We start from the raw sequence: 54,939 nt of genomic DNA, 5'->3' as shown, positions 1-54,939 counted from the left end.
CTAAACACCCACTTAGTTCCTATAGGCTTTTGATTCCTAGGTTTAGGCACTAAATCCCATACCTCATTTCTGGTGAATTGGTCAAGCTCTTCTTGCATGGCATTGATCCAATATTCATCGTGCTCAGCATCAGCAAAGTTCTTTGGTTCATGTATTGAGACGAACGCAACATTGCTGAGGTATTTCCTAAGCTGATCTCTGGTCATCAGCTTGTTGTCATCAGCATCAAGAATGGACTTTTCTGAATGTCCTCTTGGGATTTTTATTTCTTTAGGCAATGTTGAGTCGTTTGGAATAGGTGTTTCTACAATCTCTATAGGAATAGATTGGTCAGTAAATGTTATTTCAACTTCTTGCTTACCTTTGGTCAGCCCTTGTATTGATGATTCAGAGGCTCCATTCTGATCAGCGGAAGCTGAGCTTGGTTCATCTTCAGTGAGCTGAGTTGACTTTCCTGCGGGGTCAGCTTCATCGAACTCAACATGAACAGACTCTTCTACAACCTGAGTTCGTTTATTATAGACTCTATATGCTTTACTGTTTGTTGAGTACCCTAAGAAGACCGCTTCGTCAGCTTTAGCATCAAATTTTGCAAGATTGTCCTTTGTATTGAGTATGAAACATTTACACCCAAAAGCACGAAAGTAACCAATGTTGGGCTTTCGTCCTTTCCAAAGTTCATATGGGGTTTTCTTAAGTATAGGTCTTACTAGAGCCCTATTCAGTATATAGCATGTTGTGTGGACAGCTTCACCCCAGAAGTACTTTGGAAGCCTATTTTCACTCAGCATGGTTCTAGCAATTTCGACAATTGTTTTGTTCTTCCTTTCAACAACCCAATTCTGTTGAGGTGTTCTAGGAGCAGAGAAATTGTGGTCAATACCACTGGTTTCACAGAATTCATCAAACTGTTGGTTTTTGAATTCTCCACCATTGTCGCTTCTAATATGAGCTACTTTTAGGTCTTTGGCAATTTCAAGCTTTTTAATAAGTGTAGTGAACATCTCAAAAGTTTCATCCTTGCTACTTAGCAAGATGATCCAAGTGTACCGAGAGAAATCATCTACAATGACCAAGGAAAATTTCTTACATCCCAAGCTGAGTGGCTGGATAGGTCCGAAAAGATCCAAGTGTAGTAATTCCAATGGTCTCTTGGTTGAGACAATGTTTTTACTTTGAAATGACTTTTTGGATTGTTTCCCTTGCTGACAAGCTTTACATAATTGATCTTTCTCAAATTTCAATTTGGGTAATCCTTCAACTAATTGCTTTCTAGCTAATTTGGCAAGAAGATCCATGCTGACATGCCCAAGTCTTCTATGCCATAGCCAGGAGTTATCCTCTTTAGACACTAAGCATATGTTTTTGGAAAACTGTTTTTCTAAATTTAGCATGTAAACATTATCTACACGAGGGGCAGTTAAAATCAATTCATTTGTGTTCCCTTCGAGTATTTGACACTTAGTATCATCAAATACAACCTTTCTGCCACTCATGCAAAGCTGAGCTACACTCAGTAGGTTGTATTTGAGACCTTTGACTAAGGAGACAGACTCAATAGTTGGGTTACCTCCGATAGTACCTGAGCCGACTATCTTACCCTTCTTATTGTCTCCAAAGCTTACACTTCCACCTTGTTTAAGCTCTAGTGTGATGAATTGTGTTTCATCACCTGTCATGTGTCTTGAGCATGCGCTGTCTATATACCACAGCTTTGACTTCTCTACGCATGTCAAGCTAACCTGCATTTTAAACTATTCATTTTTAGGTACCCAATTCTTTTTGGGTCCTTTCTTGTTAGTGTAAATAGGTGCAAAGTCATATTTTAATTTGTGACGACATACTTTTATAGTGTGGCCTGGCTTACCACAAAAGTCACAAAATTTTACCCTTTGGGGTTGTACTGAGTACGGTCAGCATTGTTGTGCTGAGCATGCCAGCATACCTTTGTAGAATGTCCTTTTCTTCCGCAGAAGTCACATTGGACAACTCGCTTGTTATGCCGACACACTTCTTTTGTGTGCCCCCTTTTTCCGCAACATTCACATTGAGTGAATTGCTTATGCTGACTAGTACTTGCGTACTCAATATGGGGTTTATTTCTTCTTGAGCCTTTTGTTTGACTTTGTAAGATTGTGACATCCTTTCTAAGTTTCATTGACTCAGAATGAACCTCTATGATAAGCTTATGCATTATCTGCATGTTGGTATGTATATCTGAGTTGTCCTGGAGAAGATATCGGAGGTCACTTTGCTTGACCTCTTCAATCTCGTCACATCGCCTGCTGAGTGATTTGATTTTCTTGTTGCATTTTTTAGTTAGTGCATATAAATCACTCAAGGCATTTACCATTTCATTTCTAAGCAAAAGTAGGGATGTTACCTCATTGTTGTGTTCCTCCTGGTCAGTTTCATCAGAGAGGTCAGCTTGCTCAGATTGAGATTGGTCAGCTCCATCATCTGCCATGAAACATATATTGGCAGTTTCATTTTGTTCAGCCTCTGATGAGGTTGACTCATCACTATCACTCCATGTTGCCACCATTGCCTTTTTGCTTCCTTTCTTATCTTTCTTTAAATTAGGACAGCTTGACTTGATATGCCCAGTTTGGTGACACTCGAAGCAAGTGACAGACTTGGAGCTATCTTTCTTATATCTGTTGCCACTTGGCTCAGCTTTATACTTGTCACCTCTTTTGTATGGCCTTTTGCTGTTCCTGTCATTTCTTCTGAACAGCTTCTTCATCTTTCTAGTGAACATGGCTATTTCCTCATCATCAGTTGACTCAGCTTCTGTGGAGTCAGCTTTCATCACTAGAGATTTCTGTTTCTTATCTTCAGATTTTTCTTTTGCCTCAAATTTTTTCATAGAGATCTCGTGGGTCAGCAGGGATCCGATTAGCTCATCATATTTGTAGGTAGTCAAGTCCTAAGCTTCTTCTACAACTGTTTTCTTTGCTTGCCAACTCTTAGGTAGACTTCTCAGGATTTTCTTCACCTGTTCCTCTTCAGTGAAGTTCTTTCCAAGCCTTTTAAGCTCATTTATAATATTTGTAAACCTTGAGTTCATTTCAGAGATGTCTTCATTCTCGTTCATCTCGAACAGCTCGTAGAGTCTCATGTGCTGATTGACTTTTGACTCCTTAACTTTACTAGTGCCTTCATAGGTTACTTCAAGCTTTTTCCAAATCTCTTGTGCTGACTCACAACCTGAAATCTTATTGTATTCTGCAGCATCTAAAGCACAGTGAAGCATATTTATAGCCGAAGCGTTATTTTGTAATTTTCTGAGGTCATCCTCTGTCCACTCAGCTTCGCTCTTAACAATTTTCTCATTGTTAACAGTTTTATATGGCACATGTGGACCTTGAACAATTGCAAGCCATGCACTCATGTTTGTGGCTTGAATAAAGTTTTTAATCCTATTCTTCCAGAATGTATAATTAGATCCAAAGAATAGGGGAGGTCTAGTGATTGATAATCCCTCAGGGAGTATCTGTGTTGTTTGGTTCCCTGGAAGGAAACGAGTGCTGTTCTCAGCCATTTATGGGGATCCGCTCAAGATAGTTGTATCTTTGAGTAGTGAGCTTAGGCTCTGATACCACTTGTTGGTCCCGTGTGATTACTTCCAAGGGGGGGGGGGTTAGGAACTAATATAACTTTTTTTTGTTTAATTGTATGCTGACTTAGTTATTTTGCGAGTTTGTCAACTCAGCTTTTGGTCAGCTTGGCCAGATATGCTATAAGACAGCTTTGGCCGGATATTGACTAAAGCTGTTTTATTTATAAGTTAGATATTGACACTCTTTGGAGGTCAGCTTCTAACTTAGCACTTGAAATTACTCAGAGTCAACTTTAAACAATTTTATATGCTGAGTAAACTTCACATATAACACATGCACATATATATATATTGAAAGAGAATTTAGAGATTACTCAGTATCACTTATCCTGGTTCGGCCTCTCTGCCTACGTCTAGTCCCCAGAGTCCTCCGGGCTTTTAGAATCTAATACTGAGCTCTTTAAAGGTAGAGCACAAACCAATTACAAGGCACTTGAATATGCAAGAGTACCTTTCTCTATTCGTCTACTCAACTCCTACTAAGTGCTACATCCCAGCACCTAGATTTCTCTACCACTGAATGTTTACAACCAAACACTCAACACTACACTCTCAATTTTACAATTGATAAACACTTGTTCCTTTTCAAATAAAGAACACTTTAGAAGATTACAAGTAATCACTCTAGCATTTACACAAGGAATAGAAGATGGGTGTAAGATCTATTTTTGTAACTAAGTGCTTTTGTATCTTTTCTCTCTTGTATTTTTCTTTTTGTGATTCGGCAATGATCCAAGGATTTTGATTGTCCTTATATAGGAGAAAATCTGGAATCGGATCATTTTGAAATGATGTAGCCGTTAATGTTAAAACGGCTCTTTTAGGGGACAGATTCTGGTCAGCTTCAGACTGTTCCGGCCATTCCCTTCCTCTGCATTTCTTCAGACGTCAGGCTTGTCTTCTTACGTCTGGCTTGTCTTTTTGTGTCAGTTGTCCTTTACCAATAATCCATTGACCCATACATCTCGGAATGTGTCTTCTGCGTATTTCCAAGGATTCAATTATTGGTACAGAGAGGCGGTAATCATTGTCTTTTAGCAAACGTATTTTTCATGTTGTCCTGAAGAATCACTCAGCTTCTACTTCATAAAACCTTGTCATTTGCAATTTCCAAGCTGAGTATAAGTTTAGTCAGCTCAGCTTCTTGAGACAGTGTTATGGGCATTTATGTCTTTGTCTTTCGATGCTAAGTTTGATTCCATCAGCTTGATACTTTAGGCTTCTATGCTGACCTCTTCCTGTCTTACTTATATATATATATTTTTATTTTTATTTATACTCAACATTGAACAAACGGATTAGTACAATTAAAATAAAGCACTTAAATTTAATTATCTCTTAATCATGGATGATTTTGTCAAATCAAAATCTTATGGAAAGGTGTTTCAACAGAGTTCGTCAAAGATAATATCTTGAGAAGGTATGGAGTTCCCCACACGATTATCACTGACAATGGAACGCAATTCAACTGTGGAGAGTTCAAAACTTTCTGTGCACAATTGGGCATTTAGAACAGATTCGCCTCCGTTTACTATCCTCAATCCAACGGTATGACCGAAGTCACAAATCGGACGATCGTAAAAGGAATAAAGAAAAGATTGGGGGAGCATGACAAGAAATGGGCGGATCAATTAATGAGCGTCCTATGGGCGTATCGCACTACACCCAGAACGGCCACAGGCAAAACACCATTCGCCCTCTCTCATGGCGTGGAAGCTGTAATCCCAGTCGAAATACAGGTCCCCAGTGACCGAGTTGCATTCTACTGCGAGGACGAAAACAACCAAAGATTGAAAGAAAGTCTTGATCAAGTGGAGGAAAAGCGGGAACAGGCATATGTCTGCATGGCAGCTGATGCGCGTTTTACGTATACGTGCATGTGAAGGCAAGTGTACCTTAGTCGTGTATCAAGTAATAAAGTGAAAGTAGAGTATCGTTCCCACGAGGATGGTGATTATAAGTACTAATCTCTTTGCTTACTATCTATTATTTAAACAACCGAAATGTAGAGTTTGTTGGACAACCAAACTAAGACTTAAGCAAGAAATGAAATAAAAATTACACAAATTAAGTGAGATATTACTTATAATAAAAGAAACTAAGGCTTCTAGCTTCACTTAATCTCTTTGCTTGGTAATAACACTTAACCCCTTTTAAGTTGTTTTATCCTTTTTAAGATGACGATTTTTCTTATTAACTAATAGTTCTCGAGATCGGTTCTAAACTCTCGACTAATTACTTTCCCTTGGTCCGGCTCAAGTAATTAATCAAGAGAAGCATTAAGTTTTCTTAGTTCCAACCCTTCGATTTATTACTTTCCCTTGGTCCGGCTCAAGTAATAAATCTAAGATTTGTAACAAGATTAAATCTAAACCTTTTTAACCTACTTTACCTTGGTCCGGCTAAAGTGATTACTTAAGATTCAAGAAAAACCGCTCAAGTAATTAGTTCTAAACTTTCGATTAATTACTTTCCTTTGGTCCGGCTCAAGTAATTAATCCAAAGAAGCATTAAGTTTTCTTATTTCCAAACCTTCGATTTATTACTTTCCCTTGGTCCGGCTCAAGTAATAAATCTAAGATTTGTAATAAGATCATGAAAAACCTTGGAAAACCAATAAGCCACACTAAATGGTCATTAGGTCCAACTTATGAATTTCGATTAATCAATTTAATCACGATCAATATAAACGATTAATTATACCCAAGTAGAGAGTTGGCCCATCTCCTACAAGCATTAAGAATCATAAGTTAGTTCTTAAAAATGATAAAGATAACTTAAATAGGTTAAACGTAATTACCACATAATTAAGGTTAAGATCCGCTTTTAGCCTTAGTTAAGGGGGTTTTAACCCATGATTAGATTAAAACACACCTTAGTAAGATAGATAATGGAGTTCATAGTAATAAAAGAGATTAAAGTTTAGAAGAAACCGTAATGACGATTGTCGAATGAACTTCTTCGATAACTTAAAACTTACTTTTATTGAATGAACTCTTGCACAAACAACAACTTGAGCACAATAAAAACAATTATAATAACACAAACAACTGATTTTTGAAGAGAAAAATCAGCAAAGTAACATTATAGAGGGAGAAGTTAAGCCTAAGCTTGGTGTGTCTTCAAATGGTACCCAATGCCTCCTTTTATAGTAAAATGGCACACATAATTCCAAAGACCAAGTCATCCTTATGGCCTCCCACTCCTTATCATCTGAATTTAGCATTTAAGAGAGCATGGGGGAAGATTTTGATAATTTAGGAGTTGAAATGTGTAAAGATATGAAAGGAATCTTAGGCTTCAACATTTTCATCAACTTTGGATAAATTTCTGGGCCTGATGCACTTCGAATTTGGAGATGATTAGTATTAGTCATTTGTTCATCTTTCTCTTAGCTTTCCAACGCATTTTGAATCGCCTCAATCCGAGTCCGTATGAGGGAGATAAGTTGAAAATACGAAAATGTGTCAAATTTGTCCTAGTGTGAACAATTGGACTTTATCTTACAGCACCTATCCGCGATGAAGTGCACGCTGGGTGTCACTAAAATTCCTTTTTTCTGGTCCCTTTTACTCCCGAGTTTCCGCCTTAAGCCCCGACTTGGTTATTTGTGCCGAAAACCTTGCGAAAGTGCCTATAAAACACACAAATTGGCTTAGATACATAAAATGAAGAAAATATACAAAAACCATTATTAAAATTTATTAAAATGGTACAAAATAACTAGTAATTAAGTACTAAAAATGCTATAAATTACGACGATAACAACACCCCCAAACTTAAGCTTTGCCTGTCCTCAAGCAAAGAAAAGCTTTGCTGGCCACCTACTTCAAAACAAATCCTGAAAGCCTATAAATTTACTTGCGCAAACGTAAAAGTAAAATAAATAATAGCAAGGATTAACAACTGTACTTAAGATTTACAAACAAAGCTACACATTAATAGGAGCATCCTCCTTCGCATCTGTTTTCCCTGATGCGCCCTCCAAAGGGGCTTCCTTCTCTACAACACTAGATACGCCCTCCAGTGGGGCTTCCTGCTCTACAGAGATAATTCCTCCTAGAGGAATAGTGCCATCAGTTATTAGCTCCTCACTTTGGTCGCCTGTCTTCGAGGGCATTCCCTTGAGGTCCACGGGTTTAAGGTTGGCAAGAGGTTTGCTTTCTTCAGCGGATCCCTTCATCCATTTCCGAACGTGATCACGGATGTAATCCTTAATGTCCGGGATTTTGCGATATTTGAGGACAACATCAGCGTCAGGAACGACGAACTCCGGATCTGTAAAATCAATCTCGGGATGTGCCAGTTGGACATACACCATGATCCATTCGCCATAAAAGAAAGCTTGCTCCCCTGCCATGAATTCTGCGTCTACTAAGGCATCCTCATGCTCCTTAGCATCTGCTTCGATCTTTTCCTTCAGCTTCTGGATCTCGGCATCCTTGAGGGCAATGGCGGACGCGGCATTCGCGTTAGCATCAACGACTTCTTTCTCGAACCTTTCTATAGTGGCCTTATCCGCCACACCTTTAAGGAGCTCAGCTTCCATGGCACGCAAACGGGTGTATACCTATCAATGCAAACAGTCCATTCAAACGAAAGAACAATGGCGAAATTCTCCCCAAAGAGGATCACTCATTCATCCAAAAAATAGCAAAAAGGATAGAGGTAACTTACTGTTAGAAGCTCCGTTTTTCCCATTTGGACATGGGCTGATCCTGAGATCTGGTTCTGGCTCTTCTGCACCTCGCCCAACTGACCAAGAGCTTCATCCAGGTCATTAATGACAGACTCATTCTTTAAAGATCCCCTGTCACCATATTTGGCGGACCAGTAACCGCCCAGGTCAGGCTTCGCCATCTGCACAAAGATGGGAAGGTCAGAACTTAGATTCACAATGTGGAAGAGAGAAATGGTAAAAACAGCTTACATGTTCCTTCTCCACCAAGGGCATTGCGGATTTCATGGCGTCTGCCATAAACTTTTGTCCGCCGGAAGCTGTAGGCTTCCTCTTCTTCAGAGGCAGATCAGCCGTTGTATCAGCAGGACGTTTTCCTACACTCTTTTGAGGATCCGCTGCCTGCCCTTTCTTTCGAGCCTCATCCTCCTTCAGTTTCTTGCGCATCTCTACAAGAGCGTGACTGACCTTAGATAAACCCCTGACAAAGAGAACAATAAGGTAATCAAGGTTCAAAGAAAAAACAAAGTTACCTCGATCAAGTTGTGCAAACTTTGAGTAAATGAACTTGTCCCCTTCTCGGAGAATCAAAGGAATGTCATTCATCATGAAGTCCAAGGCGTCAGCGTATGTCCAAGCATCCGCCTTGACATCCTTCATGAGGTCCGCCACTAGCTCATCACTATTTGTCAATATGTGCATGTCTCCCGCCATATGCAGAGGTTTGGCATTCCAGAACCATGGAAAGCCTAAAGACTCGCCCTCTTTTATCTTTACATAGAAGAATTTTTCATCCCAAAGATGGACGTTGGACATCTTGCCGCTAAACGGCGAATATGTTCCAAACTTTGCAAAAGTGAGGAAAGACTCGGACTTTCGCTGTGACGGTTTATGAAGAGATCGAAAGACACGAGGGGTACACACTACCCCTAAGTTTGAAGCTAAGTAACAATCTAAAGCCAGGTCTAACCAGCCATTTGGATGTAATTGGCTGACAGTGATATCAAAGTAAGCAAGGATGTCCGCCATCATCTTTGGAAGAGGAAGTCGGAACCCTCTTTCTACATGACTACTATATACAGACAGATACCCGCTTGGCGGACAGGCAGGTCGTTGATGGGCAGTCGCCAACTGGGTCTCATAGTTATTTATCCACGGAAAGCGATTCTCCAGATCCGCCAGATCCGTGGTGCTCATGCGAGACGGAGTAGACTCCGCACGAGGCGCCTTTTTCCTAGACGGGGCAGAAGAAGAGGCTTCCATCCCGGAAAATCGCCTAAAATCTATTGCCGGAGCAGTACCAGTAACGGGGACGGAAAGGTTTTGAATTCTACCTGAACGAGTTCGACCACTATTACGCGCCGAGTTACGCAACTCAGCTAAATCAGAGCTAACTGTATCTTCGGAGGAATAAGAATTTTCCGACGAAGAAGTAGTCCATCTAATTGTGATTTCAGAGGAAGAGGTCAAATTAAAAAGTTCAAAGGTCGATTCGGAGGATGAAGAAGAGCTCCTAAACATTCAGAAAAAAATAGAATGAAAAAGATCCACTTACATGAAAGTTAAAGCTTGGAGAATTCTGAAACTCCGGGAAAACTCTGGGCAAAGAAGCGTAAAGAAAAATGGAAGAGAAGCACAAATGAAGAAGAAAGAGAAAGAGAGGAAGGAAGAAGACGTTTTCTCTTTCCTCGAGCGGCGCGTCCATGACACGTGTCACCCATTGATTGGCATCAAACAGAGTGACCATTAATGCCAGTCATCATGATGGCGCGCGAAGAAGCTCAAAAGCCCTAAAGGACTTTAAAAGAACTTTAGGGGGGCTTCTGATAACATTGGGATATTATCCAAAGGAGCAAAAGAGATATTTACCCCCAAAACAGCCGTTATTGTTCGCTTGATGTCGGAACGCTAAGGCGAATCAAACGAAGAGATCCGATGGGCGGATCAAATGAGACTATGCCATATGAGATCCGTAGGCAAACCTATGTAGAGATCCGCCATAATCCATTGATCCGCCAGTTGAAACAGCTGAGCCGATTCCTTCATAAAAGCCATTAACGAACTATTAATGAGCTAACGGACGTGCTTAAAGGAAACCAGTAACCGCCATTAATGGAGCATTAATGGAGACTTTCTAGTTACTAAAGGTTACAACTTCATGACTATATATAGCTTGTATCTCGAGCTATCAAGGTACACTTACACTTACCCTTTGTCAATTCAGTTTGTTTTCTTGTTCCTCTATACTGACTTTGGCATCGGAGCTTCCCCCCGTCGAACCCAACGACGCCCCCACAGGGACGGAAGCTAATCAGAAATTCTCCACAAGTCATCAGATTATCATTTGCATCTATGAGATTTCTGGATCTTTGTGGGTTTGATGTTGAAGGGATCATAACTTTGTTTAGTTGGAACATAACAAACTAGGATGAATTTCTTGAGGACCTTTTAATGCCTGAGATAAAACAGAAAAATTATCAGGTGAAATATGGACCGACGAATCCACTTCGATACGTAAAAGTTAGCAAAGATAAAGGAGTAATGAATATTAAAAAGGATGTAATTGGGGTATACAATGAGAATATTACCTTTTTGGTGTATTGAGTGCCTTTATATTTATAGCATAATAAAATTGTGTGCTTTAAATGAGTTGGATTCCACGCGACAATTACTTAATGGGAAAAAGTTATCTTATTAGACTAGTTATTATTTAATCATTATTTTGTCTAAACTTTCTCATTAGTATTTGGTAAAATTTCGAAACAGCTGCTTCAACCGGAAAAAACAACTAATATCTACTAGAGAAAAGTACCAAATAAATATTGTGATTCCACTTATTATGTGGTTTAAAAATTTACAAACATGTGCTATGTATTACCTTCTGTTAGCAAAAACAGTTCAAACTGACTAACGATATTAAAAATATCAAAAGTCAAAGAGTTATTTTTGTCCTTATATTTATTTATTTTGTAACTTAGCCCTTTTATTATCTAATTATTATAAACACATTTCAAAACAAAAACAAAAAATCAAACTCACTCTCTCTTCCTCTTTAATCCCTCTCTCATTCACGTTTCTCTATTCAAATGTTGAGAAAATTGAAATTCCATTTATTAAGGGGGTGTTTGTTAACATACTTTTCACATTCTGTTTGCCTTTTCATTTTAAAAGGCAGAGTTTTAAGTGTTTGGTTAGTCTTCTCCTGTTTGCCTTTTACAATTGAAAAGCATCATTAAGCGTTTCGTTAATGACCTCTTGTTTGTCTTTTACACCTGAAAAGCAATTTTTTACAAAAGCAGAGAATCTCAGGGGGTGTTTGTTTACCTACTTTTCACCTCCTGTTTGCCTTTTCATTTTAAAAGGCGGAGTTTTAGGTGTTTGGTTAGTCTTCTCCTGTTTGCCTTTCACAGTTGAAAAGCAGCATTAAGTGTTTGGTTAGTGACCTCCTGTTTGCTTTTTACACCTGAAAAGCAGCATTTTATAAAAGCAGAGAATCTCTGCTTTTTGGAAAAGCAGCTTTTTTCAACAGCAACCAGCAAACAGCAACAGCAAACAGCAACAGCAAACAGTAGGTAAAACAAACGGCTTTTTGGAAAAGCAGTTTTTTCCAACAGCAAACAGCAATAACAAACAGCAAAACGTAACAACAAACAGTAGATAAAACAAACGGGCCCTAAGTCTATTTATATATTGAGCTATTGGTACATTTTAAGCAAATTGAATAAGGTATCAGAATATTTTGAAAGTTCTGGAAACTAATCAAGTTTTTTTTATTAAGGGTCCGTTTGTTTTACCTATTGTTTGTTGTTCCTGTTTGCTGTTTGTTGTTACGGTTTGCTATTTGCTGTTGCTATTTCCTGATACTGTTTGCTGCTGCTGTTACAGTTTGGTGTTGGAAAAATCTGTTTTTCCGAAAAGCAGAGATTCTCTGTTTTTGTAAAAGGCTGCTTTTCGGGTGTAAAAGGCAAACAGGAGATCACTAACCAAACACCTAATATTGCTTTTCAGGCAAACATGAGGTCACTAACCAAACACCTAAAACTCTCATTTTTGAAGTGAAAAGACAAACAGAAACATGAAAAGAAGCAATCAAACATCCCTAAGTTTAAAGACAAATAATGTATTAAATGCATATATTATCTTTAAAAACTTTGAATATTATTAGTAAGATTTTCTTAACTTTAAATATTATTAATACAAATAGTGTATTAAGCCTGTTCATGTATTATCTTAAACAACTTTGAATATTATTAGTAAATTTTTCTTAACTTTGAATATTATTAATTAAGTTAGAAGTTCTAGAATACTGTGATTTTTAGTACTTTCTTCATGCAAGTTCTTTCTTTTTTTTTCAAATTCAAATTAAGACGGCAAAAGATTATACATATATTGACTAATAAATAAGAAATTGGATTACCGCTATTATTCTTCGATGACGTGACACAATGACGTGACATGATGTCTTTGACGGCGTATTACACTAGGCTTAATATATTATTTGCTCTCTAAATTTTTTCAAAAAACTTGATTGGTTTTCTGAACTTTCAATGTGTTCTAATAGCTCTCTAAACTTGTATAAAATGTTTAGTTAGTCACATGAACTTGTGTAAAATGTAATCAATGGATCACTCGGTTGTAAAAAAATTAAGTTAAATGCGGAAGATGTATTCCATGTGTCTTAAAATGTTATTACATAATTCAAGAATAGAGTAAAAATGAAGTTATTACTTGTTAAACTATAAACCTTGTATTCTAATATTACAACCGCAATATCCCGATCTTGATTGTTTTACTTTTTTTAAGACGCGTGCAATACACTTTCCGTATTTAACTTACTTTTTTTTGCAATCGAGTGATCAATTGATTACATTTTACGCAAGTTCAGAGAGCTAACCGAATATTTTATGCAAGTTTAATGGGGCTATTAGGATACTTTAAAAATTCAGAGGGACAATCAAGTTTTTTGGATAAGTTCAGGAAACAAATGATGTATAAAGCCAATTGATTTTGATAACGTGGTGTATTTGGACTTGATTGATATTAAAAAAAATGTCAGTTAAATTTTTGGTTAATACAAGTTTTTTGAATTTGGCATAAAAATTGATGTCTCTGAATTTAAAGACTGTCTTATTCACATGATCAAATAAATCCATTCATCGATAGATCTAAACTTATTAGAATTTTAAGGTGTAGATTGAAAACATTCTAAAGTTTAAATTTAATAAGCCTGGAGTGAAGATGAATGACCAAATTTATTTGGTTATTGATGTTTATGTAAACACTAATGATTGACCTTTTGAACTTGTTTACAGTGATTTATTGGCTCATGAACTTGTTTAAAGTAATATAAATTTTAATTTGTTCTAAATTCGTTGTTTTTCCAATTGTGTACAACATATGACCTCATTTTTATAAGAAAATACTCCATCCGTATTAAAATAATTGTTACATTTCATCAAATTTTCTTATTTCATATTATTTGTCGGATTTAGTTTCAATGCAGTTTTTTCCTATTTTACCCCTATTAATAAATTTAATGTTAATTGTATTTTTTGTTAGTGGTTCAATTTAATGAATGACGCATAAATTAGAATCTATTATATCTATTATACATATAAAAGTTGGAAACAAAACGAAATTTAACAAGATATTAAGGCATCTTGTCACGTCCGTGTCTAAATTTCTAGAACTTATATCTAGATATAGGTATATATTATAATTATGGGGTATGTGATTTTTATTTGGTGTTATAGGAAAAATTTGGAGTTAATTCGATAGGTTTAGGTGTAAATTAAAAGTTTTGGGTAGTTTTTAAAAGATTATATAAAGATGAAGGACCTAATTAAAAATTTGTCAGGTTTGGGATATATATCCCAAACCTTCTCCAGGAGGTGCCGCCTACGATTTCTTTGTCTTCTTCTTTCATCTGTCAATTTTTTATCAAATCGTTCTTCGACCGTTTCTCTACCGTTTCTTTGATTTACGGAGATTCGACCGTCCAAATCACTTGAAATTTAAACTATAGCATCCTTAGGCATAGATAAGATTTTTTGAGTTTCGGAAGCGTTTGGAGGGAAAACATCTTAGACTGATTTAGTGGAGAATTGAACGGGTGTATTTTCTTCAATTCATAGCCAATGTAAGTAACTATCAACTATATTTTGAGTTTTATGTATATAGATATATATATAATCAATAAATTCCCAGAAATTGATATTTTAGGGTTATGCCGGAATTTTGTAAAATTGAGGTTTTTCACGATCTTGCTTTTTATTGTGAAATTATAGTTCAAATGAACTATTGACTATGTTTATATGTGAATTACAGATTTTACTGGGTTATATTGATTTGAGGTTTCATTGGTTGATTAACTTTGGAATTTTATTTGATTAAGGATTGATATTTTGGAGAATTAAACACTTGTGAGCTTGATTATGATCAAGTGAAGTATATACATATATACATATATGTTTTTGGTTTCAATCTATATATATGGAATAAAATGTTTGGTATCCATTGAGAGTAGTCCGGTCTGGTGGATTTAATTCTAAAGACCATATTTAGTGAAAAATATGGCCTGTGTACACAGTCTGAAGACCTATTGGGTATGGCAGAGAAGTGTTGGGTGAGACTATATGGGATAGGCAATGTTAAGAGACGTCTCGTATATGTTGTGAATTGTGATTTGAATTATAAGGGGATGAACTCAAGAATGAATACAAGATTATATATTTTGGGTTTTTGGTTTAATACTTTGACTATATTATGAACTTCAGTTTTGAGTATATTCTATAAGGTTTTGATTAAATCCTTTATAAACGTATATATGTAGCTATGTTAAGTAAAGTTGGTTTTTATAGCTGATAGTTTCTTATTGAGATTTTTATCTCATTTTTTCCAAATGTTTCTAATGTTTTGTTTTAGGCGAGGAAGTGCAAGGTACCGAGAGGGGTACTCGATCCTAGGGCGAGGTTCGGTTACAGCTACGAGGTGCAAGTCGTCTCTAGGGTATTGCATCCATTTTGTTCATGTACATATATGTAGTATATGTTTAATGACACTTGTATAACTTGTTTTTGGTAGTGTCCTTTTGTTTGGTTTGTATTATCTACAGGTATATATATAATTAGCTGAAGTTGAGAATTTGTGGAATAGTGTGATATCGGTTATGATTAAGTCATAACTTTGAGCTAGTGATATAGAGAATTGTCTATCTAGGTGCTGCTGGAAATTCAGATTCACATCTGAACATTGTGATGCATTTTTCGACCAGATATAGGCCGAATCTGTCTTGGAGTCCTAAATGAAAGTTCTTTATTTTTGTCTTACGTTTCCAGGGGTTTTTGAATCGCTTTAATCGGACTCCGTATTAAAAAGTTAAGCTGGAAACGGAATATGTAGGTCATTTTAGCTTTAAATCAGAATATAGTTTTTGGTTTGATTTTTCTCCTTATTTGAGAGATACTGCTACTGGTTTATAAAATAAGCCAGTGGCAATGTCTCACCGTCTTATCTGATCTTATTTTAGGTCGGGTTTGACATTTTGGTATCAGAGAATAGGTTATGGATAGGAAATATAATGTGATTACTTGTATTCTTGTGTTGCACACATGACATTCATGCATATCATATATCTAATTATAATGGTGTCTTTATCATATAGATGCATCCGAGACGACCGCGTGGCCGACCGCCTCTAAATAGAGGTAGAGGTAGAGATGAGGAAAGAAGAGAGTTAGGATGGGGTCTTGAGGGCATAGGGGATAGTGAAGCCTCTGATGCAAGAGTTCCACCCATTAACCAACCTCAAAGACAACAACGACCATCACCTCCACGTCGACCTGTTAATTTTCAAACTGAACAACCTGCACCATATGTGGCTCCACAAGCTGCAATGCCACAAGTAGTACAACTTGAACCCCGAGCTTTAGTTGAAGCTTTTGTTACCATGATGGAAACACGGGAAGCACATAGAAGGCCCAGTGAGCTGATTGAGGATGCCAAAAATTGTGGGGCATTTGATTTCAAAAGTACAATTAACTCCGAGGAAGCTGATAATTGGTTAAAGGCTACAGAAAAATCCTTTAGTACTATGCAGTTACGGGATGAGGATAAAGTCAGGGTTGTGTTTGGTTTATTACATAGACCAGCAGATGCATGGTTAACTTGAGTCAGGGGTTTGTATCCTGAAAGTTTGAATTGGGGAGTTTTCAAACGTGAGTTTATGAGAGAATATCTGACTGAAACATTCTAGAAGGCGAAGAGAAATGAGTTCTTTAATTTGAAACAGGGGACTATGGCTGTGAAAGAGTATGTGCACAAGTTTGATGATTTATATCGTTATGCTAGTCAGTGGTTTCCTACTGAGGAAGTGAAATGTGAGAGATTTAAGGATGGATTGAGTGCATTTTATCAGAATGAGCTGAGTTTATACGAGGGTGTACATTATCGTGGCTGGGTAGAGAAAGCATTATAGAAAGAAAAGTTAAAGGGGAAGTTAGAATCTGAGACTAGTTAGAAGCAGTCAGAGGAGGTTGGGAGATCAAACTTTGCTAGAGGAGGACCATCTCAGTTTCGGGGTAGTCAGATACAAAGTCAGGGTTCAAGAGGAGCATTTGTGAGTCGTAGTACTTTTCGAGCACCTGATACTATTAGCCAAGCTTCACCCAGTCCTTCAATTGCTAGTAGTGGTAATGTTTTAAAGTGTAGTCAGTGTGGGCAATTTCATTCAGGTGAATGCAGAAAGAGAGCATTACAGTGTTTTCAGTGTGGCGAAAGTGGTCACTTAAGGAGGGATTGTCCTTCAGGGAGGACAACTGAACCTCAGAGAAGAATTGTTTGTTATGAGTGTGGTGAGGAAGGACATGTACGTACTAGTTGTCCTAAACTGAATAGAGCTGGTAGGGGTAGAGGATTACAGACTGACAGAGGAAGTAGAGGTAATTTGTTTGGGAGAGGAAGTAATCGGGGTAATGGTAGAGGTACTAATACGGGAAGGGGAGCTGGTAATACTTCTCAAGGAGCTAGGAATAAAGGTAATCAGTCAGATAGAGCTGCAACTCAACCTCGAGCTTTTCCTATGACTCCACAAGAAGTTGTTGCGTCTGCAGAAGTTATCACTGGTACGATTTCCTTATTTGGAAAAGATGCTTATATGCTTATTGATCCTGGTGCTACACATTCTTTTGTGTCGCCATTATTTATGTCTGATATAATTTGGGAGTCAAAAATTATGCCAGAACGTTTAACTGTTAGCATGCCTATGGGAGAATCTTTAGTATGTACACATGTGTATCCTAATTGTGAGGTGAAGTTAGGAGAGTCTTTTATAGATGTGAATTTGATACCTTTGATGGTGCAAACATTTGATGTCATCTTAGGAATGGATTCATTATCTAAATATCAAGCAATGGTAGATTGTTCGAAAAAGAAAGTTAATCTAGTATTAGCTAGTGGAGAGGGATATGTGTTTCATGGTGAGAGAGGTGTATGTAGAAGTATAGTCACTGTTATAACAGCTATGAAAATGCTAAGGAAGGGATGTGACGCTTTCTTGGCATATGTGGTAGATAGTAATAAAGAATCTCCCAAATTAGAAGATGTGCCAATTGTGAATAAGTATCCAGATGTCTTTCCATATGAAATACCAGGGCTACCACCAGTAAGAGAAGTAGAGTTTGCAATTGATTTGCAGCCTGGTACTGCTCCTATATCACTTGCACCATATAGAATGGCACCGGCAGAAATGAAAGAATTGAAAGTGCAGTTGCAGGAGTTATTGGATAAGGGATATATTCGACCTAGTGTATCACCATGGGGAGCTCCAGTTTTGTTTGTTAAAAAGAAGGATGGTACAATGCGGTTATGCATTGATTATCGTCAACTGAACAAGGTTACTATTCGTAACAAGTATCCATTACCTAGAATTGACGATTTGTTTGATCAATTTCAAGGAGCAACCATATTTTCAAAAATTGACTTGAGAACTGGGTATCATCAATTGAAGGTCAGGGAAGAGGATGTTCAGAAAACAGCTTTTAGAACTCGATACGGGCATTATGAATTTTTGGTTATGCCATTCGGATTAACTAATGCACCTGCTGCTTTTATGGACCTTATGAATAGGATTTTTAAACCTTACTTAGATACATTTGTGATTGTGTTTATCGATGATATTCTTGTGTATTCTAAAGATAAGGAAAATCACAGTAAGCATTTGAGAACAGTTTTACAGATTCTAAGGGAGAAACAATTGTATGCAAAATTTAGCAAATGTGAGTTTTGGCTTAATGAAATGATGTTCTTAGGTCATGTGGTATCAGCTAGGGGAATTTTAGTTGATCCTAACAAAGTTGAACCTGTAGCTAATTGGGAAGCACCGTCGAATGTACATGAAGTACGTAGTTTCCTGGGTTTAGCAGGTTATTACAGAAGGTTTGTAAAAGGATTCTCACTTATAGCTTGTCCGAGGACACGATTACTGCGGAAGGGTTTTAAATTTGAGTGGACACTTGAATGTCAAGAAAGTTTTGATATATTAAAGTCCAGACTTATCAGTGCTCCTGTGTTAGCACTACCTATAGTGGGTGAAGGGTATACAGTGTACAGTGATGCATCAAGGCAAGGTCTCAGAATTGTATTGATGCAGAATGATAAAGTTATTGCTTATGCGTCACGACAATTAAGGCCACACGAATTGAATTACCCGACACATGATCTTGAATTAGCTGCCGTGGTGTTTGCTTTAAAGATTTGGAGACATTATCTTTGTCACACCCGACCCTAAACAACCTCTATCGGCATCGGACGTGAAATAGAAAGATCATAATCAATACTTAGAAGTCTCCAATTTATCCAAATATCATTATATTACAATTGCAATACCAAAGTTCTAACCATAATTCTAACAATAAGCAGCCAACTTCCAAACCTCGCCTAATCGGTCGGTAACATTCTCTATATCCTGTACTTTCTCACCTAAAAACACTAAAACATTTAAAAAGGTGAGACAAAAATCTCAGTAAGAAACTATCAGCCATAAAAACCAACTTTACTTAATAGCCAAGGTAAGTAACTATCAACTATATTTTGAGTTATATATATATATATATATATATATATATATATATATATATAATCAAATAATTTTCAGAAAGTGATATTTTAAGGTTATGCAGGAATTTTGTAAAATTGGAGGTTTTCATGATTTTGCTTTTTATTGTGAAATTATGGTTCAAATGAAGCTATTACCTATGTTTCTATGTGAATTTCAGATTTTACTTGATTATGTTGATTTAAGGCTTGATTTGGTTGATTTACATATATACATATATGTTTTTGGTTTCAATATATATCTATATTGAATAAAATGAATTTGATGATTTCTTACGAATTGGTTTTGGATTGAGAAATCTGTTGCGGTTATTGTTGTTATTATTTTGGATTGAAATCCATATATGATTTTTATGAGTTGTGATATTTCGAAAGATTAAAATGGTTTTGTCCATCTAGGATTGCCCAGGGTAGGAGTTGTATTTGTAAGACCATATCTAATGGCGGTATGGCCAGAGTGCACGGCTGGTAATCCTAACTGTTAGGTAAGAAACGAGATATAAATGAGATATCTCGATATTGTTATAATTGATGTTATGATCTACACGGGTGGAATTCGAGGATGGATACACATACACAAATTTTATTTTATGAACTTAAGTTTTGATTATATTTTATACGGTTTTGATGATTATATTATAAACTTAAGTTTTGAGTATATTTTTATAAGGTTTTGATTAAATCACATTATAAATGTATATAGGGTAAATTTCAAAAAAAACCCCTGTGGTTTCACTTTTTTGCCAAAAAAGGATTGTGGTTTTTTTCGTTTCAAATACAGGACTGTGGTTTATTCCGTTACACTATTTACGGATTTGGTGAAGATGCCGTTAATTTGCTGACGTGGCTGAAGGGCAATTATGGGTTTTTAAAAAAATTGGGATAAATTTTTTTAAAAACAACCCTGTGGTTTCACTTTTTTGCAGAAAAAGGATTGTGGTTTTTTTTTCTTTTCAAATACAGGACTGTGATTTATTCCATTACACTATTTACGGATTTGGTGAAGATGTCGTTTATTTGCAGACGTGGCTGAAGGGCAAATATGAGTTTTTTAAAAAAATTGACTATAAAAGGCTTTGAACAACCATGTGAGATTGCGCTCATGTGAGATTTTATAGTCAATATTGTAGCCACAAAATAGTTATAAAAAATTCATCGGTAATACCCAAAATAGTTATAAAAAATTTATTGATCAATTTTTTTAAAAATCCATATTTACTCTTCAGCCACGTTAGCAAATAAACGACATCTTCACCAAATCCGTAAATAGTGTAAAGAATAAATCACAGTCCTGTATTTGAAAAGAAAAAAAACCATAGTCATTTTTCTGCAAAAAAGTGAAACCACAGGGTTTTTTTTTTAAATTTACCCTAATTTTTTTAAAAACCCATAATTGCCCTTCAGCCACGTCAGCAAATTAACGGCATCTTCACCAAATCCGTAAATAGTGTAACGGAATAAACCACAGTCCTTTTTTGGCAAAAAAGTGAAACCACATGGTTTTTTTTTGAAATTTACCCATGTATATATATATAGCTATGTTAAGTAAAGTTGGTTTTTATGGCTGATAGTTTCTTACTGAGATTTTTGTCTCACCTTTTTAAATGTTTTAGTGTTTTTAGGTGAGAAAGTACAGGATATAGAGAAGGTTACCGACCGATTAGGCGAGGTTTGGAAGTTGGCTGCTTATTGTTAGAATTATGGTTAGAACTTTGGTATTGCAATTGTAATATAATGATATTTGGATAAATTGGAGACTTCTAAGTATTGATTATGATCTTTCTATTTCACGTCCGATGCCGATTGAGGTTGTTTAGGGTCGGGTGTGACAGTTTGATATCAGAGCTCTAGGTTAAATTCTTCGGACCTAAGGTGGATCTTAATTGAGGAATATCGATATTTGATGATAGTTAAGAAATAATCGATAGTAATTGAGGAATATGAATATTTGGTAATACCTAAGAAATAATCGATAGTAATTGAGGAATATGAAGATTTGGTGATAGCTAAGAAATAATCGTTAGTAATTGAGGAATATGGATATTTGGTGAAAGCTAAGAAATAATTTAGAATTTGTCGAGGATTGAGTAACTAGCTAATGAGGGATAGAAATGAGATTTGATGATTAGCAATATTTAGGTGTATGAAAAATAGTAAATTATTTGATATTTGGTGATATGAGTTATGAGTAAGTCATAACTTTGAGCTAAAGATATAGTGAATTGTCTATATAGGTGTTGTTGGAAAATCAGATTCGTATCTGAATCTTGTGATGCATTTTTCGACCAGATAGAGGCCGAATCTATCATAGAGTCCTAAATGAAAGTTCTTTATTTTTGTTTTACGTTTCCAGAGGTTTTTGAATTGCCTTAATCGGACTCCGTATGAAAAAGTTATGCTGAAAACGGCATATGTTGGTCATTTTAGCTGTAAACCAGAATTTAGTTTTTGTTTTGATTTTTCTCCTTAGTATGACTTGGAATTGATATTTGAGAGTTTAATAGTTAGCTTAAAAATATACGTATCTCAGATGTGAAGTAAGGTTAGGAGACATTGAAATGATATGATGAGTTTTGGAGTTAATATATATGTGATTAAGAAAGCGAAAATGTGGAGATTTCAATTAATTGTTTTGGAGGTTGATTATAAATTGGAGATTATGATATGAGTTTAACAAGTTATGGAATCGTAATTGGAATAAATAATATCCGAATTCAAAGTGCAGATCTATTGTTGAACTTTATCGGGTTGAAGTTTAGAATTATTGAGAGTTATATAAATGATGTTTAGAGAGATACCGATGTTAGTGATCAATGAGAAGTAAGGTGTGAGAATATATTAGAGTTCGTGATTTGATGATTAAAGATGACAATTTGGTAAGCTTAAATAGTGTTTGAGGAAATAATAAGATATGACTTTTGAGGACAAATTTTTCTGATCTTAAGCACAGTTTGAGGTAGGAAATTAAGAGATAAATATGATATAAGAGGAAATTTTTAGTTGAATTTTGTGTGATTATGGTTTAAGTTTATATAAGGATCAAATTGAGTGTTTATAGGTAAAATAAGGAAATCGAATGATATTATAGATTTACTGACTTTTATGAGTGTAAAGATATCATTTGGAGTTTAGAGGACAAAAAAAAACATTGATTATCGTAATTTAGGTACTCTATTTTCCTTGGTTATATGGTTTGGAGGAAAGGTTGAAGTTTCTTTAGATTGATAAATGATATATATATATAGTGGTGGTTAAAAAAATATAGCAGGTTAGCTTAATTGAATTTGAGGAGTTAGATGGAGAATTATAAGAGTGATGATATTAAGAGTTTATGAAATGACTCTTATTGATAGGAAATTGTATCAGAATAATGAGGTTGATAACTTAAGTTTTGAGTATATTTTTATAAGGTTTTGATTAAATCCCATTATAAATGTATATATATATAGCTATGTTAAGTAAAGTTGATTTTTATGGCTGATAGTTTCTTACTGAGATTTTTGTCTCACCTTTTTAAATGTTTTAGTGTTTTTAGGTGAGAAAGTACAGGATATAGAGAAGGTTACCGACCGATTAGGCGAGGTTTGGAAGTTGGCTGCTTATTGTTAGAATTATGGTTAGAACTTTGGTATTGCAATTGTAATATAATGATATTTGGATAAATTGGAGACTTCTAAGTATTGATTATGATCTTTCTATTTCACGTCCGATGCCGATTGAGGTTGTTTAGGATCGGGTGTGACAGAGCTGGAGGAGAAATAGTCGATTTAAAGCTCTGAATTGGCTCTTTTTTGGTGAAAAGTGTCTAATATTCACTGATCATAAAAGTCTGAAATATATAATGACACAAAAGGAATTGAATTTGAGGCAAAGGAGATGGATTGAGTTATTGAAAGACTATGACCTGACTATTGAATATCATCATGATAAAGCTAATGTCGTAGCTGATGCTTTGAGTCACAAGAACATTGGAAGTTTGAGCTATATACGATCAGTGAGAATGCCTTTATTGCTTGATAAGAGAGCTTTGAACGTTGAACTGGTTTGTGGAGATGAGGCAGTATTATGTGCAATGTTGAAGGTGAGACCGATTCTTCGATACAGAATTAAAGAAGTTCAAAATCAAGATGAATTTTTAGAACAAATTAGAAAAGACGTTAGCGAGGGGAAGAAGATTGAATATAAAGTAACAGAAGATGGCATGTTAATGTTTGGAGACAGAATGTGTGTTCCAAATGTTCATGATATAAAAAAGGAGATATTGGAAGAAGCTCATGATTCATCATATGCAATGCACCCTGGGAGTACTAAAATGTACAGAAATCTTCGAGAGCATTTCTGGTGGAAAGGAATGAAAAGGGAGATAGCTAAATATGTGGGTAGATGTTTAAGTTGTCAACAAGTCAAAGCAGAACATCAACGACCTGTTGGTACTTTACAACCACTTCCTATTCCTGAATGGAAGTGGGAACATATTACAATGGATTTGTCAGTGGATTACCTCGTACACAACATGGTAATGATTCTATATGGGTAATTGTGGATAGATTAACAAAATCGTCCTATTTTCTTCCGGTGAAAGTGAATTTTTCTTTAGAGAAGCTAGCATAGTTGTATGTCAAGGAGATTGTTAGACTTCATGGTGTACCGGTTTCTATTGTTTCTGACAGGGATCCTCGCTTTACATCAAGGTTTTGGCCTAGTTTTCAAGATGCATTAGGCACAAGATTGAATTTCAGTACAGCTTTCCATCCACAGACTGACGGTCAGAGTGAACGTACCATTCAAACTTTGGAAGATATGTTGAGAGCTAGCATTTTGAATTTTCAAAGTAGTTGGGATGTACACTTGCCTTTAATGGAGTTTGCATATAATAACAGTTATCAATCTAGTATTGATATGGCACCTTATGAAGCCTTATATGGAAGAAGATGTAGAACTCCATTATGTTGGTCTGAAGTAGGCGAGAGACAGTTATTAGGGCCTGAGATAGTGCAGTTGACAACAGAAAAGGTGCAAATCATACGACAGAAGTTAAAAGAAGCACAAGACAGACAGAAGAGTTATGCAGATTTGAAACGGAGACCAATTGAATATGATGTGGGAGATAGAGTATTTCTGAAAGTATCACCGTGGAAGGGTTTACTTCGATTTGGCAAGAAAGGGAAGTTGAGTCCTAGATTCATTGGTCCATATGAAGTTATGGAAAGAGTTGGGCCAGTTGCATATCGATTACAATTGCCTCAGAATCTCTCTAATATACATGATGTATTCCATGTTTCTATGCTACGGAGGTATAAGAGTGATCCGAATCACATCATTCAAGAGCAGCCAATTGAATTGTCTGAAGACTTGTTCTATAAAAGAAGAACCAGTAACTATTCTAGCTAGAGAACAGAAAGTCCTCAGGAACAAAACCATACCACTTGTTAAAGTCATGTGGCACAGACACTCTCGTGAGGAAGCAACCTGGGAAAGAGAGGAGGATATGAGACAACAATATCCCCATTTATTCACCTAGACGGGTAAGTACAATTTCGTGGACAGAATTTCTTAAGGTGGGGTGAATTGTCATGCCCGTGTCTAAATTTCTAGAATTTATATCTAGATATTGGTATATATTATAATTATGGGGTATGTGATTTTTATTTGGTGTTATAGGAAAAACTTAGAGTTAATTCGATGGGTTTAGGTGTAAATTAAAAGTTTTGGGTAGTTTTTAAAAGATTATATAAAGATAAATGACCTAACTGGAAATTTGCCAGGTTTGGGATGTATATCCCAAACCTTCTCCCGGAGGTGCCGCCTACGATTTCTTTATCTTCTTCTTTCATCTATCAATTTTTTTATCAAATCGTTCTTCGACCGTTTCTCCACCGTTTCTTTGATTTACGGAGATTCGATCGTCCAAATCACTTGAAATTTAAACTATAGCATCCTTAGGCATAGATCTAAATCCTAACCGAAGATTTTTTGAGTTTCGGAAGCGTTTGGAGGGAAAACATCTTAGACTGATTTAGTGGAGAATTGAACGGGTGTATTTTCTTCAATTCATAGCCAATGTAAGTAACTATCAACTATATTTTGAGTTTTATGTATATAGATATATATATAATCAATGAATTTCCAGAAATTGATATTTTAGGGTTATGCCGGAATTTTGTAAAATTGAGGTTTTTCACGATCTTGCTTTTTATTGTGAAATTATAGTTCAAATGAACTATTGACTATGTTTATATGTGAATTACAGATTTTACTGGGTTATATTGATTTGAGGTTTCGTTGGTTGATTAACTTTGGAATTTTATTTGATTAAGGATTGATATTTTGGAGAATTAAACACTTGTGAGCTTGATTATGATCAAGTGAAGTATATACATATATACATATATGTTTTTGGTTTCAATCTATATATATGGAATAAAATGTTTGGTATCCATTGAGAGTAGTCCGGTCTGGTGGATTTAATTCTAAAGACCATATTTAGTGAGAAATATGGCTTGTGTACACAGTCTGAAGACCTATTGGGTATGGCAGAGAAGTGTTGGGTAAGACCATATGGGATAGGCAATGTTAAGAGACGTCTCGTATATGTTGTGAATTGTGATTTGAATTATAAGGGGATGAACTTAAGAATGGATACAAGATTATATATTTTGGGTTTTTGGTTTAATACTTTGACTATATTATGAACTTCAGTTTTGAGTATATTCTATAAGGTTTTGATTAAATCCTTTATAAACGTATATATGTAACTATGTTAAGTAAAATTGGTTTTTATAGCTGATAGTTTCTTATTGAGATTTTTATCTCATTTTTTCCAAATGTTTTTAATGTTTTAGGCGAGGAAGTGCAAGGTACCGAGAGGGGTACTCGATCCTAGGGCGAGGTTCGATTACAGCTACGAGGTGCAAGTCGTCTCTAGGGTATTTGCATCCATTTTGTTCATGTACATATATGTAGTATATGTTTAAGGACACTTGTATAACTTGTTTTTGGTAGTGTCCTTTTGTTTGATTTGTATTATCTACAGGTATATATATAATTAGCTGAAGTTGAGAATTTGTGGAATAGTGTGATATCGGTTATGATTAAGTCATAACTTTGAGCTAGTGATATAGAGAATTGTCTATCTAGGTGCTGCTGGAAATTCAGATTCACATCTGAACCTTGTGATGCATTTTTCGACCAGATATAGGCCGAATCTGTCTTGGAGTCCTAGATGAAAGTTCTTTATTTTTGTCTTACGTTTCTAGGGGTTTTTGAATCGCTTTAATCGGACTCCGTATTAAAAAGTTAAGTTGGAAACGGAATATGTAGGTCATTTTAGCTTTAAATCAGAATATAGTTTTTGGTTTGATTTTTCTCCTTATTTGAGAGATACTGCTACTGGTTTATAAAATAAGTCAGTGGCAATGTCTCACCGTCTTATCTGATCTTATTTTAGGTCGGGTTTGACACATCTAATGTGATGTGTCACTATAAGAATGCAAAAGGGTGATGTGTCAATTTAATAGAATTTTAAGTTTTCTTAAATTATTTATTTTAAATCTTTCTTTTGTTCTCATTGTCTCTTTCTTTTATCCAAATGTTGTTTATAATTTATTTTGGATATATATAATGTATAAAAATAATTTTAAATTAATTATATATATTTAATATATATAAATATTATTTATTTATTTATTACGTCATCCGGTTTGACCAATCCGAGCCGTCCGGTCCGACCAAGTGACCGGTGACCCAGTTACCAATCCGATTTGATGTCCGGACCGGTTCTGATAACATTGATTGATACTGACTCATAACCAAATAGTATGTAAAACCAAAATATTCAGTTCGGTACGGTTTTAAACCGAACAAACTAAATTAGTGAAAAGAGATTATTATACTTTCTTATTAAATTTATCTCTAACATCAACAAAAAAAAAAAAAAAAAAAAAAAAATTTGAAACACTTCCTATTTATAAATCTACTCATATGAAATAACAATACAAAAAATTATATATTTTTCCCCTATTTTTTATATAAAAAATTAAAAAATTGGAATGTTCATAAATATACTATATAGTTTTTGTCAAATGTATATCTTTTCTTATAAAAAAAGTCAAATATATACTTTATTTATATGTTTGATTACAAATTGGCATCTACCTCTATTATTTATAAAGTCAAATAATTTATTACTTTATTTGGGTTTATAAATACTAGATGGAAATTTGTAATGAAACACAAAAATTAAATTAGGGAAAATGGGAGAAGCAAAAGGAGAATATCATCACTTGGTATTGGCTAAATTCAAAGATGAAATAACTATTGATCAAATTGATGAACTCATCAAAGGTTATGCAAACCTTGTCAATCTCATTCCATCCATGAAGACTTTCCATTGGTAATTAACAATCTTAATTATATCTTTTTTAGATTCTTAATTAGTTTTTTCAATTTAGATTTAAGGGATATTTGGTTGCTCCTTTTCATGCTCATGTTTGTCTTTTACACCTGAAAAGTAGTATTTTTTAAAAGCAGGGGATCCCTGCGTTCTGAAAAAATAACGTTTTCCAACAGTAAATAGTAGGTAAAAAAACAGACTCTTAGAGTAAACTCATATATGATTGAGATAACGGTTACATCAGACCTTTCAATTCAGTTTATCGATAAATTCCTTTCAAATAAGTTTATCGATAAATTGAAACAGTTTCGTATATTTTTTAAGGTTATTTGTAACTCGATTAGTAACACAGTAAATATTTTAGACAGTTCGACAAATTTTTGTGATGAACTTACATGTGGAAAACTTAATTTTTTTTTGGTATTTTGTAATTGCGTTAGTAACATACTAAAAATCTTATATATAATTGACGTTTGGAAGGTCTGGAGTGACAGTTAAATAACAGTCATACCAATCTTTTCAAATTTTCGGTAAATTAAGGTTAAAATTGATATTTCTTTGAAATGGTTTAATTTGCACAATTTTATACGTTATGACTAAATCTACACGTACTGTATAATGTTAGGGTTAAATTTGGCTCTTCGCGTATTTATAAAGTTCCCAAATTTTAAAGTAATTCCATTAATTTTAAATTTCCGCATTAAACTGAATAGATCTAATCTCTTATTTAAATGATGAATGCAGGGCAACAAATATAAGTAAAGAAAACGTGAATGGAGGATTCACACATATATTTGATTCTACCTTTGAGAGTGCGGAAGGAATAGAAGAGTATGTTCAACACCCTGCTCATATTGAATTCGCAGCTTTATTTGCAACTGCTATAGACCAGACCCTTGTGGTTGCCTATAAGCCAACTCTTGTTAATCTCTAATTAAATTCAATATCAGAGTTGCTGATTATATGACAAATTATACTTAAATTATTTTATTGGGTCATCACGAGAATGTAATGTGCCTCATATATGTATCCATATTATTTTATTTGAAGAATAAGACTGTATTAATTGTATTACAGTAGAATAATTGCTTCTTAGTTTGTTATTTTATTGTTCCAACATCTCCCTTCTTTTGTAATAAAAAAATTAATATTTATTTTATTAATGTCATAAAGTGAGTGAATGTGAATTTCTTTTATTGTACTAAATTTACTATTATGAATTTCCAAGTAAATCTATGAGAGTCGGTGCTAAAAGGGTAGTTTAAGGCATTCAAAATTGTTTTACTTACATATAATAATTATTGAGAGCTTCATATGGTATCAGAGCTTCAATAATGGTAAGGAAGAAAAGAAGAAATAATCGCAACAAAGAGGTTCACGATGAAGAAGAATTTTATGAAAAAGAGGAAATTTCAAAATAGAAATCAAAGTTTCAAGGTGGAAATTCACATCATCATGACAATGAACTTGATACACTAAAAGTGTATAACTAATAAGAGCAAGTGTATCCTATTGTATCATGTAATAAAGAGTTATGCAGAACAGTATCGATCCCACAAAGATTAGTACCTAATGCCTTATTCGGACTCGAACTCTGTATTATTTAAAGTATCGATTAAGTGAATTGTGTGTTTTTATACTAATAAAGCAATTTAAACTAGTAAAGTGTTTGAACAATTAATTTGTTTAAATGTATGAATGGAAGACTGGGGATTTAGAATACATGCACTAACTCCAATGGATCAATAAGTTAACTCAAGATGGTGGTTTTCCATTATAAAATAGTAACTCCAACCAAGAACTATTAAATCTACCTCAAACACCTTTAGGTCGATTCTTGATTAGAAAAAATTCCTAATTATGTTTGAAGCCATTAAACACTATGAAAACCAAGGTTAAGTCATAACCAAGACCATAAAGCCACACTATCTGGTTAGAGAATAGGATCAACTAATATGACTAGTTGAATTATTTATTGATTAGGTTTCACAACTCAACTTCCCTACCCAATTACTTGGTTAGGTTTTGTAGATAGAGGCAAGCAATTAAGTTAACTAATTTTCTAGTTAAACCTCCTATAATGCAACATAAACACATATTTAACGACCCATACTTGTACAGCACGATTCACTGTCATCCTAGCCTATAGTAGTTTAGCTCATGTTTGAGCTAAGATACAAAGGCGTGATGAGATGAACTGTATATGAACTCATACTCAGCAAGCTGAGATTATTAATTCAAAGTTAAGATGGAAAAGAGTGTAGATTAAGAGAAACTAATAAGCTTTACTTGAGAACAAATGGTGAATCACAAATTAATGTCAAAACTTGCTTAAAACTGATAATGGAACGAAAACTATAAACTAAACTGAATAAAACCGGATTGAAACTAAAATTAATACGAAAGTATTTGTAAAACGCAAGAACGACTAAGCTAAGATAATAAATACAATGTAGAAGTTTCTATTTTTATGGCTCAAACACCCCTATGAACCCTAGAACATCCCCTAATGTATTAATGAATCTTCTATGCTTCTTCTTATCAAATTAGAGTTGTAAAATTAGGATAAACTGAGTGTTTTTAGGTAGAGTTGCACTAGAATTAAAATTTTGTTTTCTGTAGAAATTTACAAGCCATGGAACTTACGGTCCTATTTTCTGAACCTAAGAATTAAAGTCACCTTAAGAGGGAACCACGATCTAAGAACTTCATTTAATATTAAATCCTTCAAGAAAGACACAACATAATCCTCATACTGGTACTGCGGTCTAGAACATAAACTTTAACATAATTCTTAAATATCCGTACATAACAAGATAGATGTGCTGCCCGGAGAAAGATATTGGGCTGCAACCGACTTATAGTCACCTGAAAAATTAAAGGAGTCAAACATCCCATAGTGAATTAATTATATGCAATGCATGAGTAATTTAACATTATGTCACACACAATAATAATAATAATAATAATAATATAAGTGATCACACAATATGATTTTCATAAAATTGTCTTATAAATAAATATATATGTGGTTTAATACGTGTGTTGGACCCTAAACCTCAATACTCAATCTAATAATCCACCAATAATCACCATATCACTTTTATCCAATAACTGGGGGACCGAGAATAACTCAACCGACCACACGCCCAGTTAGCTGGAGGACCGAGAATAACTCAACTGATTCCGTACCCAGTCTCACTTAAAATCCAAAATCCACATATCATATAGTCCGAGAATATCTCAACCGAGCTTATCCATATATCACAATATTCATAACATTAGTAACATCAATATCCAATAACCCGATAGTATCTGTGCGCACAAGGTCCTGATGCTGCTCACCAGGAAGCATGTCCATAACACGTATTTATCCACAAATAATTACGTATAAATTATTATAAACAATAAGACACTCTTATAAGTAAAAATAATACTTTACTTGAAATATCATGAAATCATTTATTATGAATGCAAATGCTAAATTAAAAATGCATAACATATAATTAACTCACAAATTGCTCCTAGCCGACTGTCCTAATTTTCAGGTACTGCTGCTCCTCCTACTAGTTGAGTATCTAAAAGAGATAATATTATTTTTAGAATTTATATATGTTTAGGGAAATATTAAATTTTATTTCGTCACGTTTTATAGACTTTCTACCGAAAATTCGGCAGAATCTCCCCTATAAAACGGACATCCTCCTAGTAATGACTAGGGTCAACCCTGCAATAAAATACACTTCTATATTAAAAAATATTCAAAGTCCAAACCGGTACTCCATAGACTGTAATTATCAACCCGGTTGGACATCAATCATCTGACAGTTCCATAACTGTCAGCAATTCCAATACTTTACTTTCAAAATTACTCATAATCAAATAACATATAAACATATATACTTATACTTCATTTTCATAATATCTATATCGATCAAATTAACTAACCAATAATCTTAAGAGCATAATTAATTAATTATGCTTAGTCCAATCTCCCTTCAACTCTTATTTTTAAAATTATATATTCTGAATATTTATTTAAATAAGGATCCAAAAATTATTTTTAACCGAACTTAATTTATTTTCCTTAATTTCACCCAACTATATACTTTCGTAATTTATAGAGACTAAACGGTAAGGAATTTGGCAAAAGCCCAAGAATTAATGTTGCTCAAAATAATATTTAGAACATTCTGAAGTTAACCAAATAATTTTTCTGCACTTATTTCGTATGTCACCGGAAAATATCACCGGTGTTCTGGATCCGCCTATCGGAAAAATTAAAGTTGATTGTTTTGAGAAACTAATTATACCACTTTGTTTCTTATGATTCCAGAATCACTCTCAAAACACCCAAAATCGACCGGAAAATTAAACTTTGGTTAGATTTCTTACTTTTTCCGGTGTAGCTCCGATTACCCCTCAAAACTCCTTGCATGCATCAAAATCTAGTGTATCCATAAGTAAATCGACCCCTTGAGTTCATTTTTGGTGTTAGAATTGCAAAATAATGAACATAGGACCGAAAAATAGAGAGAATAGCAAAAGTGACGAATTTTCTCTCTCTAAACGATTTTTAAAAACTCAAAATCTCACCATAAAACTTACATGCACTTATAGCTGGAGTTGAGAGCTTCGTTTCGGTATAAAGAACGCCAAAAATGGTAAAGAAATGAGAAAGAATGGAGTTGGAGAATAATGGAAATGGAAAAGAATGTAGAAAGATGTGAGGAAGAAGATGATGAAGATGATACCGTATCATCTATTTTTTTTTTTTATTCAAAGTTTAGCTAAATTTCACTTTGATCCTTTTTCTTTCAGTATCTTTTAAATGTTTTCAAAAATAATTATATTTTAGCCTTAACTTCTTTTAACTAATTCATTTTAGCAATTAGCTTAATTATATATAAATTGGGGTATTATACCATGCCTAGCTAGAAGATCCGCAGCCTTGTTTCCTTGTCGGAATATAATCTAAATGACACTATCTTTTCACTAATGTGTTAACAAAAATTGTTCCAAATCGTTCCATTTTAGGTTAAATAGACACAACAAAATTGTCACGTTTAAGATTGTTTGATCATCACATATTAAATATGAGGACCTAAACAATTAAAAAGATTGACATTGCAAAGTATTCAAAATACAAAATCTAACTTTGAAAATTTAACTAAACCATTAGTATTATATTTGATCGAAAAATTAACTCACATATCATTTAATTGCAAATTTTATAAAGTACGGAAAACTTTTAAACTATGATACCAGCTTTTACAAATTGGTTAAACCATATTATTTATTTATTGCTATTCCTATTATTAATTAGGTCAGAAATTCTAGAATTCAATGATTCATGAACATATGAATACTTTCTTTCTGGAAAGTTCTTTCTTTTACTTTTCTATATTTTCTATTTTCAAATTCAAATTAATACTAAGTGGTCAGCATCAAAGTCATAAAAAATGGTCAGCACCAATTTTGTTAAAAAAAAAATTTGTTTTACATCCAACAAATTAAATTAATTAAAAAAATTATTATATTTCCTAATTAAACTTATCTCAATAACAAAAAAAAAAAAATTAAAATACTTTCAAAATATATTTATATTAACTTATAATCTCAACAGGATTAAAAAAAACTAAACTTTTAATATCTAATATATATGTATATATAAAAAATAATGTAGAATATATATAATTTGGTGCGGTTCGGGTTTTTTATATTTTTTTATTAAACCGAACCGAATATCAAAATGTACCTAAAACTAAAACCAATGCCAAACCGAATTCAATCGGTTTGGTTCGATATGCGGTTTAAACCGAACCGATACCGACCTTTACTTTCAAATAAACAAATTAAGGGGTTAGTTGTAACATTTTGAAGTTTATAAATTAATTGAAGTTGTTGAATAACCTGAGGGACTCTAGATGTATTAGACTGTTTTATATAAAAATAAATAAAATTTGGAAAGGTCAAACATGCATTCTTTATATTAATATTTTTTTTTATCAAATGTGTACTGTTAATTGGCCTATAAATATAGATGCCAAATTGTAAACACAGAAATTTAGTGAGAGAAGTTAGAAAATGGAAGGAGCAAAAGGAGAATTTCACCACTTGGTATTGGCTAAATTCAAAGATGAAATCACTCTAGATCAAATTGATGAACTCATCAAAGGTTATGCAAACCTTGTCAATCTCATTCCATCTATGAAGACTTTCCATTGGTAATTAACAATTTTAATTATATCTTTTTTAGATTCTTAATTAGTTTTTCAATTTAGATTTAAGGGATATTTGATTGCTCCTTTTCATGTTTATATTTGCCTTTTACATATGAAAAGTAGTATTTTATAAAAGCAGAGAATCCCTGCTTTTTAAAAAATCAGTTTTTCCAACAGTAAACAGTAGGTAAAACAAATGGATCTAAGAGTAAACTCATATATGATTGAGATAACGGTTACATCAGACCTTTCAATTCAATTTATCGATAAATTCCTTTCAAATAAGTTTATCGATAAATTGAAACTGTTTCGTATATTTTTTTGAGGTTATTTGTAACTCGATTAGTAACACGGTAAATATTTTAGACAGTTTGACAAATTTTTGTGATGAACTTACATGTGGAAGACTTAATTTTTTTTTTTTTTGGTATTTTAATAGGTTTTTTGTAACTGCATTAGTAACATACTAAATATTTTATATATAATTGATGTTTGGAAGGTCTGGAGTGATAGTTAAATAACAGTGATACCAATCTTTTCAAATTTTCGGTAAGATATGGCTAAAATTGCTATTTTTTAAAACGTTACGGTTTAATTTACACCATTTTATACGTTAGGATTAAATCTCTACCTACCCTAAAGCGTTGTGGTTAAATTTGGCCATTAGCCCATTTATAAAGTTTCCAAATTTTAATACTATTCTATGAATTTTAAATTTCCGGAATAAACTGAATAGATCTAATCTCTGATTTAAATGATGAATGCAGGGCAACAAATATAAGTACAGAAAACGTGAATGGAGGATATACACATATATTTGATGCTACTTTTGATAGTGCGAAAGGAATAGAAGAATATGTTCAACACCCCGCTCATATTGAATTCGGAGCTTTAATGGCCACCGCTCTAGACCAGATTCTTGTGATTGCCTATAAGCCAACTCTTGTTAATCTCTAATTAAATTCAATATTAGAGGTGCTGATTATATGACAAATTATATTTGAATTATTTTATTAGGTCATCACGAGAATGTGATGTGCTTCTTATATATATCCATATTATTTTATTTAAAGAATAAAAATTGTATTAATTTTATTGTATTAAAATAGTTGCTTCGAGTGTTTGCCTTATTTTGTAATAAAAAATAAATAGTTATTTTATTAATGTCATGTCGTAAGTGAACGTGATTTTTTTTTATTGTACTAAATTTACTATTATGAATTTCCAAGCAAATATACGAGATATAAATAATTATTATTTTGTATTTGAATTTAATTTGGAAAATAAGAATGTATGTAGTCTGCTTAAATGAAATCGAAAATTAACAGTAATAATACCCAAAGCTTTTCAACCATAATAGTAGAATAGAATGCCTTCATAATTTATTCCGCAATTTACATCTTATCAATAAGGATAAAGTATAAAAAAGAACTCATGCTATCTATGTAGACCACTAGCGCTGTCAGATCAAATCTCCGAACAGGTTGCAAATCTCACCAGGGGTGAAGAATGGGTAAATTTCATTAATGGTGTACAACATTTGCCTCATTTCATATTTTAGTATACAACATTTAATTTGTCTCACTAATATGTACGATTTTATAGGTGACTTCCCATTTTAGTATACAACAACTAAGCATTAATCCTAATTAATCAATAAGGCCCGCTTTTTAAGAGATTCATTCCAGGAACTTTCCTAACTTGATGGAATGGAGAACATCAGGATCAGGGGTGTAAATAGGGAGGGACCTGGAGCCCGGGCCCCTCCGGCCGCCATAACCATCTTGACTCTGGATAGTTTCGGTTCTCCTCAAAATTTTAATATTTTGGACCTATTAAGTACTCCCTAAATCCAAATTTCTAATTTATTTGGGTCTGTTAGGCCTCTCTAAATCCAAATTTCTATTTTTTTTACCTGTTAGGCCCTCCTTAAATCTGAATTTTTTATTTTTTTTACTTGTTCGGCGCTCTCTAAATCCAATTTTTTTACATGTTAGGAATTTCAAACAAAATTTACCTTAATTTTGAGAAATTATACATTAATACTTAAAAGTTGGTTCTTGACCACTCAAATTATAACACACATATATACAAAAAAAAATTGAACAAGTTCGATTTAATAAAAAAATAATTTTTTTGCTAACGTACATGTAAAATCGGCTCCCCCAACCGAGTAATCATTTATTCTCCACTGATCAGGATGATATATTAATTCCAGCAACCTCCATCGCATTGCACACCCATTCTGGAACATCACCTGTATCCAATTCATCCATCCATTTTATGTATATGTATTCAGTGAGAGTTAGAAAACATTCAATCATTCCATATATCTCACAATACATGGAAAAAAGAGTACAATAGTTAAAAGTGCAAGAAATACCATTCCTGGAGGAAAACACAAAAGAGTGAAATAAATGGAGGAGAAGAGGGATATATATGTATCAAATAGAGAGAGGGGTGAGTTAGAGAGTGAAAGAAATTTAAAGAGAGAGAGGTTAGAGAGAGAAATAAATTTGAAGAGCGAGAAAGAAATAGACGGAAGAAGATGAAGAGATTGAGGGATAAGGATAAAAAAAAGGATAAAAAATGAATTTTTTTTTTTATGATTTATGGGTCCCACTTTACTAATGACTTGAAGGAAAATAATGAGGTGATGCGTTGACCAGGCGTTAACCGGTCATTTTTACTGGTTGTACACAAAAGTGGGAAGTCACCTATAAAGTTGTACTGAGACAAAGTGAAAGTTATACACCAAAATATCAAATAAGGCAATGATTGTACAACATTGATGAAATTTACCAGGTGAGGAAGTATAGAAAATGTCTCAATTTTTTATTATTAAAGATTGGTTAGCGAGTAAGAGTAAGCGGCGAACATCCCAGCTATGCTGACACCCTCACCACAGACCTAAGAAAATGTCTCAATTACATTGTAAGGAAAGCTAAACTCTATTACAATAGATCATTTCATCTAAAACTATAGTTGCGAGGTCGGAAATAGGTTTGATAATTTCTCAAGTCAAATACATATAAGATATGCTTGTTGAAGTGAGTTTAGAGCAAGCTAATGTTGTTTCCAGTCCAATGTCCTATGGAATTGTGCTTATAGATCCAGTCACAGTGCTCATGGATCTCAGGTGTTATAGAAGAGTTGTTGGAAAGTTGTTATACTTGGGATTCACTCATCTAGATATCACATATGTCACTCAGTAACTCAGTGAATTCATGCAAGAACCTTGTCAGCATCACTTGTAGGTTGCTTTCCATGTTCTTAAGTATTTAAAGAGCATAGCTAAACTTGGTTCGTTCAACTCAAGCAATACAGATGTTAGTGTGTGATCCAGATTATGGTAAATGCAAAATTACTAAAAGATCAGTTTCTGGCTACTGCATCTTTCTAGTTACCTCTTTAATTTCATGGAAGGCCAAGAAGCAATCTATAGTCAGTAAATCTTCTGCTGAGGCAGAGTACAAAAGCTTGGTTGTTACTAGCTGTGAATTAAAATGAATCACTTATCTCCTTACATATATTAAGATCAAGCCTACTCTTCCTATTACTTTGCATTTGGATAGCAAATCTGCTATTGCTCTTGCTAAAAATCCAATTCTCCATTATCAAACTAAACAAGTTGACATCGACTGTCACTTGATTAAAGAACACATTGCAACTGGTTTTCTTCATACTCCTCACATTTCTACAAAACTATAGCTAGCTGATATCTTTACCAAACCTCTCAATCTCATACTATGTTTCCAACTCTTATCAAGGTGGATTTCGTTGTCTTACCTCTACTTCCATCTTGATGGGGGATCTCTCAAAAGCATGCGCAAATACATAATGAAAGCATGCGCATCTCTCGAGCTCAACATCAGTACCCGCCAGAAGATGGCACCAATGATGATAGATGCTTGATCAACTTATGCAATTTCAGTATAGTTTCTTATTCAATTTTAATTATCAACTTATTTCCGATCATTTTATTTTCAGTTCTTCAAGTTTAATTCCAGTACAATTCCATTTATTTTTGGCGCATTGTTTCTAAATTGATCTCAGGTCCGTAGAATTAATTGTTAATTTAAAGTTTTTACGTCCTTTTGGCTTTAAGACAATTGTCTGCTTCACGAAGTTAGATTTGATAAATTTTGGGATTTTCCTGCAAAATCTCTGGCACGCTCGCGTGTAGGAAACAAAAAGATGAAACAAATATTATTATTATATCTAAGCTTGATTCATTAGATGTGAGTTTTAGAAATATATAAATTAAGAGTGAATTTGGCCCTTAAAGTTGGCCGACAAGTTCAGACGAAAGAAAGATTAAAAAAAAAGTTTTCATTAAAGATTGAGAATGTTGAATCGGCTCTTACACGAAATCCAAATCGAAATTTATATATCAAGTCAGTTCTAAAACTCGTAATATTTGACAAATTAGTGCAAATTTGACAAATTGTTAGGTATTGAAATTGATCGTATTTGAACTAATTTATCAAATATTATCAATTTGATAGATTTTAACTTAGATTAAACTGAAACTGTCTGCTAATCATGTATACAAAAAATAAATCTTGTGTTTTAACCACCCATTTACAAAGACAATACTCATGATTTAAAAGTTTACAAACAGAGTTTTATGCTTTTTGTAGTTTATAAACTCAGTCCTTTTTTAAAAAAAAATGTTGTTGTGTTGTGCCTATAAACCCAAAAATAGAGCGATTTGAAATAATTAAAAAAATTGATTTTATAAATTATTCAAAAGATCTAACTTTAAAAATTAATTAAATCACAAATATTGTTTGATCAAAAAATTAACTTACATATTCTTTATTTGCAAATTTACAAAGCGCATAACATATATTTACAAACTTTTAAATTATGAGAACTTTCTTTACAAATCGATCAACCACGATATTTATTTTATAACTTTCCCTATTATTAATTAGGTCAGAAATTCTAGAATTCTGGGGGTGGTGTCAAATATGCAAGGGTTGCGGGTAAATAAGCTAGTCCACGGTAATGGTAGGGGTAGGGGTAAGGGTAGTAGGTTACGCTTTGAGACATGGAACATAGGTTCTTTGACAGGAAGATTAGTTGAAATTGTAGATGTTATGAAGAGGAGGAGAATAAATATAATGTGCCTACAAGAAACCAAGTGGGTTGGAGCCAAGACTAGAGAGATAGCTCCTTGGGGTTATAAGCTTTGGTCCTCAGGAAAGGATAAGGGTAGAAATGGAGTATGTATTCTTATTGATCGGGAGTATATTGATGATGTAGTAGCGGTGTCTAGAAAGAATGATAGAATTATGAGTGTTAAGCTAGTGATAGAGGATGAGGTTTAGAATTATGAGTGTTAAGCTAGTGATAGAGGATGAGGTTTAGAATTATGAGTGTTAAGCTAGTGATAGAGGGTGAGGTTGTGAATGTCATCGGTGCATATGCGCCACAAATAGGATTAGATGCCTCTATAAGACAAGCTTTTTGGGAGGACTTAGAGGAAGTGGTGCAACAGGTTCCTAGGGATGAAAAGATGGTACTGGGAGGTGATCTCAATGGACACGTGGGTTCTAGGTGAGATGAGTTTGAGAGTGTTCATGGAGGGTGTGGTTTTGGAGATAAGAATGAAGCAGGAAATGATATTTTGGAATTCACATCAGCCTATGACTTGAGTATCATGAACACATGGTTTATGAAGAGAACATCCCACTTAGTGACTTATCGGAGTGGTGGTAATGCGAGCCAAATTGACTTCTTCTTAGTAAGGGGTGCTTGGAGAAAGAGTTATATTGATTGTAAAGTGATCCCTGGTGAGAGTACGACAACCCAACATAGAGTAGTGGTGCTTGATTTTCGAAGTGGGAAATGTATAAGAAAACGAACACCACAAGTGGAGACTAAGATTAAGTGGTGGAAATTGCAAGGGGAGAATCAACAAAAATTTGTGGATGAGATGACCAAAAAAGATATTTGGACTTGTAATATGGATTTAGATATAGATTCGATATGGACTAAGATGGAGCATAGTATAAGGGAAGTAACGAATGAAGTTCTAGGGGAATCTAAAGGTAGCATGCCACCGGGTAAGGACACATCCTGGTGGACAGAAGAAGTACGACAAGCAGTAAAGAGTAAGCGAGAATCCTATAAAATATTGGGGAAATGTAGGAGTGACGAGAACTACGAAAAATACAAAGAGGCTAAAAGGGAAGTAAAGAAGGTCATACGAGATGCTAGAGCAAAGGTGAATCGGGATCTGTATACAAGATTGGATACGAAAGAAGGGGAAAGAGACATATATAGAATTGCTCGGATGAAAGATAGGAAGACGAGAGATCTAGGAAAAGTTAAATGTGTGAAGGATGTGGACCAAAAAGTCCTAGTTGGAGATAAGGATATCAAGGAACGATGGAGGTCCTATTTTGATGACTTATTTAATGGAGATCGCAGACAAGATGTTGGAGATATAAGTATCCCTGACGATATGATAAATCATGAATGCCTACGGAGAATTCAAAAGGGTGAAGTCAAAATGGCATTAAGTAAGATGAGGTTGAAGAAAGCAGTAGGACCTTATGGCATCCCTATTGAGATTTAGAGATGTTTGGGAGAGAGGAATCGAATGGTTGACGACGTTCTTCAACAAAATTTGGAGAAACAATAAGATGTCATCAGAATGAAGAAAAAGTATCTTAATCCCTTTGTATAAGAACAAAGGCGATGTCCAAGATTGTGCCAACTATCGAGGAATCAAATTAATGAGTCACACTATGAAACTTTGGGAGCGAGTGATCGAACAAAGGCTAAGGAGGACGGTGAAGATCTCGGAAAACCAGTTTGGCTTTATGCCGGGAAGATCAACTATGGAAGCCATCCATCTAATGAGACAATTAATGGAGCACTATCGAAATAGGAAGAAAGACTTGCATATGGTTTTCATTGACTTGGAGAAAGCATATGATAAGGTACCAAGGGAAGTACTTTGGTGGGTCTTGATAAGGAAAGGCATTTCGCGGAAATATATTGACATCATAAAGGACATGTATGATGGAGCATGCACGAGTGTACGTACTAATGTTGGGAAGACTAAAGAGTTCCCTATTACGATTGGAGTGCATCAAGGTTCCGCACTAAGCCCATTTCTTTTTTCCATCGTTATGGATGAACTAACAAGTTCATTTCAAGATGGTATACCATGGTGCATGTTGTTTGCAGATGATATTGTGTTGGTGGATGAGACGAAAGAAGGAGTGGAGATGAAGTTGGAATTATGGAGACAAACTCTAGAATCTAGAGGCTTTAAGGTGAGCCGAAGTAAGACAGAATATTTAGAGTGTAAGTTTAGCGGCCATATGAGTAGGGAGGCAGGGACAATCACCCTAGATGGGAGAGTTGTTCAGGCATCGGATTGCTTCCGGTATTTAGGATCTATTATCCAAACGGATGGAGAAGTAGATGGAGATGTTGCTCATAGGATTAAATCTGGTTGGTCGAAGTGGAAGAGTGCTACGGGTTTCCTTTGTGACCCCGGCATGCCTAATAGATTGAAGGGAAAATTCTACCGCACGACAATCAGACCAGCATTGTTATATAGTACGGAGTGTTGGGCAGTGAAACACTGTCACATCCATAAGATGTCGGTGGCGGAGATGCGTATGTTGAGATGGATGTGTGGTCATACGAGAAAGGATCGGGTGAGTAATGAAATAATTAGGACAAAAGTAGGGGTTACATCTATTGAGAATAAAATGAGAGAAAACCGACTAAGGTGGTTTGGCCATGTGAAACGTAGAGCGCTGATGCGCCGGTTAGGAGGACCGAAGAGTGGCAAAGGGATGCAGTGGTGAGGGGTAGGGGAAGACCTAAGCAAACTTGGAGGAGGGTGATCGAAAGTGATTTGAGTTTACTGGGAATTGAGGAAAATATGGTAGTGGATAGGACGGAGTGGAGAGAGCGAATTTGTGGCGTTGACACGACTTGATTTCACGGTTTTATATGATGGTTCATGTTAGCCGACCCCGAATCATTTCGGGACTAAGGTTTTGTTGTTGTTGTTGATGAAGTAAAAAAAACATCAAAATATTCAAAAGTGTAGCTCTAAATGAGTGACAATTGAGTCCTGCAATCTTAACTATTAGCTTCAAAGTTTAGAATTAAATACAAAGTTTAAAATTATAACAAAGACTATTCAAGACCATTCGATTCAATTAAATTAAACAAAGAATAGCAATTGAACAATTGAGAAATTGAGAAAGAACAAAAAAGAATAGCAATTGAGAGAGACAGAAATTGAGCAGGAGCAAATATTACCAACAGCAATTCAATTAAGCTTTTATCAAAAATAAAATTCAATTAACAATTCAATTAAACTTTTATAATTCAATTAAGCTTTTACTAGCAATTCAATTAAGCTTTTATAAAAAAACAACAGCAATTCAATTAGCAATTCAAGAGCAACAACAAACCAACAGTATAGCTTCTATTTTGAGGGAGCCTTTGAAAACAAACCAACAGTACCTGTCTGCCGAAGTTGATTCCGTTTCAGTTGAAGAAGGGAGAAGGTTCCGGTCGGTGGCGGAAGGAGCAGCGCCGACGGTGGAGACTGACCGGCAGTTAGTTGAGTTGGTCGACTCTCTTTCTCTTGTGCGATTTCCCTCGAGCAATTCGCAGCAATTAGGGATTAGGAGGAGAACGGGCACACGCTGTATATCGTTGGTTCAGTTTTCATTTAACGAAACAACGTCGTTTTGCTCATTAAGTAAAACGACGTCGTTTTGATTTAAAGAATAAGAAATGAAAATTACAAAACAGACCCTCATTCATTCCCTTCGTCTTCTCCAAAGAGCAGCTGCAATGGAGGGGCGCTAGGTTTTCTGGTTTTAATCAATACAGATAAAAAAAATAATAATTTCTTAAGCTTTCCGGTGGCTGCCCCGGCAAGCCCCCCTCATTCCGCCACTGCCAAGTGGTAAGCATCAAAGTAAAAAAAAAAATGGTCAGCATGAAATTTGGTAAGTGTAAATTACATTCATACCCTTAAATTATAGTTTTGTTAATACATTTCCAATTCCCAAGTTATCTAAAAACTGCAACTATTCGCTGGACTTCAAAAGTTAAATTAACTCTTCAAATTATTTATTTGAAACAACAAAAAAAGCATTCAAATAGGTTAATATCTGTAATTTTGAGAGTTTTTTATTGTCATTTTGTTAATATATTAACAGATTAATTAGATATGTAGCAACAGATATTTTCGACATATTTTATTTCTACTGTATTTATATTGAATGTTTTTTGAATTTAGAGGTTTTTTGTTCCAAATAAACAACTTAAGGAGTTATTTGTTTCAAATAGGGATGTGAATCGGTTCAAAACGTAATCAGGCTCGACTTGAACCGGTCGGTCGAACCGGCGAGGAAGCCGGTCCGAGCCTGCATGGTTTTTCAAAGGAGAGAAAAATCGGAGAGACCCAGCACCCGACGGTCTCTACAATTGGTGGGCTAGGTAGAAATTAAAGGCGGGCTGCTTAAAATTAATACTACGGTGCGGTCAAGCTAAGGGACCTTATTACGGTGCGGTATTTGCGTCGCCCACGTCATACGGGTGCGCCCCCAACCCAACAGTTAATCGATTGCACCCTCTGCGCGTGAGAGAGTATTTTCTCTAGTAATTAATTAAAGGCTTGTAAATATCATTTACTTATAAACTAGTTAAGTTTCTACTTTCTTTCCTATGTGGGATGTGAATTCTTAGTTTCCTTTTATCTTCTTCCAAACCATTTTAAATCGTTCACTTTGAGCATCAACTTCTCCTTCATTACTTGTCTGTTTTGAGTTTATAATATATTTTTAAAAAGATCTCATGACAGAATACATTGATATATTTCAATTTATTCTGAACTTAATTTATTCGTCATATATTTAAGACTCAAATTAACAAAAAAATAACAAATCAAATGTTGTTTATAATTTATTTTGGATATATATAATGTATAAAAATAATTTTAAATTAATTATATATATTTAATATATATAAATATTATTTATTTATTTATTACGTCATCCAGTTTGACCAATCCGAGCCGTCCGGTCCGACCAAGTGACCGGTGACCCAGTTACCAATCCGATTTGATGTCCGGACCGGTTCTGATAACATTGATTGATACTGACTCAGAACCAAATAGTATGTAAAACCAAAATATTCAGTTCGGTACGGTTTTAAACCGAACAAACTAAATTAGTGAAAAGAGATTATTATACTTTCTTATTAAATTTATCTCTAACATCAACAAAAAAAAAAAAAAAAAAATTTGAAACACTTCCTATTTATAAATCTACTCATATGAAATAACAATACAAAAAATTATATATTTTTCCCCTATTTTTTATATAAAAAATTAAAAAATTGGAATGTTCATAAATATACTATATAGTTTTTGTCAAATGTATATCTTTTCTTATAAAAAAAGTCAAATATATACTTTATTTATATGTTTGATTACAAATTGGCATCTACCTCTATTATTTATAAAGTCAAATAATTTATTACTTTATTTGGGTTTATAAATACTAGATGGAAATTTGTAATGAAACACAAAAATTAAATTAGGGAAAATGGGAGAAGCAAAAGGAGAATATCATCATTTGGTATTGGCTAAATTCAAAGATGAAATAACTATTGATCAAATTGATGAACTCATCAAAGGTTATGCAAACCTTGTCAATCTCATTCCATCCATGAAGACTTTCCATTGGTAATTAACAATTTTAATTATATCTTTTTAGATTCTTAATTAGTTTTTCAATTTAGATTTAGGGTCTGCTTATTTTGGAGTTAGAGAAGGTTAACGGAGACAAGGGTTAAATAACCTTAAATAACCTCAATTTTAAATAGGTGGAATCTTGAGGTTCTCTAAATAACTTTTCCTCCCCTCCATTCCTCTCCTTTTAATGAACCTTATGAAATCTTCGTCAAAACAGACCCTTAAAGGGTGTTTGGTTACTCATTTTCATGCTTCTGTTTGCTTTTTCGCTTCAGAATAAAGAGTTTTAGGTGTTTGGTTAGTTACCTCTTGGTTTCCTTTTACACCTAAAAAGTAGGCCTTTTATAAAAGCAGGGAATCCCTTGCTTTTTGAAAAATCAGCTTTTACCAACAACAAACAGTAGGTAAAACAAATGGGCCCTTAGAGTAAACTCATATATGATTGAGATAACATCGGACCTTTCAATTAAGTTTATCGATAAATTCTTTTCAAATAAGTTTATCGATAAATTGAAACAGTTTCATATATTTTTTAAGGTTATTTGTAACTCGATTAGTAACACACTAAATATTTTAGACAGTTTGACAAATTTTTGTGATGAACTTACATGTGGAAGACTTAATTTTTTTGGTATTTTAACAGGTTTTTTGTAATTACGCTAGTAACATACTAAATATCTTATATATAATTGATGTTTGGAATGCCTGTAGTGACAATTAAATAACAGTCAAATCTTTTCAAATTTTCGGTAAGTTAAGGCTAAAATTGATATTTTTTAAAACGTTATGGTTTAATTTACACCATTTCATACATTAGGATTAAATCTCTACCTACCCTAAAACGTTGTGGTTAAATTTGGCCATTAGCCAATTTATAGAGTTTCCAAATTTTAATACAATTCTATGAATTTTAAATTTCCGGATTAAACTTAATAGATCTAATCTCTGATTTAAATGATGAATGCAAGGCAACAAATATAAGTACAGAAAACGTGAATGCAGGATATACACATATTTGATGCTACCTTTGATAGTGCGGAAGGAATAGAAGAATATGTTCAACACCCCGCTCATATTGAATTCGGAGCTTTAATGTCAACCTCTTTAGACCAGATTCTTGTGGTTGCCTACAAACCAACTCTTGTTAATCTCTAATTAAATTCAACGTCAGAGGTGAGGTGCTGATTATATGACAAATTATACTAGAATTATTTTATTAGGTCATCATGAGAGTGTGATGTGCTTCCTATATGTATCCATATTATTTTATTTAAAGGATCAAATTGTATTAATTTTATTGTATTAAAATGGTTGCTTCTTGGTTTTGTATTTTATTATTCGAGCGTTTGCTTTCTTTTGTAATAAAAAAAATCAATATTTGAACGTGAATTTTTTTTATTGTACTAGATTTACTATTATGAATTTCCAAGCAAATATACGAGATATAAATAATTATTATTTTGTATTTGAATTTAATTTGGAAAATAAGAATGCATGTAGTCTGCTAAATGAAATTGAAAATTAATAGTAGTAATACACAAAGCCTCTCAACCATAATAGTAGAATAGAAGGCTTTCAAAATTTATTTCATAATTTACGTCTTATCAATAAGAATAAAGTATAAAAAAAACTGATACGATCAATATAGGTCACCACCGCTATCAGATTAAATCTCCAAACAGGCTGCAAATCTCACAAGGTTTGAAGAAGTGCAGGAAATGTCTCAATTACATTGTAAGGAAGGCTAGGCTCTATTACACTAGATCATTTCATTTAAAACTACAGTTGCGAGGTCAGATATAGGTGTGATCACTTCTCAAGTCAAATACATATAAGATATGCTTGTTGATGTGAGTTTAGAGCAAACCAATGTTGCTTCCAGTCCAATGTCCTATGGAATTGTGCTTACTGATCCAGTCACAATGATCACGGATCTCAATTGTTATAAAAGAGTTGTTGAAAAGTTGTTATACTTAGGATTCACTTGTCCAGATATCACATATGCCATTCAGTAGCTCAGTGAATTCATGTAAGAACCTTGCTAGCATCACTCGTAGGATGTTTTCCATGTGCTTAAGTATTTAAAGGACATTCTAAACTTGGTTCGTTCTACTCAAGCAATACAGATGTTAGTTCTGTTAAAACATGTGATGCAGATTGTGACAAATGCAAAATTACTAAAAGATCAGTTTCTTCTAGTTACCTCTTTAATTTCATGGGAGACCAAGAAGCAATCTATAGTCAGTAAATCTTCTGCTCGGACAGAGTACAAAAGTTTGGTTGTTACTAGGAAGAGACAATTGTCTGCTTTAGGAAGTTAGATTTGCTAAATTTTGGGGTTTTCCTTACGTATAGGAAACAAAAAGGTGAAACAAATATTATTATTATTACTATTATGTCTAAACTTGATTTATTAGATGTGAGTTTGAAAAATATATAAATTAAGAGTCAATTTGACCTTTAAAGTTGGCGGACAAGTTTAGAGGAAAGAAAGATGAAAGAGTTTTCATTAAAGATTGAGAATGTTGAATCGGCTCTTACGTGAAATCCAAATCGAAATTTATGTATCAATTTAATTTTAAAATTGGTAATATTTGATAAATTAGTGCAAATTTGACAAATTATTAGATATTGAAATTGATCGTAATTGAACTAATTTGTCAAATATTATCAATTTGATAAATTTTAATTTATATTAAACTGAAACTGTCTGCTAGTCATGTATAAAAAAAAATAACTCTTGTGTTTTGACCCATTTGCAAAGATAATACTCTTGATTTAAAAGCTTACAAACAGAGTTTTATGTTTTTTTTTTCAGTTTACAAACCTAGACATTCCTTAAAAAATGTTGTTGTGCCTATTTACCAAAAAAAAGGAGCGATTTGAAACAATTAAAAAGACTGATTTTATAAATTATTCAGAATACAAGATCTACTTTTAAAAATTAATTAAATCATAAATATTGTTTGATCGAAAAATTGACTTACATATTCTTTAATTACAAATTTTACAAAACATAGAATACATATTTACAAACTTTTAAATTTTACGAAACATAGAATACATATTTACAAACTCTTTTTACAAATCCACCAAACCACATAATTTATTTTATAATTTCCCTATTATTAATTTGGTCAGAAGTTCTAGAATTCTATGATTCATGAACATATGAATACTTTCTTTCTAGAAAGTTCTTCTCTTTTACTTTTCTGTATTTTCTAGTTCCAAATTCAAATTAAGACTAAGTGGTCAGCGTCAAAGTCAAAAAAAAAAAGTAAATTACATTCATACCCTTAAATTATAGTCTTGTTAATACATCTCCAACAACGTGTTGTCCAAAAACTGCAACCTATTCATGACCTTCAAATAGGGGTGTGTATTGGTTCAAAATCGAACCGAACCAAACCAAACCGAAATTATTAAAATAATTGATACCAATACCGACCCAAATAGTACATAAAACTGAAATACAATCGAATCGGTTCGGTACGGTTTTAACCGAACAAACCAAATTAGTTTAAAAAAAACATTATATTTCCTTATTAAATTTATCTCAACAACAAAAAAAAATTTGAAATACTTTCGAAATATATTTATATTGTAAAAAAAAACTAAACTTGTAACATCTAATGTATATAAAATAATGTAGAATATATGTAATTCGGAGCGGTTTGAGTTTTTTTACATTTTTTGTTAAACCAAACCGAATACCGAAATATACCTAAACTAAAACTGAAGTGACAAAAAAAAACCGAATCCAATCAGTTTGGCTCGGTATACAGTTTAAACCGAACCGATGCCGACTCCTAGTTTCAAATAAGCAAGTTGAGGGTTTAGTCGTAACGTTTCGAGGGATAGGGGTTTGAGATGTATTTGACTTTTTTTTATATAAAAATAAATAAAATTTGGAAAGGTCAAACATACATTTTTTATATTAAGATTTTTTTTTATCAAATGTGTACTGTTATTTAGCTTATAAATATAGATGCCAAATTGTAATCAAATACAGAAAATTTAGTAAGAGAATTTAGAAAATGGAAGGAGCAAAAGGAGAATTTCACCACTTGGTATTGGCTAAATTCAAAGATGAAATCACTGTTGATCAAATTGGTGAACTCATCAAAGGTTATGCAAACCTTGTCAATCTCATTCCTTCCATGAAGACTTTCCATTGGTAATTTCAAATAAATGTCATATGATTTCACGTTTTACAGATCGGTACATTTTGTTTTTGTTTTTTTTTGTTACAAACTGAACCATATGGTTTGCAAAATTTTCATTTTTTATTGACTTTGTAAATTTTGGCCAATAATAACATCAAAATAAAAATTTTCAAGGATTAAATGATATTTTAAGTAACTTTAATTTTTCAACTTTTTAGGTTTGATGTCATTTAGGCATTGCTTTTTATGAGAGAGAAAGATAATGTTTAGAGAGAGAAAACTCCAAAAATGATGATTTTAAAAAATAAAAAATGTGGTTACATAGTAAATATGATACTAAACAACTTTAATTCTTGAAATTTTTCATTTTAATGTCGTTATCAGTCAAATTTAGCACTCAATAAAACATTAAAAATTTGCTAACCACAATGTTCGGTTTGTAACAAAAAAAACCCACATGGACCGATCTGCAAAAACCACACGGTTCAGTTTGATATGACATTTAGCTCATATATGATTGAGCTAAATGTCACATCAAATGTCTGAAGTAACAGTTAAATAGCAGTCAAACTAACGTTTTTCAAATTTTCAGTAAAGTATGACTAAAATAGATATTTTTTTAATGTTAGGGTCAAGTTTGCACAATTTTATACGTTAAAGCAAAATCTGCACCTACCCAAAACGTTAGGGTTAAATTTAACTCTTAGCCCATTTATAAAGTTTCCAAATTTTAATATAATTCTGTGAATTTTAAATTTCCAGATTAATAGATCTAATCTGTGATTTAAATGATGAATGCAGGGCAATAAATATAAGTACAGAAAACGTGAATGGAGGATTCACACATATATTTGATGCTACCTTTGATAGTGCGGAAGGAATAGAAGAATATGTTCAACATCCCGCTCATATTGAATTCGGAGCTTTAATGGCAACCGCTCTAGACCAGATTCTTGTGGTTGCCTATAAACCATCTCTTGTTAATCTTTAATTAAATTCAATATGAGGGATGCTGATTAAATGCAAATTATATTGAAGTTATTTTATTGGGTCATCACGAGAGTGTGATGTGCCTCCTATATTTATTCATATTATTTTATTTAAAGAATAAGATCGTATTAATTGTGAGTAGAATAGTTGTTTCTTAATTTTTTATTTTATTATTCGAGCGTGTGCCTTCTTTTGTAATAAAAATTTAATATTTATTTTATTAATATAATAAAGTGAACGTATTTTTTTTTATTGTACTAAATTTACTATTATGAATTTCCAAGTAAATCTATGAGAGCCGGCTCTAAAAAGGCAGCTTAAGGCTTCCTATTTACGGGTACTCTAATTCAAAATTTGTTTTAATTATATATAATAAATATTGAGATCTCAACTGTTAAAAATATCTTATAAATAATTATTTTTCGTATCTGAATTTATTATAGAAAATAAAAATGTATTTAGTCTGCTAAAAAAGAAATCGAAAATCAACAGTAATAGTACAAAATGCCTCTCAATAATAAAAAACATAATAGAAGGCCTTCAAAATTTATTTCATAGTTTACATCTTAGCAATAAGAATACAGTATAAAAAAATCATACGGTCTATGTAGGCCACAACCGCTTTCAGATCAAATCTTTGAACCCGCAGCAAATCTCACAACATCTAGTATATTTTTCTTCCTTCCATTCTTTCCGGTAATCGAGTTCAATTGTTTTCAATAAGTTTCTACAAGCTTCATATGGTATCAAAGCTTTAGTAGTCGCGGGGAAAAAAAGAAGAAATAATCGCAACAATGAAATTCACGATGAAGGAGATTTTTATGAATTGTTTATAGAGAGAGAAAGGGAGAGTTTGAGAGAGAAAAGGAAAAATGAGAGTTAGAGAGAGAGGAGAAATGGAGAGGTAGAAACCTCACCGATTTCCCACGATCACCACTCGAACCCTGTGTTATACCTGTTGCTAGGGGTGTGTACGATTTGAAACAAATCGGAAATTGGAAAATCTCTAAAATTGTATCTAATAAAATCAACGATACAATTTGAATGAGTTTAAATGATTTTCTCTTTTTCAGATCTGTCTTCTCTCTCTCAGATCTGTTGTCATGGTGAAGAATTTTTATGAAGATTGAGAGTTTTGAGATCTATCTCTTCTCTTTTAGATCTTTCTCTCTCTTTTAGATCTATCTTCTCTTTTTCAGATCTGGCTTCTCTCTCTCAGATCTGTTGTCATGGTGAAGAATTTTTATGAAGATGGAGAATTTTGAGATCTATCTTCTCTCTCTCAGATCTATTTCTCTCTTTTAGATCTTTTTTCTCTCTTTTAGATCTATCCTCTCTCTCTCAGATCGATTTCTCTCTTTTATATCTTTTTCTCTCTTTTAGATCTTTTTTTCTCTTTTAGATCTATCTCCTCTATCTCTCTCTCTCTCTCGGCTAGGGTTCATGGTAAAGCGTGTTAGGGATAGATCTAGGGAGAGGGGGGCTGTGGCCGGCGAGGGGGGGTCGGATCTGGAGGGGATTTGCGGCAAGGAAGGGGGCGGTGGCCTGGTGGTTTGGGGCGAGAAGGGTGAGGCAAGTTTTGTTGGCGGCGAGCGTGCACCTGGTGTAGATCGGGGCGGGGCGCTTGGCGGGGTGGAGGCAGGGGAATCCAGGGGCGTCGGTAGGGATCTCGTGGGCATGGATGGTGCGTCGGCAGGGTTCTCGCGGGCGCCGCCCGTGCGACTGGGGACGGATCTTTGCGATCCACAGGCGGCAGATTCGACAAGGTTGTCGCGGCTGGGTGCGGATCAATGGGAGATACGGGCGGCTGGGTTTTCTGATGCCGGGGGTAAGGCTCCCCCAATCTCGAGGGGAGAAGTGGGGCCGGGGGTGCCTGGCGCAGGGCTATGCGCCGATAGTGCCGGGCACTGCCCAGGCGCTGCCGGCTCCTCGGTCGGGCAGTGGGCTGGGGCTGTCGGCGCAGTGCCTTGCGCGGGATCCTCTCCTCCGGGCTGTGAGGGGCAGGCAGGGGCTACGACGGGGAGGCAGGCTGCCTCGGGTCTGGATGTTTCTAATAATTCGGGAAGGGTGGGTGTTGTAGGAGTAGCTCATGGGAAGACGGTCTCCCCCAGACCTAGGGTTCAGATGAGCGAGATTGGTAAAAACTCTTGGAAGGACACGGTCATGGGGGTGGCTGAGGAAGAGCCGGTTTTAGAGGAAGTTTTAATGGTGGGAGATTCTGATGATATGTTCTCGGATTCTGATGAGGAAGATAATGGCCAGGAGGATCCTCTCTGTCCGGTCATTAGACTTTCCGCTGCAGAGAAGCGTGAGCTTAGAGAGAAGTGGAAGGTGTCTTTGATTGTTACTGTCCTGGGTAAGCGAATTAGTTTTAACTATTTTTCCCAAAGAATACAAGCGCAGTGGGCAAGGAAAGGTAAAGTCAGTATTACTGACCTGGAAAATGACTACTATGTCATTAAATTTACTAGGGTTGAGGATTATAATTCGGTTATCAAGGGAGGCCCATATATCATTTCCAATCATGTTTTGGCCTTAAGGCCTTGGGTTCCTAATTTTAATCCTCACGACTGTTCGGTTAACAGGATCTTGACTTGGGTAAGATTCCCGGGCCTTCCCATTGAGTACTACAGTGAAAACTTTCTGAGTAAAATAGGAGGTTTGGTTGGTAAGGTCCACCATGTGGACAAGACTACAATTGGGGCCATTAGGGGTAAGTTTGCTAGGGTATGTATAGATGTTGATCTGGCTAAACCTTTACTTTCTAAGTTCTGTGTTCAGGATAAAGTGTTCTTTATTGAGTATGAAGGTTTACATAACATCTGTTATGATTGTGGCATGTATGGTCATTCTCAGGAGGGTTGCCCTAAAAGGGAGAGGGTTGTTATAGAGAGGGTTGAGAGTAGTGTGCGGATTACTGGAGGGAACCAGGGGTATGAAGGGAACTTTGGTCCCTGGATGGTGGCAAAGAGGCCCGCTAGACGTAGGAATCAACCTGCAGTGGTTCACAATCGTCCTCCTGATATCAACACAAATTCTAAGTCCCTTTCTCCTAAAGCTACTGTTATTCCAAATGTCAAGGAGAAGCCTGTCCTCAAAGCTAGAAAGGAGGCTGGGGTTTCTTCAGTAGCCTTGCCTGGGTCCAGATTTGGGGCCCTGATGATTGAGGAAGTTCAAGAGTCAGACCAAGATGAGAATCATATGGATGAGAGTATTCCAGGATTAGAGTCTGTAGATCCAGTCGAGAAGGTGGTTGAATCTGTGAACCCACTTTTTGTCTCTAAGGATGAAGCCCAGGGGGGGACCCTGACCCTTGCAGCTAGAAGGATGAAGAATTCAAATGAGGTTAGTATTCCTATTCCTGGTATTGATCCTGGGATTGGGAAATCTATGGGAGTTAACAAAACTAATATGAAAAAGCTTAAAGGAAAACAAAAAAGTGGCCTTAACACTTTGGCGTTTCCAGATAAGAGGGGGCCCGGGGGTACCTCGGTAAGGCTCTCAGGAGCCCCTAGTAAATACCTAGCTTAGGGTAGGGGTGTGGTCAGTTGTCCTCCTTTCTATGGATTTGTTATTTTGGAATGTTAGGGGTGCGGCTAGCAAGGCTACCCGTATCCATATTAATGATCTTATTAAGCAGTTTAATCCATCTTGTTTTGCTCTTTTGGAAACTAAGATTAGTGGTGAGAAAGCAGATGAGGTGGTTAAGAAGTTTAAGAACTGGCACTGTGTTAGATCGGAGGCAACTGGCCGAGCTGGGGGGATTTGGCTTTTTTGGAGGCCAGATCGGATTCATTTTGATATTCTTAGCATGGATAAGCAGTTCATTCATTGTAAAGTGAGTATTTCCGGCAATACTCCCTTTTTTATTACCCTTGTGTATGCTGACCCTATCTTGTCTAATCGAAAACGGCTCTGGGAGGTTCTCTATTCTATGAGTGTCAGCATTTCGGAGCCCTGGTTTGTGGCGGGTGACTTCAATGATATCGCCTTTATGAGTGATCAGAGAGGGGGATCCAATCATTATGTTAATCGCTGTCTGCATCACAAGAATAGTATGGATTTATGTGGGCTTTCCGATCTGGGGGCTTTTGGTCATAAATTCACTTGGAAGCGTAATAATACTTTTGTTCGATTGGACAAAGTCTACGCTAATGTTTTAGCTCTAACTTCCTTCCCCGAGTGCTCTGTGTTGAACCTCTCGTTCCGTCATTCGGATCATTGTCCTATTTTGTTTAGACTTTTGAGAGGTAAGCATCCTAGGGGTAAGAGACCGTTCCGGTATCAGTTGGCTTGGGAGTCCCATCCTAAGTTTAAAGAGTTCGTTCATGAGAGTTGGAGACCTCATTCGTATGTACTGCAAGCTGCTGAAGGGTTCAGGAATAAGGTGCAGGGGTGGAATAGGAATGTGTTTGGGCATATTATCAGAAGGAAGAACAAGTTATTAAAGAGGATGGAGGGCATTCAACGCAGGTTGGAGGGGAGGTTTGATCATAGCCTTGAGGGCCTCCTCAGAACCCTTCAGAAGGAGCTGGAGGCTGTGCTTAGGCAGGAGGAGTTCCTTTGGTTCCAGAAGTCTCGGAAGACCTGGATTAGAGATGGGGATCGTAATACCAAATACTTCCATCTCTCTACCCTGATCAGAAGGCAGAGAAATAGAATTGAGGCCATTAAGGATTCTAATGGTGATTGGGTTTATGAAGATGAGGTTATTCGGAACTTAGCCCTGGATTTCTACAGAGAGCTGTTCAAAGAGGAACCTGTTCTTTTGGAGAGGGCTCACTCTATTGCTACATTTCCTTTAATCAGTGAGGATTGTAGTCAGGAGGCCTTTCAACCTATTTCCCGAAAAGAGATTGACCAAGCTATCTTCAGCATTGGGGCTTCTAAAGCTCCTGGGATTGATGGTCTTCCGGCGGGCTTTTACCATAAGCATTGGGATGTAGTGAAGGAAGGCATCTATAATTTTGTCTTGGGGGTGTTCAGTGGTTCGAAGGATATT

At 34.6% G+C, this 54,939-nt stretch overlaps 2 protein-coding genes and 1 long non-coding RNA gene across 3 annotated transcripts; all 3 read left to right on the top strand.

Annotated features, from left to right (window-relative positions):
* Positions 1-27,636: 27,636 nt before the first annotated feature.
* LOC136220104 (stress-response A/B barrel domain-containing protein HS1-like) lies at positions 27,637-28,991 on the top strand. The gene is made up of 2 exons (XM_066007800.1): positions 27,637-27,804; positions 28,549-28,991. Exons 1-2 carry the CDS (start codon positions 27,665-27,667, stop codon positions 28,736-28,738), a joined length of 330 nt encoding a protein of 109 aa, XP_065863872.1. The 5' UTR covers positions 27,637-27,664; the 3' UTR covers positions 28,739-28,991.
* Positions 28,992-33,865: 4,874 nt separating this feature from the next.
* LOC136220105 (stress-response A/B barrel domain-containing protein HS1-like) lies at positions 33,866-35,158 on the top strand. The gene is made up of 2 exons (XM_066007801.1): positions 33,866-34,031; positions 34,796-35,158. Exons 1-2 carry the CDS (start codon positions 33,892-33,894, stop codon positions 34,983-34,985), a joined length of 330 nt encoding a protein of 109 aa, XP_065863873.1. The 5' UTR covers positions 33,866-33,891; the 3' UTR covers positions 34,986-35,158.
* Positions 35,159-44,624: 9,466 nt separating this feature from the next.
* On the top strand, positions 44,625-50,187 carry LOC136217069 (uncharacterized). Its single transcript, XR_010683435.1, has 2 exons — positions 44,625-44,772; positions 49,749-50,187. It is a non-coding gene; the product is annotated as an uncharacterized lncRNA (long non-coding RNA).
* The last annotated feature ends 4,752 nt before the right edge of the window (positions 50,188-54,939 follow it).

The sequence above is a fragment of the Euphorbia lathyris genome, chromosome 2 (assembly GCF_963576675.1).
Source record: "Euphorbia lathyris chromosome 2, ddEupLath1.1, whole genome shotgun sequence".
Classification (NCBI taxonomy): Eukaryota; Viridiplantae; Streptophyta; class Magnoliopsida; order Malpighiales; family Euphorbiaceae; genus Euphorbia; species Euphorbia lathyris.
This window is presented reverse-complemented; position numbering and strand designations above follow the sequence as displayed.

Bases quoted from the DNA above. Each gene is read 5' to 3' on its own strand.
- LOC136220104 (XM_066007800.1), top strand. From the start codon at position 27,665: ATGGGAGAAGCAAAAGGAGAATATCATCACTTGGTATTGGCTAAATTC. The intron at 27,805-28,548 runs GTAATTAACAAT...TGATGAATGCAG, and splicing joins TCCATGAAGACTTTCCATTG to GGCAACAAATATAAGTAAAG.
- LOC136220105 (XM_066007801.1), top strand. From the start codon at position 33,892: ATGGAAGGAGCAAAAGGAGAATTTCACCACTTGGTATTGGCTAAATTC. The intron at 34,032-34,795 runs GTAATTAACAAT...TGATGAATGCAG, and splicing joins TCTATGAAGACTTTCCATTG to GGCAACAAATATAAGTACAG.